Source organism: Akebia trifoliata, chromosome 8 (genome assembly GCF_017979445.1).
Source record: "Akebia trifoliata isolate Shusen 1 chromosome 8, ASM1797944v1, whole genome shotgun sequence".
Classification (NCBI taxonomy): Eukaryota; Viridiplantae; Streptophyta; class Magnoliopsida; order Ranunculales; family Lardizabalaceae; genus Akebia; species Akebia trifoliata.
In genome coordinates, this window is record NC_141382.1 from 43362399 (window position 1) to 43423346 (window position 60948).

The 60948-nt window shown below is 33.7% G+C and overlaps 3 protein-coding genes across 3 annotated transcripts; 2 read left to right on the forward strand and 1 right to left on the reverse strand.

Moving 5' to 3' along the window:
• Nucleotides 1-9632: 9632 nt before the first annotated feature.
• On the forward strand, nucleotides 9633-16449 carry LOC147396988 (phosphatidylinositol 4-phosphate 5-kinase 6-like). Its single transcript, XM_086452349.1, has 8 exons — nucleotides 9633-11362; nucleotides 13585-13752; nucleotides 13891-14056; nucleotides 14148-14264; nucleotides 14353-14546; nucleotides 15154-15299; nucleotides 15441-15522; nucleotides 15697-16449. The coding sequence occupies exons 1-8, from the start codon at nucleotides 10119-10121 to the stop codon at nucleotides 15983-15985; spliced, it is 2406 nt and encodes an 801-aa protein (XP_086308475.1). The 5' UTR covers nucleotides 9633-10118; the 3' UTR covers nucleotides 15986-16449.
• A 14428-nt stretch (nucleotides 16450-30877) lies between these two features.
• LOC147396989 (uncharacterized) lies at nucleotides 30878-32891 on the forward strand. The gene is made up of 2 exons (XM_086452350.1): nucleotides 30878-31625; nucleotides 32388-32891. Exons 1-2 carry the CDS (start codon nucleotides 31077-31079, stop codon nucleotides 32787-32789), a joined length of 951 nt encoding a protein of 316 aa, XP_086308476.1. The 5' UTR covers nucleotides 30878-31076; the 3' UTR covers nucleotides 32790-32891.
• A 5131-nt stretch (nucleotides 32892-38022) lies between these two features.
• On the reverse strand, nucleotides 38023-52536 carry LOC147396990 (uncharacterized). The gene is made up of 10 exons (XM_086452352.1): nucleotides 52251-52536; nucleotides 46888-47039; nucleotides 41958-42029; nucleotides 41787-41867; nucleotides 41639-41668; nucleotides 40715-40801; nucleotides 39942-40002; nucleotides 39736-39811; nucleotides 38560-38633; nucleotides 38023-38333 (listed from the first exon to the last, which is right to left on the reverse strand). The coding sequence occupies exons 1-10, from the start codon at nucleotides 52366-52368 to the stop codon at nucleotides 38206-38208; spliced, it is 879 nt and encodes a 292-aa protein (XP_086308478.1). The 5' UTR covers nucleotides 52369-52536; the 3' UTR covers nucleotides 38023-38205.
• Between the last annotated feature and the right edge of the window lie 8412 nt (nucleotides 52537-60948).

Below are 60948 nucleotides of genomic sequence, written 5' to 3' on the forward strand. Positions count from 1 at the left end.
CCTCAAAATGAGCACACAAAAAAAATTTAATTAAATTTTTTTTTTGTTCAACTTGTTCCTTACATCAGTCTTGGAAACTTTCCTCTTGGAATTTATTTTTATTTTAAGTTTTAAAGCTTCAAAAGATCAAACAGATCATCTTTTTTAAACTCAGGGCGTACCGCTTGTCACTTTTTGATTGATCAAAATGAAAATTCAAAGCGATAATCGGTTGGAATATAAAAAGATAAAAATAAAAAGAGAAGTCCTTTTATGATTAGATTATTCATAAAATTGAAAAAAAATGATTAAAAAAAAATCGATTGGTTGATGCTTAACTATGAATGTGCAACCCTTATGGACTAATTATCTAAAAAGCCATGGTCTCTGTGATCTGGCCTACTTATCTGGAAAATGCCCCGGGCACACCCTATCCTATTTGCACACACGACTAGCACGTTTACTTTACTGTATTGCACGTTTGCACGTCCCTAATAGCCAACGTGGCACTAGTGCGTGGCCCGGTCTCCTCGGAGATACGATGTCATTCATGAAAACCACAACTCCAATCACGTACCGTAAGGTATATAAAACTGGGGCATCAATACCGTTTGATCAGGTGATTCTAAAAAGTATATTGATACACCCATGTTAGAGCGACCTGAGCCTTTGTCCTATTGTAAGTCGCACGGTCACATGTCCCGATTGCCAACGTAGTACTAGTACGTGGTCGGTCCTCTCGCAGGATGCGAAAACCATTTATGAAAGCTACAACTCTTGACTCGTACCTGTAGGTATATAAAAGATAATCCAAGTACATCAATTGCATTCTTGGTCAAAACCAGTGCCTAAGCAAGATCCTGTCCCGCTGTACCTTACTGTACGAGGGGGATAGAGTACGTCTATTCTAGACGAGAGGTACTTAAGTGGGCCCTTGCTAAGCATCGTGCGCCACCTCTCAACTGGGGATCAAACTGGCTATTTTTTGCTTCAAAGAAGTGAATTGAAGTTTTAGATTATCTCCTATACGGTATATCAAACCAAGTCACCACGTACCGTCTGATTGAGTACGCTTGAGAGGTATATAGGTGTGCTTGGGCAAGGGTGGTCAGATAAAAACGCATTGCACGTAGTAAGCTTAGAGTCTAGAAATCTTCCCTGTAAGTCACGACTCGAACTTATCACGGGTGTTCCCGAGTTGTTGAATGGAACCTGATGATTGATGTATGTGAATGATGTGAATGATGAGATCAGAGTTTATGATTGTCCTCAAGGATCAAAAATTTTGTTTTCAGAAATTGAAATGGGTGCACCGACCCAATAAAGAATCCATTTCTTACAAAAATTCAATAATGACCCAGTCCATCTCGATCCAATAATCATGATAGGCCGGGCCATTTAAATCAAAATGGAAATCAAAATTTCAAAAAAAAAAAAAAAGTGATTTACAAAAGAAAAATATTATTCAGAAATTAGATTTTCCAAAAGGAGTGTTCTCTAGGAAAAAAAAATGTGTTTTCAAGAAAGTGTTTTCCATAAGAACAAAAAATTTCAAAAGAAAAGTAATTTTACATGGACCTTGGAAATGTACTGAACTATTCCTTTGTGTCAACTCAGGATGCTGGCTGCAGGCAATAACTCAATCGACCAATTGGTCAAAACAACCATCACGGGGATGCACACCGTAGAGAAATTCAACTTTGAAAAATTCATGTTGAGATGCGCTCTGTACTTCCACGAGTTCGAGATAGATTGGAACCTTTTGTGCGTTATGGCTAAGCGTTGGAACCCTTATCTTCACATCTTCCACATTGGACATATGCACTTGTGTCCTACTCATGAAGACTATTGTGGCATCATGGGGATATCTACTTCAGGTCCTCTAGTCACGTCTTCATTGAAGACAGGATATTCTGGTGACCTCGCCACAGGCCTAAACATTTCAAAGGAAGAAGCCAAAGCCTTAGTCCGTAATGGGAGATTGGATTTAGTACCCTTATTGAGTCCATACCACTCTCGTAGTCATTCCATCAATGTAAAATCAGAAGCTTGGAGAGCCACTAGAGACTATCGATTGTGTTTAGGAATCTTAGCCCAATACATACTGACCTTCAAAAGTGAGGGTCAAACTGTTCATAAGTCTTTCATAGACATAGCTTCCCAGCTCTCTAGAAAAGCCAACCCTGTACCTCTCATTCAAGCTGAAACCTTCTCAGGTTTGGATGCCATAAAAAATAGTGAGGGAAGGGATTTCAAAGGAAGCCCTCACCTACTTTATATGTGACTTTGCGATCGTCTTAAAATTGTGGACATTCCTTCAACCCTCGAGTATAGGCCAGAGCACTTTTCTAAGAGAAACATGTTAGTGTGTCACAACTCCATTAAGGCTTGGAGCAAATGGTTGGATTCTCGCCTTGCCCGTCATATTGGTTTGAGATGCCCTTGGTGGATAACGGACTACCCTATTTTAGGTATTAAAGGATCCTATTACGTCCGTTTGATTGGACTGGAGGAGACATCTTTTTACCAACCTGCCTTGATCCAAGAACAGTACGGAGTACCTATAGAGTTTTCGCTACCTCAACACAAACAATTCTTTTCTCCCGAACCATTGACTGAAAAGTTAGTGCATCTCATTGAGAAGGCTTGGAACAAGCGCACCTTAGGGTATCCAGATGGACCGGCAGAGTTCAAGGAGCTAGTTGTTAGAACCAAGAGAAACAAGCCTAATTGTCCTAGCAATCCTGATGACGATCAAAACAAATCTAAGCGTCCATGTAAAAAAGTTTAAGTCAAAGTTATTGAAAGCTGTTATTCAATGAAAATCCTATTTGTCAAATAATTTTCAATAGTTCAATAAAATTTCTTTTAGTTTCTTTATGGATTTGCATAAATGAATTGTTTAATGGGTTGGTGTACAAAATTCAAAATGTAATCTTCTTTTTCAAAATGTCTTACCGACTCCGTGTCAATGCCAATCCCGTGCTAATGAAACTTCTTTTTCAAAATATTTTACCGACTCCGTGTCGACGCCAGCTCCGTGCTGATGTAATCATTTTTTTAAAAAAAATTTACGGACTCCGTGTCGATGCCAGCTCCGTGTTGATGAAATCTTTTTAATTTTACCGACTCCGTGTCGATGTCAGCTCCGTGCTGATGCAATTATTTTTAAGTTTACCGACTCCGTGTCGATGCCAGCTCCGTGCTATTGAAATCATTTTTAAATTTTACCGACTCCGTGTCGATGCCAGTTCCGTGCTGATGAAATCATTTTTAAAATTTTACCCACTCCGTGTCGATGCCAGCTCCGTGCTGATGAAATCGTTTTTAAATTTTACCGACTCCGTGTCGATGCCAGCTCCGTGCTGATGAAATCATTTTTAATTTTACCGACTCCTTGTCGATGCCAGCTCCGTGCTGATGAAATCGTTTTTAAATTTTACCGACTCCGTGTCGATGCTAGCTCCGTGCTGATGAAATCTTTTTAATTTTACCGACTCCGTGTCGATGCCAGCTCCGTGCTGATGTAATCATTTTTAAGTTTACCGACTCCGTTTCGATGCCAGCTCCGTGCTGATGTAATCATTTTTAATTTTATCGACTCCGTGTCGATGCCAGCTCTGTGCTGATGAAATCGTTTTTAAATTTTATCGACTCCGTGTCGATGCCAGCTCTGGCTGATGTAATTCTTTTTTTTCAAAATGTTTTGCCAGTCCCGTGTTGATGCCAACTTTACATTAATATCGGCTCCGAGCCGAAGAATTCTTTTCTTTAAAATTCGACCTAATAAAATGTCAGGCATTTTTCTTTGTAAACAAGATAGTAATGCTTGGTCTTCTGTACCCAAAGGTGGCCAAACGAAAGAAGTACAAACACCCTGAGAAGCCTCCGTATTTCCTTCGATCTACATAAACTATGAGCAACTCAGAGGACCCACAACCTGCGACAAGTGAACTTGCCGAAACTAATGCAATGATAGCGAAGCTAGTAGAAACAACAAAAAGACAAGAACAAATGTTGATGGCTGTTTTTAGTAATACTAACTTCCTACAAGCGCAAGCCGCTCAGCACCAAGCATCTGGATCAAATCCGGAACCCCTTGAACAGACACGACCAGATCAACAGACCACCCCACCCCTTACGGTGCCAATGTATCAGGGCCCTCCACTTTACATCCCACAGAATCAACCACCTCCGGTGGTAATCCCAGATGATGAGTGTGACTTCAGGGTGCCTGAGGCCAAAAATGCCACTGATAACAAAATGACCCAGCAGATAGAGTCTCTCCAAGAAGAAATGAGACGGATGAAGGGTACAAATACTTTAGGAGGGACAAGATTCAGGGACCTTTACTTTTATCCTAATGCACAGTTGCCGGCCAAGTTCAAATGACCGGAGTTTGAGAAGTACAGTGGGGTGGGGTGTCCTCTGTCACATTTAAAACTATACTGCGGATCCATGTGCCAATACGGCGAAGATGACAGGCTACTGGTGCAGTTGTTTCAAAGAAGCTTGACAGGGCCAGCACTCAAATGGTTTTCCGGATTGGACGATACGCTTATCAAAAGTTGGCAAGACTTGGCTGAAATGTTCTGGCATAATTATCGATTCAACACAGATGTAGGTCTGGATCGAAATGATATGGCCAAGATGACTAGAAAGCAAAGGGAAACAGTAAAAGAGTACGCCCAGAGATGACGGGAATCTGCTTCACAAGTAAGGCCTGCAATGACTGAACAAGAGATGAACACCACGTTCATCTCAACACTAGGGCATGCCTTTTATACTCATCTGGTTGGACACACCACAAACACCTTCTCAAATTTAGTTCAAGTGGCAGACCGGGTCGAGGACGGGATCCGGACTGGTTTAATATTTGACTTCACAGTCCTAAGTGCAGCGGCAGGGACATCGACACAGAAAAAGTTCGTGCCTTTTGTCAAAAAGAAAGAGGAAACTCAAGTCAACAATGTACAACCCAGCCAACCTCTTTTCATTCAGGCACCAGTTCAGAGGCCGCAGGCACCACAAGCCCCTTGGGCGCCAGTACCTCAAGCTGCTTGGGTTCCAGCACCGCAGAATCCCTTTCAGACAGTTCCTCTGCAAGCACAACCAGCACCACAGTATGGGCAAAACCAGCAGGCACGACCTAACAGGGTAAACAAAGTATTTACCAGATTGCCCATGACACTATCAGAATTACTGCCACTCTTACTCAGAGGCGAATATCTGGTAAAATGTCCACCAAATCCTAAAGCTGCAAAAGGGCCAGGGTACAACCCTAACTTGTTCTGTGAATTCCAAATGGGTGCACCAGGGCACTCCACAGATCAATGCTGGCAGCTCAAGCATCAAGTACAGAACCTGATCGATAAAAAGGCTCTCATCCTAGATGGGCCTGCCAACCCACCCCAACAACAGAACATCAACCAAAACCCCATACCTACTCACAATGGAGAGGGGAGTAGGCATAGGGTAAATGTTGTCTGTGGAGAACTCAACTTCAATCCCTCAGATTTAAGAGCGCCTATCGGAGCAAAAATCAGGGTCCACTTAACAAAGGAATCAAAAACACCGGCGGTTAACACAGTCAACCACCACACGACAAACTCATCCCAAAATTCACTACCACCTCTCAGATTGTCTGACCTCACCATCCATCCCACTCATCAAACTCCCAATACTGTTACTCGACCGCCTCTCATTATACCATATGCATTGCAAGGTTCTCAATATATGACTCGACCACCCCTTCACATACCATACACCGCATCTTCACGTCCACCACTCATCCTCCCAAAATATCATCAACCACCTCTTTAAATCCTCCATTCTCTTAAATCAAATACCATTTAATCACAACCACCATCTTAAACTCACCTCACGAAACACTCCACCCAAATGGGTTGGGTAGGATCCAAACCATTTGGGTCAAAACTCACCCATTTAACCCCCCTTCCCTAAATACCCTCCAATCTTCTCTAAATTACACCCACTTCTCTCTCATAACCATTCTATCATTTTTCTTCACTTCACCCCATTATATCCCTAAAATAACTCCTCAACATCTATAAATACCCTCCTCCTCTTCTCAAAAATGGCCCTCCAACTTTTATTACAAAATTTCTCCCCAACTCTCTCTCTACTAACAACTATCACCCTTCTCACTAAGAAAAATCTTATCAATTCCCTCACACTAATCCTCCCCAAGTCTCACAAAAAAAAATCACATACTACACTCATCTCTCTCATCATCTTTTCTCTACTCATTCAACCAAAAAAGAGTTGTATTTTCTTAAAATACTAAGGACTCAAGAAGACTCAAAGAAGAAGAAGAAAAGAAGAAAGAAGATACAAGGTGGGTTCAAGGCAATCCCCCCCTCTCTCTCTACCCTCTCCTCCTCCCTCTTCTATTATCCCCTCATCTCTTCTCAAGGCAAAGGTTTATAAGGATCATCCCCTTCAATGGGATGATCCTATAATCAAGCCAAAAATAAATCCCTACTTAGGGTACACATTATCAACACGTGACACTTTCATTTTTTTTATTCTTATATTTTCGATAAAAATGACCGAGTTGAGTTGAGGTTACCACTATTTAGTGGGGAGAAAAGGGTGCCTAACACCTTCCCTTTTCTCCAACCGAATCGCTTACCTCGAATCTCAAGGTTAGATTAGTTCCTATCCGTCGAGAGTCACTAAAACGCCAAAAATGTCACATTTTCTAAAAAATGCACATCGGGTGACCATTCACACCCACTTACAAAAATGAATGGTGGCGACTCCTAACTTTAATAGATGTGGTCGTCGTAATGACGAAATCACGTGTCTACAACAACTATTAAAATCTAGCATATCTAAGTTAATTATATATATTTTTCAATTCTAGAACATGCCTAACATCTGACAATGTTTTCACAATACTATCAAACATCTTCATTCGAACTATGCCTATTACAATTACCTTATAGGCAATATTGTTTCTCATAAGGACTTCACCCCCACCAATGGGTCGATAAGTTGTAAACAAGTCCTTATTGGGATATATATGATAGGTGCACGTTGAATTAAGAATCTACTCCCCACCGGAAAAATTAGTAAAAACTGAGAATACATCACCGTTATCACTGTCTCCATTTGCCATAGCTGCATCACCAACATCATGGTCATTACGATTTTGATTTCCCTTTCATTTACGCTCCGGATAGTTCCTTTTAAAATACTCTTCTTGATGACAATTGAAATACTTTAACTTTCTAGCCTTTGATTTTGATCTAAATCATCATTTTCTATTATGGTTCCTCTTATGATTTGATATACACTTAACAAACAAACTCTGACCTGAGCTTTTTGTAATTCCATCCACCTTGTTCTTCAATTCCTTAAAATTTAAAGTAGATTTAATCTCCTCAATCGAAATAGTAGTATTACCATACATTAGGGTATCAACAAAATTCTCATACGAGGGTAGTAAAAAACAAACCAAAAATATGACATGATTTTCTTCATCAATTTTAAGTATAACATTCTTTAAATCTAAAAGAATACTATTATATCCAGCAAAATGATCAAGAATATAAGTACATTCACGCATTTACAGAGTGTAAAACCGTTTTTTTAGATATCATAGATTTGTGAGATTTTTTTATATACCAAATTTTCAGGTTTGTCCATAGTAGATCTGTTATGTTTGAATCACCGACCTCTCGCATGACCTCATTGTCCAATGACAATAGAATCACACTGTGTGCATTTTTCATGATTTCCTCTTTCTATTATGTTTTTAATGATTCAAGCAATTTATCGATTCCCAACAACACCTTCAATAACCCTTGCTGAACAATCAAAGCTTTCATCCAAATTCATCATAAATTAAAATCGTTCATCCCATTGAATTTCTCGACATCATACTTCATAACCATAGTTTTGATACCAGTTTGTTAAAACAAACCCACAATTCTGAAGTATAAATTGAACAAGAACATATAAACAATCACACAAGACACAAAATATACGTGATTCGGTCAGAATTGACCTACATCCATGGGCAAAACGATAATTTCACTATATTAACCAATCGAAAAATCATGTTACAACCTTCCTTTACTTCCCGTATCTCTTTAACAATGCGGCTAGGGTTTCTTCTCTTTCTTACACTCTAAGAAAGAATCCTAAAAATACCTTTTATATACTTAGAGTTACATAGAGGATAAAACAGGTCGGATCAAAACCCAAACCAAATGGGTCCAAAATTTCGAGTCATATGGGTCGTTAATGGATTATAAAGAGTCCAAGTTGAATTCATGACAACTTTCCAACATCAGGAATAAAAGACATAACTCAACAAATCTCTACTTTGGCTTCAATTCCCAAATCGTTTCCGTCAAGTCCCAAAAGGGGCTTAAAAACTGCAAACACATATCAAGTCCAGGTTGCCCATTAATCGGGTCGTACGAGATATTTACATATCATCAAGAATCCGGATTGAAGTCATAACAATTTTCCAACATCAAGAATAGAAGACATAACTCAACATAAATAAATATAAATACAAAGGGGTTAAATTCAACAACTAATAGTGTAGCCAAAGTCTTTTGTCCTATATGGGTTAAAAGTTTTGAATGAGTTGATTTTTGTGAGAATGATGTCTATAGTGAAGAGATCATCCTCATAAAAAATCACCCCATTCTTAAATTTATAACCCCAATTTACATGTTGAAGAATGGAAGATTGTTAATTTTTACCATTAATTTGTAAATCACTTTTGATGAGGTTAGAAGTTTCGAAATGGGCTGATTTTTATGAGAATGGTGTCTATGATGAGAAAATCATCCTTATAAAAAATCAGTTTATTCTAAAATTTCTCGCTCCAATTTATAAGTTGAAGAATCTTAGATCGTTGACTTTTTACCAATAATTTGTAAACTATTTTTGATGGGATTAGAAGTTTTGAAATAGACTAATTTTTTGTAAGAATGATCTTCTCACCATAGATATCATCCTCACAAAAAATCAGTCCATTTAAAAAAAATTAATCATATAAGACAAAGTTTTGGCTAGCATACCCTGTACTATAGATATCCTCAAGGATAAAGCAAATCATGAGAAATTGTCTCATAAAAGTTATGTAAGTGGTTAAAATGTATACTTTAGAGTAATATTTGATTGGATTGTACCAACTAAATTAATGCAAAAAAAGAAAGAGAAAACAGTAAAACCAACCAATCATTGTAGAATTAACTTTTAAATACTTAAGAAACATGTCTATGAAACCAACCACAATATTTTGAAATGGATGACCTAAAAGTCTAGAAGACATAAAGTTCTAAAGTATTAGTACATTAAAACAAATGAAAAATCACTCTTAATGAGTAGACAAATATTTGTTACAAATGCCACTTCTAAGATTTGATGCAAGGGGCATTTATAATTTTATATCCATATGCATTAAAATAGAGTGTGGGTAATTAAAAATTGGTGGGGGTATATAACATTTCCCTAAAGTGGCAACATTACAACTGTAACGCGCGTCCCTCCAAATGTTAGGATCCTTAGTAGATGTAGGAGATGGAATCGGAGCAACAACAGTGTCAAACTCTCAAACACACATGCAGAAGAGAGAGAGAGAGATAGAGACGTTTTAACGTCTTTTGTATCAAAATAAAGCGCCAGCCCTTGGTTCCATCTCACTTTTTCTGTTTTTTGGCTTCTCAATTTATCTAATCAAACAACAGTCGGTGTTTCTCAAACAAATTCACACGCAGAGAAAAGAGAGAGAGGAAAAAAATGCATATTTTCTTCTTCTCCCATTCTTTCATGGTTGTTTAGAAGGTTCTGTAGATTGGGTTTTTCCTTTTTTCTTTTAGTTATTTTATTGTTTTTTTTTCTTAAACAAATCAAACGCAGAGAAAGGGAGAGGGAGAAGAAGAGAGAAAAAGAGGCCTCTTTTTGTTATTCTACCATTTTTATAATTATTTGGTTTAATTGTTTAAAAAGTTCTGTAGATTGGGTTTTGTTCTATTTTGATTTTGATCATGTTCATACAGAGTAATCGAATTAAATGAGTTGGAGTTTGGTGAAAATGGGAATTTAATAAGGGAGAAAGATAGAGGTAGAGATAGAGAGTCTTGAAGGTGAGAATGAGAAGAGAACAACTTTGTGTAAAAGCCTGGGAAGAAACTGTCCGTAAATCACAAGCGGCCGCAAAGAAGCGCGTAAACAGCTTCTTCACATCAATCTCAGTAGCCAATGTCGAAGACGACAACAACAATGAAGATGACACCAATGTCGTTGGACACAGTGGCACCACCACCCCAACCACCTCAGATATTTACCACGCCGAAAGGGTATTCTCTAATGGAGACTTCTACACGGGCCAATGGTCCGAAAACCTTCCTCATGGGACCGGAAAGTACCTATGGACCGATGGGTGCATGTACGTCGGTGATTGGTTCCAAGGAAAAACAATGGGCAAAGGAAAGTTCTCTTGGCCCTCTGGTGCTACCTATGAGGGTGAATTCAAGAGTGGTTATATGGACGGAAAGGGTACGTACACTGGGTCCAATGGCGACACCTATCGTGGGTTATGGCTCATGAATCTTAAACACGGTCAAGGTGTTAAGAATTATGCCAATGGGGATTCTTATGAAGGCGAATGGTGTTGTGGGGCGCAAGATGGGTACGGTCGATACCAATGGAAGAATGGGAACAATTATGTTGGGCAATGGAAGAGTGGTATGATTAGTGGCAATGGGACTTTAATTTGGGCTAATGGGAATCGATACGATGGACTTTGGGAAGATGGGTTGCCGAAGGGGAAAGGGAATTTTCGATGGGTTGATGGGAGTGTTTATGTTGGTTTATGGAGTAAGGACCCTAAAGAGATGAGTGGGACTTATTACTCAGCGAGCGCTTCTTTGGGGAGTAATCTCGATTGGGATCCTCAAGAGATTTTCTTGGTCGATTTGAGTGATTGTAAGATTTTTCCTGATGAGAAGGTTTCGATATTGCCATCACAAAAGATGCTTTATTGGGCAGGAATCGAAGCGGGTTTTTCACAGAAGCATGGGTTGAGGAAGATGTTCAAGGTTTCGAATTCGAGTGGTTGGCCTTGGAGAAGGTCGGTTGATGGGAGGGGAAGTAGTGGCCCAGGGGAGGGATTTGATAGTATTTGTAAATGGGAGTCTGATGGAGACTTTAAGTGTGATGTTGTTGATGGGAATTTGATGTTTGGGACGAATGGGGGTGATAGTTTGGGGAGTTTCAAGCTTGAAGATGCGGATTTGAGGGGAACACCGGAGAGGGAGTTGAAGAGGCAAGGAATAACTATCTCAAAAGGGCATAGAAACTATGAGCTCATGCTCAATCTGCAGCTCGGTATCAGGTATTGTTGATATGCTAACATTTATTAAATCAATATTTTTTTGTGGTTGATGAAATTCTTGATTCATTTGGTTTCTCATAAATGATGTTTTACTCATTCTCCAAGCTTGTTTGGAACTGCATTGGACAGATTCATGTTGCCAACCACAATATTTTTAACAAGACAACAACGATTTTTGAGCAGCTTTGGATTTATTTGAAGTGATTAGAGTACTTTTTTATATATAAAACCAAATCATTAAAGAAAAAGATAATAGAGAACAAGAATAACGGGGATCTCAAGTGGAGGTGGGGGAGACCTACCGAAAGAGACACCCAAGAAAAAAGGAAAAAGAAATACAACCAAGGAAGGCCCTCCTGATAAGATTATGATCCAACCCCAAGGGCAAAAGCAATTCTTTTGACCTTCATTGGCCATGCCTAAACCATCTTAGTCGACTTTATCCTAGTTTATTGCTTATAAGAGCTACTACTACATTTTACCGTATGGGTTTGGTTCGAATTTTATCTTTCCTACTTTTTCCACTCATTCATCTAAACATCCTCATCTCTACTATTCTTAATTATTAATATGATGCTTTTTGACCTCCCAACATTCAGCTCCATAAAGCATAGCTGATATTTCTACCATCTTATAAAATTTTCCTTTAATTTGATTGGTATGTATCTATCACATAATACTCTAGAAGTGCATCTCAACTTTAACTGTCAAACTTTGATTTTATTAGCAATATCCATCAATTTTCCAATCTCTATGTATAATAGACTTGAGATAATGAAAGTGGTCGCTTCGGGGAATTTCTTACCATCAATTTTTACTGGACATTCCTCTTCTAGGAAGTTGGTACTAAATTTATACTTCACTTATTCGGTCTTGGTTATACTTATTCTAAAACCCTGGGACTACAACATCTCTATCCATGGTTATAGTTTGTTTTGATTTCCTCTCTAGTCGCATCAACTGGTACTGCAGTGTCTGCAATTAACACACACTAAAGTATTTTCTCTTGAATATGATTATTACTTCATCTAAAAGTAGAGCAAACAGGCATAGACTCAATGTCGATCCCATCTCCATTGGCCCTCACACTAGCCACGCCCCCTGCATGAATGGATGATTATTCATCCCACCACAAACAACAAGGAAAGGACTCTCTCTCTCTCTGCATTGTCTGATTGATCGATAACTCAGAATCAAGTAAAATTCTCCAAGTTTTTTATCTGTCTCTTCCAGAGTTCCTATCTTAAACTAATTTTCTGCTATCAAACCGAAAATTTTCTCCATCCTTCTGGTTATCTGTACAGAGATTTCCATATTGAAACTGTAGTTCATGCAATGGTCAATGGAGGAGAGGGGGAATTTGTAAAGATGCTTAGAATATAATTATTGTTTATCGGGATATTTTCTGTTTACTTTCTTCATATTGCTCCTCGTCAATTTGAGGAAACTGAACCAAATAATTTGGATATTTATTTGTTTTATGGCTGAGTGAAGCATGATAACACATGGTTGAAGTATAGGTTCTTAAAGCTTCAGATGGTTCTGTATTTAGCCCTGAAATATGGACTTTTTTTTTTCCGGTTAAAATTTACCATCCTACCTTATTTACGTAGGTTTGGTTTGAAGCAGAATAATAAAGCTGGCCCGATCAAAAACAGATTTACAAGCTGGCCTCATCCTTTTATTATTTAAGGAATTCTTTTCGTGTCATCTTTTTTTATTTTTATATGTTTAAATTTATGGGTTTCTCTAAGGGCTTAAACATCAGCTCATCCAATAGGATTTGAGTTTATGTTTCTCAGACTTTCCATCTAAGATACCGAGAATACAAGGGAAGATTTGGTCTACTAGAAATGTGTTTCTCACAAATATTGGCTTTCCTAGGAAACAAATGTGATCCAATTTCCCTAAATCCAGGAAACATTTTGACTGATTTTAGATTGATTCAACTTAAATGAAAATTCAAATGGCCTTGTCAGAACATATATTTCTTGATGGCTTACAAGACGATGTCTAGGAGGACGCTAATTCCTATCATTCGTTGGACACATAAAAGATTTCCAAGATAAAAATTAACCTGCCCACCAAAATAACAAAATCCATATCACATTTCGAGGCTTAGCTCAAACATTTCCCATCTGTTTTTCCTCCCATTTCCCATCTCAAGGTTCCTCGTGTTCAGTTATGTAATGATCTTATCAACATTTGCTGCAACTGCACAGGCATTCTGTAGCAAGACCTGCTCCAGCCTCATCCCTTGACCTAAAGTCTTCAGCGTTTGACCCCAAGGAGAAAGTATGGACAAGATTCCCTCCTGAAGGATCCAAACATACTCCACCACACCAGTCGTGTGATTTCAGATGGAAAGATTACTGCCCATTGGTTTTCAGGTCAGTCCTTCAGATACATTTCTTGTTAAAACCGATTAATTCTGTTTTACATGTACCATAACCATTTCAGCATACAAAAGTTTTTAAAATATTTTCTTTTCAAGATAGTATTTTTTATAATATATAATATGCATTTAGGACTCTGCGGAAGTTGTTCAAGGTGGATGCGGCGGATTACATGATATCCATATGTGGGAACGATGCACTTCGGGAGCTTTCGTCTCCCGGGAAAAGTGGTAGCTTTTTTTACTTGACCAATGATGATCGTTACATGATAAAGACAATGAAGAAGTCGGAAGTAAAAGTAAGTTACTGTTTTTTAACTGGTGTTCTAAATTAAAACGAGACTGGTTTTCACAGATTAATGCTTCAATTCTTTCGGTTTCATGGTATAGGTGCTTCTAAGAATGCTTCCTGCCTATTATAATCATGTCCGAGCCTTTGAAAATACTTTAGTGACCAAATTTTTTGGTCTTCATTGTGTAAAATTAACTGGGGCTACCCAGAGAAAGGTGAGACCAATGTGGACTTGCAACCTGATTTAGAATCCAAGTTTTTATTAATCCAGAGCTTCATAGTTATGTCTGATTCATGAAACAGGTACGCTTTGTTATAATGGGGAATCTGTTCTGTTCTGAGTACACCATTCATAGACGATTTGATTTGAAAGGGTCTTCTCATGGGCGTACAACAGATAAGCTTGAAGCAGAGATTGATGGATACACTACCCTTAAAGATCTTGATCTTAATTTTATATTTCGTTTGCAAAAAGCATGGTTCCAAGAATTTCAGAGGTAAATTCTGTTTCATATAGCTTAATTATATGATTTCAGACAAAATGTTTTCTTGGTCATGTATGTTGGTGTTGATTACACCTTGAAAAATATCAAAAGGACATCATAATCCTGACAAGAAAATCATTTTCCCGGGGGTTTGGGTCGGCAAATATTTTTCCATCAAGATGGAAAAAATCGTTTTCAAGGAAAAAAATGTTTTCTTTCAAAATGCACAATCATACACCTGAAAATCTCATTTTCCTGGGACTGCAGATTTCCCCGCGAAATCATGCAGACCCTTAGATGTATCATTCTTATAAAAATTATATACATACATATAGGTCGAGTACCATCGACTCATGAGAAACACATGACCCCGATCGTGTAAACACAAAACCCAACTGTCATGCTTTATACGTATCTGATAGCACTCATCTTGGGGATACTTATCCTGAGAATAAATATCGATTGTGAGATTTCGGGATCATATGTCTTTCTCATGAGTCATTCTTTAGGAGTCCTCGGAACCTGACCCAATATATATATGTATAGGATATGTATGTATGCATATATTCGTATTATTTTCTTTTTCCTGTTTCTTCTAATAAAACATTTCTTCTTACAGGCAAGTCGATAGGGACTGTGACTTGCTTGAACAGGAAAGAATCATGGATTACAGTCTATTGGTTGGTCTTCACTTCAGGGAGATACCATGGGCTAAAGATTCTGTCATGTCTGAGGGCCAGACTTCTGGAGTTCGAACTCCGAATGGTTATTTCTATATCCCTTCCAAGATTACTCTTTTCCACAATTTTTTTTTTGGATAAGACTTTGATGGTGATGACGATGATTTATAATGTTAGCTCGATCTTTTGATGAACATTCAGACCAATGTGTTGCCTTTAATTGCAGGTAACGATGATCCCGAGAGTGAAGCAGCAGCTCCTCGTCTTTCTAGAGTAGACATGGATCAGCTTCTTTTAGATCCTGACCGGTACAATTTATTTATATTGTTAAAGAATTATTCAGTCCCAATGTTTGATATTGATAGCAAACCTATATTGCCACACCAATTAGTTGGTGTGGCAATATAAGCTCTCTATGGATATTCGCTGTGCATGTTGGTTTCTTTTCCGAACATGATCATTCTTATGATCGAGTTATGTAGGTGGGCAACTATCAAATTGGGTGTGAACATGCCTGCACGAGTCGAACAAACAGAGAGAAGAAGTGATTGTGAATTTCAGTTGATCGGAGAACCCACAGGGGAGTTTTACGATGTGGTTCTGTTCTTTGGTATTATAGACATACTCCAAGACTATGACATCAGCAAGAAGCTCGAGCACGCGTACAAGTCTATGCAATATGATCCGACCTCTATATCAGCTGTCGACCCGAAACAATATTCAAAACGCTTTCGTGATTTCGTATATAAAATTTTCGCTGAAGACACATGAAGGTTCAGTTGAAATCCGTTTCCACCGTTGCTTCTGAATTGGATAGAACTTGGTGCCTCGCTTTGCCATTGATGGGGTGTGACACAGGTCAATTTTTTGCAGGTTTTATATTAAAACGAACTTATTTCTTTTAGTGGGCATCATTTTCTCGTGCATCAGAGTGGACTGAAGTCTTTCACTCGTAGTTCTTGAGCGATTGTATATCTTCGATACTATTAACGGAAGGACAATCTACTAACCGCGACACTATTGCGGCCATCAACCATATAATTTGTAAATGTGTAATATGTTTTGGTTAAGTTATAGATTCTAATTGTAAATGAGTTTACGTGAGGTAAACCTGTATCAAGATTTATTCTTTTTTCTAAATTTTTTTTTTTTTAAATATAAATGTAACAAATGAGAAGTCTAATTTTGGGACTGGATTTGACTAAAAATGTACAAAGGGGAACCAGATTTGGACCAAAGTCTAGTGTTATTTGTTTTATTTGTTTTCTTATTTGAAATATCATACCTATGTTACCCAATTCGTTTCTACTGGTCCGAATCACGAATCGGAATGAAGCGAACAAGTTTGCGGAATGGTTCGTACTAAATTTGTATAATTAAACGAACCACGAACCCACCGGATTTTGGTCGGGTTTGGCGTACCCATCAATTTGATTCAACGAATCAAATATTTTTTTAATTGATTTTTTTTTTCATTATTCATATAATAAACACTAGTAACACATTTGTGTAGTTATAATTACAGAAGAACATGATCCAATTGCTTTAGCAAAATCATTCAAATTTTAAATGACAAAATGTTTAACAATAGATACTCTCCATTTATCCTGATTGGATTGTTCAGTGTGGAGAGAAAAAAAAAAAGAATTGGAGAGAAAAAAAAAAATGTGAGTTTTCTGTCTTTCCAAAAGTGGAGAGAGGAGAGAAATTGGGAGAAACCCTTTTAAAATATTTTATAATTTCAACTCTGCTCTTAAATCTCTTTTAAGATATTTTAAACTTTCAAAACTGTCCCAAGTTCTCTAGAGAGAAATTGAGTTTCTCTTCTCTTCTCTTAATGAGTTTCTCTTCCCTCCAATTCTCTTAATCCAAACACAAAGTAATGAAATTCACAAAAAATTTCTACTAAATAAGAAGTAATGTTCAAACTAATAAATTAAAGGACTACCATGACAAAGAAAAAGTTCATAAAATTGGTTCATTATTGGGTTGATTGAAAGAGATTCTCCCCTTGACGATCCCTAAGCATTTATTAAATCTTTGAGACCCTTAATTCAAAACAGAACGATTAGGGTATTTCATTTATTTAAAAAATAAAGCATTTTCCAAATATTTACCAAAACCAGGGTGGATATGTAAAGAGAAATGCTTTCCTTACTAACTTAGTAAAATTCAAAATCTTACCAAGGGTCATTGAGCTCAAATGGATTATCAAATTGGCAATCCTACACCATAGCCTTCTAGATTTTATGGAAAAATTAAGATTAAAAAAATTCAACTTTTTTCTTTTTCTTCATTGGGCTTGATCCAAGGTTTTGAAAATGGTCGATTACTAAACTCCCAAAGATAAAATTAAATTTCAATGTTGAAAAATAATTCTTTTTTCAAAATCCATAGAACTTTGTCCTCTATATTCCTGTTGCATCAGATCATGTTTTTTATGCCACAAGGTAAGCTCAACCAACGTTAGTAAGATTTGATATCTTACTAAATTAGTAACACAAGACTTACTCATAACTAAATTTTTTTTATAAAAAAATTGTTAATTTAATTAACCAAACATATTTAGAGACGGAAACTTGTAAAATGTGGAAGTTGTAATCTAGACGGAAACTTCTAAAATAGAAGACTAATCCTTCTCTAACTCGGGAAACAAAGGAAGACGACTAGTCCTTTTTTAACTCTTAACTTGGGAAACAATCTAATTATTCCCTCTTTGTGGTCATAGTTATATAAATATGAAATCCCACACAAATCACAAATCACAAATCACAATGGCCGGCCATCTTTACTACTTCTTCCCCAATGAATTATTTCAACTCCAAGTCAGTACTACAGATGATACCACACTTTCCAAGCCCCAAAAATTACTAGGAAACATCAAAGTAGTCCAAGAGAAGACACGAGAGGTACTACTTCATAGTGGCGACAACAGCACTGCTCTTCAACGACAACATCATATCAAAGCTTGTCCTCTTTTACCGGTTGTTCCGGTTCCATTAATAGGTACAGAAAAAGAAGAGGGATTGGATCATGGACACCAACAACTTTTCCTGCGCTTCATGTCAGTTCCTCCACCTGCTGAGGAGGTTTCAAGTTCAACTACTTCTTAGAATACTATTACTAGTCTAGTTTTTTTTTTTTTTTTTTGTTCAAATTCAATGGTAAAAAATATCTCTTTAAAATATCTGTCCTTTTGCAGTTCACATCTGAGCATGTTTTTGCTTTAAAATTTTCTTGTAAGGAAAAGGTTTTTTCATTATAAAATACATATAAACTCCAAGGGGTTGGCTCAATGGCAATTTTGGACCGATAAACGGTTTAATGCCCATAGGAGTTCGATAAGAAGTTATTGTTCCACAGATTGACAATAATGCAGACCGAAATTCGAGAACGATCCATCCCACCATAATGGATATCTCCGCCCTGTTACCTACTAGTGGATTAATTTTGGGAAGAAAAAAAATGCCGATCTGCTCTCATATTACATTAACCCTTTGTCCTTGTCGAAATAAGATGACTTCAATCAATGTTGACTCAAACCACTGATAAGTACGAGCATTTATTCCTTTGGGGCCACCCACAAGGGCGCAACAACATGCCCTGGTCGGTCCCCTATCTATAGGATACCTGGTTATAAAAAATACATATAAATTGATGTTAAAACTTAAAATATCATATGACTCAGTCCTTGGACAAGACCATGGTCTATGAATTGGGCAAAGTCTCTCCAATTATATATATACATGTCACCGATTATAAAATAAAAATAAAAAATACATATAAATTGATGTTAAAACTTAAAATACCAGATGGGTCCTAAGCATGCGATCTCTTATATTGATTTCACCAAAGGTTGGAATTAGAATTGCTAGATTTCACCAAAGGTTTTTGGAATTAGATTTAGCATGGATTCATTGTAAAAGAACGGAAAGAAAAAAAAAAAGTATTATAATACTCCATATAGATTAAGATATAAAAAAAAAAAGTTAATAATAATTACAAAGAAATCAAAACATGGAATTAGATTTAACATGGATTTTGGGCCATTGTAAAAGAACAAAAAACTAGTTAATAATAATTACAAAGAAATCCAAACAAGATAAATAGATTTCAATTAAATAAAAACAAGAAAACAACCAAGAAAGAGTAAATCCAATTTAAAAAATAAAATCTTGTTTAATTTACATCAATAGATAGATCAATGTCGAGGGGGAAAAAATTATGGTTCTAACCCATGCCACGACAAGGGGTGTGTGTCAGAGGAGGCGTCAGAAAATCATGACTCTTAAAACAAACTTACCTTGGGGTGTTAATGGGTACCTATTGAACCAAACCGAAAATCTTATTTTCAATATCAGATTAGAATACGGTCTTAAGGAACCAAACCCAATGGGAATTGGAACCGATAGGTTCTACTCGTTGGGTACCCGATATTGATTTACTTTACCATTATTTCATATTTTAAATGATTAAAGGGTTTCTTACCTTTTAAAGCTAATACAAATTACATAAAAATTGTTTTATGTTTTCATATAAGTCATGTATTCTAATTTAAAATGATCATCTTTCTCATAAGGTTATCCCAATTTTTTTTAAAAGTATTTTATGATAAAAAAAACTTGCATATAGTGAAAAAAAAAATGAAATACCATCATGACTCAATTTTTTTTATCTATTTATTAGGAATTGAAATCGATGGGTACCCATGATTTTGGTGGTTCTGGTTTCACTAATTTTAGAATTGAAATCAGAACAGACAAGAATTGGAATCGGTTCAAAAACCTTAGAAACAAAATCGGAACCAACCCATTAACACTCTTAACTTACCCCTCAAAAAAAAAAAAAAAAACGATTCTGGTTAAGGCTGTCAATGGATCAAGTTTGGATCGGATAAGGGTCGATTTGGTACCAATTTGTTAAGGATCGGGTCTGAATCAACCCAAACCTGATTTGATTTACAAAATCTTCCTAAATTTCATATATTTGAGCAAATATATGATACAATTTATAACATTTTATCAGAGCAGAACCTGATCAACCCACATCAGATCCAATAAGATATTAGATTAGAACCTTACTAGATCAGATTCTTATCAGAATCAAAATCATCAATCTAGACCCAAAATTATCAGATTGAAATGGATCAGATTTCAGATTTGATCCAATCCATTGACAACCCTAATCGGGTTTGAGACGGGGCAATGTAGTGTAAAGGAAAACATTGCACATGGAATGTTACCCACAAATACTCAAATTTAGAATCTTATAAACAACTAAAATTTATAAAGTATAACTCGTCATTTTCCAAGATTTAAGCCAAAGGAGTTGATTGCGAAATATCTGTTATTCTTATTCACGTTTGAGATTTGGAATATAACAATTACTCGTAAGGGTGGAACAAAAAAAAACGAAAGAAAAATATGATTTCTAGAAAAATCTACCGACAAACTCCTAACAATTTCCCCCGAATCAATGGGTCTCTTATTTTGACTTTCCAACTTTGTAAAAAAATATCAACACGTGTCGTCTAATAATCATTATAGATCAAGTTGATTTTCTATATGAAGATCCACCGTAGCATTAGTGAGCGCACATAACAAAACTGTGCTGCAACAGCAAATTCGCATTACTCTACACGCAGCGCAAGCAAATTGATTTAATTTTAGAGAAATATTTTCCTTACAAACTTAGTAAGATTTTAAGTCTTACTAAGTATCGTTTTGCTCAAATGGATTACCATTAGGGCTGGCAATGAGTTTAAATATACGTGATGTTCAAATCGACCCGATCCGGAAAAACATGAAAGATCAGATGTTTGGATTGAAATCATATTGGATTCAGATGTACCCCAGTCTATTCTCAAAAGAATTCCAATCTGAATATATTTTAATATTTTTTTATTCTTAATTTCGCATAAATAAATATAGATAAAATGTTTTAGTCCTTTTGGCTTTCCCCTATATTTATTTGTAGTTGAAAAATAGATTTTTTTAAATTTTATGATTTTATATTTAATTATTATTTTTTGTTTTTTTTAACATTGATAATTTGAAAATAAGGCATGTGTTCATATCAATTTTAGATTAAGGATGAAATGAAACAAATTGGATTTGGTTCACACATTCATTTATCCGATCGGATCATGACCATGCATATTTAAAAAAAATTTGGATCAATATAAGAGTGGTACTAATTTGATATCGAACTAATCTATTGCCAGTCCAAATTACCACTTTAACACCACAATTCTCTAGATTCCATGGAAAAGTTCAGATAAAAAAAAAGTGGGTTTGATCCAAGGTAATGAAAATGGATGGCTATTGAACTTCTATGATACTCCCAAATTTAAAATAAAAATTCAACGGTGAAAGATAATTTTTTTTCAAATTTCATAGAATTTTGTCCTCTAACATCTTGTGGGATCAGATCATGTTTTTGAATTGACTTTTTTCTAGTTCGAGTTCAGGTTCTACCCTCAAGAATCGGACCAAACTTGAACCAAACCATAAATGGGACTGAAATCAAAAATCGAACAGCAGAAACTCGATATTTAAAAAAAATGATATTTCCCCATTTTCCTGTTCTATAGGGTGTACCATGTGATTTTTTCTAACTCTTCAATTAAAAAGGATGATGATCATGACCTTAGTCTTTAATGTTTGTCAGCCTGGTGGGGGGACTTTTTTTCTAAATAGTCCCTAAGTTTTGGACGGGCTCTTAATAGTCTAGTAAACTTTTCTTTTTTTAATAGTCCTTGGACCTCATCTCCCACATTTCTTCAGATTAAATGTCCTAACCATTCAAATTCATCGTTTTCATCCAAAATAATGGATTTTTGGCATTTCAATTGAGTTTCGGAGACTTCACTATGTCAAAAAGGATTTAAGAAGGAAAAAAGAATTCATTTTCAGTAGTTTTTCAAACATTTTGAAGATGTATGTAAATATCTAGATTTTTTTCATTTTTTCTAAGTTATTGGATGAAAATCGATCAAAAATGATTTGGGTTGAAATCATCTAAAGAAATCGTTATCTCAAGTTTTTAGTTGATTTTTCCATGTATTTTAGTCGAAAAACCTTGAAAATGGGTAGGTTTTACTCGTGTCAAATTCATTTAAAATGTGGTGAACTCGACAACAAATAAAAAGCGTGGAGTTCGACAATAAATTAAAAGTGGTGAACTTCGTAGAAAATGGTGGTGAGTTCGACAGTAAAAATTGTTAACTTGACACTAAATAAAAAAGCGTCAAGTTCAACGATAAATAAAAATTGGTGGATTCGACAATAAATAAATAAACAGTGAGTTCGCCAACAATGAGAGACCATTAAAAAATAATTTTTTTTACTAAATGTCATATAAAGCTATCATGTAGAATTGAGGGACTATTTAGAAATAAATCCCTCTAGCAAGGTCCATTAAGTAATTTTCCCAAAAAAACCGTCAACTTTTAACTCAAATCTAAGGTTTTTAAAATCGACCGTATTGATCTCCTCAATTTAAAATTGAATTCCAACAATTAAATCAATTCTTCTTCTTTTTTTGTAATTTTTTTAAAGCATTTTATGCCCTATAAATTTGTGGCACCCAATCGTGTTTTTGACTGTTCCATGAACATGCAATCCATATAGTTAAATGATCCTTAATGTAAAATGAGTTGGGATCTATTGACTTTAGAAAACACATGATCCCCATAATTTGAAAACAATATCTAATTGTTGAGATTTATGTGTATCTTAATAACACTTCTCAAAGATATGTATCTCGAGAATAAATCTCGACCACTGAAATTTTTGTTTAAATGGTTGATGTCATGTGTTTTTAAAATGAGTCAAGGATCCTTACTAGTGTCTAATGGGTCCCGTTCGCCACCCTTAGTTTTACCACACACTTTAACAAATGCGTTTTGTCTTACATGGGTTAGAAGTTTCGGAATGAGCTGATTTTTGGTGAGGATGATCTCTATGGTGAGGAGATCATCCTCACCAAAAATCAGCTCATTCCAAAACTTCTAACCCCATCAAAATTGATTTACCAAAAATGGACGGTCCACAATTTTTCAACGTGTAAACATGGGGCTAAACATTTCGGAATGGGCTGATTTTTGGGGAGGATGATCTTCTAATCATAGAGATCATCCTCACCAAAAATCAGCTCATTTCAATACTTCTAACCCATGTAGGACAAAAAACGTTTGTTAAAGTGTGTGGTAAAACTTAGGGTGCTGAACATTTCCCGTGTCTAATATATCACGTTGCATGTGAATATACAATATATTTGTGCTGCAGGACGCATAGAAAAAAAAAGGCCTCGTCCTATGTGTGGCATTTCTCTTACATTTAAATAATTAAAAAAATAACTATTGTTCAAATCCGTATTCAAATAATCCAATGTTATTCGAAAGTTGGATAAAATTTAATATTCAAATTTTGATTAGATATGGATTTGGATATCAAACTTATCATTATGATAAGAGCTGGGATGGATGCACTCGATTGGATACGTGCATGACATGTCAAGGACATAGAACAATAGATCATTTTTATCGGGATGCACAAAAAAATATGTGTTGTTTTGTGTCCTTGCCACACCAGCTGTGTACCCAACCGTGTACCAAGATCACGTGCATTCATTATTATTCATATGATAATATTTAATTCGAATTTGATTAAAAATAGTATGAATATAATATTATATAATATATTATAGGTTCGAGATTTGTTGACTCTTAGGAATGACTCATGAAAAAAACACATGACCCCAACCCTTTAAACAAAATATAATGGTTGAGATTTATGATTATCTAGATAACACAAATCGTAGAGATACTTATCCCAAAGAATAAATCTCAACCATTGGATTTTGCATAAAGGGTTGGGATCATGTGTTTTTTCCATGAGTCATTCATAGAAGTCAACGGATATATATATATCTATATTAGGTTCGGCCGCCAACGTTAGGGAGCTAACACGTTTGTCCTATGTGACTTAAAAGTTTCGAATTTGACTGATTTTTTGTAAAGATGTTCTCTATGGTGAGATGATCATTCTCATAAAAAATCAGTTCAATCTAAAACTTGTAACCCCATAAAAAATAGTTTAGAAATTGTGGACCGTTGATTTCTATAACGATCCCCTCATTAGAGATCACCCTCACAAAAAATTAGCCCATTTCGAAACTTCTAACCCATACATTGAAAAAAATATTTGGTTATCTTTAAAATTTCCGAACACCACCCTATATATGGGCGTTCAAAGACCCTAAAGAAAGTCAAACATTTTTTCAATGTATGAAGTTAGAGGTTTTGGAATTGACTGATTTTTGGGGAGATGATAACCTCCTCACCATTGTGCTAAACATTTTTCAATGTATGGGTCAAAATTTTCAAAATGTTCTGATTTTTTTTATGAGAATATTCGAAAAGATAATCAAATTTGAATAGATTTCAGATGCAAATTAGGATATCAGAAAAATAAAATGGATTCAAATTCAGGTATATATTCTTACAATCGATCCAATTAATATCCATTGACAACCATAACCCTAACACCATTTATAAGGGGAGAAATAAAGTAAGAAATTTCTTTAATATTTATTTTCAAAGTCTGTTTATTGCACTTTAACGTGTGAAAGGACATACCTCAACAAGACCCTATATATATAAAATAAAGGATTATTGTTAAGAGACACATTTGATAAGTTGTAAAATGTTTCAAAAATCATTTTGTAATTAGTGTACTGTATTTGCCTTCAAATTGATTCAATGGACATGCAGGCAAAATGGATTATTAATACCAAAAAAAAAAAAAATGACAGTTGTGAAAACTTTCCAAAATGTTTTGGAATTAATTTACCATATCTGTCTTGCTTTAAATTGCACTAAAATTTTCCCATATAAACCATGGCCCACTTCACCTTATTAGCATGAAACATCCAATGGGCTCTATGACTTTGTTTATCTATTTCCCTTTATTTGCTACTTTTTGCCTATTTTCAAATTATGTTGCATCATTCTAATCAATCTTGAGGCTGATTGTTGTTCTTGGCATTTCCAACGCATTGTGACTTGCATTTATTATTGTATATAATTGTGACAGTAGCCACATGGATAAGTATGGTGGAGTGCTCGTAGTGCCGGACCCACTTTGCACACTTCATCTCGTTTTCTTCTCTTTTTGACTTCTCATTCCTTCTTACAAAATTTCAAGGCAGATGGCAAAGAGAGGTGACGAAGACAGATGATGCATGTAAAGTTGCTTCAGTCACTACTATAACAGAACACTATAATCACCTGCTATGGTTGGAGGGCAAATGATTCTGAGTGATTGGTGGCGTTGGTCAACACCATCACTATAATAAAAGCCTTCTCATCACATCCTAAAAAGAGTTTATATTATCATTAGTTGCTATAATCATCACCAATATCTTATAATATTTATTTTCTCTCACTAATGAAAATATTTCCTCCACTTGAGATTTTTTATGTAAAATTTGGTGTTTAACCCCAAGGATTGGCCTAGTGGCAAGTCGAGCCTTAATAAGCTTCTCAGGAAGGGTGGGTTAAGTGTTCAAAATCCCACGAAATAATAAATTCTTTAGAGTCACCCTCTAGGGTTCAGTTTGTTTAAGTATGCTCAAAATCAATTAAGCTCGGTCCAAGGTAATTTGAATTGAACTTGTAAGTTATGTAAGTGGTTTACTTATGTGGTACTTCCAAATAAGATTTTTTTTTTTTTTTTTGGTAAGAAGTCTAATTTCAAGTTTATATATTTTCTAGCGAAGTGAGTAGAGAAAGAGAAAAAATCAAAGAGAGTAGAGGTTGAGAGGTTTGGGAAGATTGAGATCTAGATGAAAGTGAAGCTAAGTGATAGAGGTGATTTCGTGTATCGATTTGTCACATTTTCTTCATAGTGAAATTGAGCTCCAACACTCATATTTCTATGGACGTAATCTTTGGGTGAACCATGTAAAATCTAGTATTGTGGGTATTGTGTTCTTATTCTTTTTTTTTTCTTTTTTTTGTGATTGTTTATCTTCTTTACATTTACTATTATTAGATGGATTTGTCATTTATTACTATTATCAAATAAGGTCTTGAAAAGTATAATATATAAGGTATTTAGTTAAGAACCAAATAGGTATTTGATCAAATTACTAAATAAGCTTCACAAAGGTGTTTACATACACATCCGGTTGACCCTCAACTTGACCAATTGCATGTAGGACTTTCCAAGGGGGTAGTGTACATGTGTGACAATGGGATTAGTCTCTCTTGAAAGGAGGGGATACCCATGATAAAAATAAATAAAAATCGTAAAATTTGGTGTGTGCTCTTACTTTCACTTTCTTAACATCAACTTAAATCTATCTCTATGATAACTATAATAACTGAATTCAAGTCCAATGATCAAAATCCAAAACTATTCAAAATTAAAACGTTATTTCCAAGGGATTATAGGTATTTTTGTGCTGAAATTCATTGAACACAAGCCTATTGGATATGGATAGGCTTCATGAAATGTGTATGCAACTTTAAGGAGTTACGAGTGTCCAAAGTATCATGATTAGTACTTTTAATTTGTAAGCCCAGACTAACGGCTAAGATGGGAGGAAAATACATATTTCCTAGAGATCAATACATATTTTCTCGAGATCCTTTTAATTTGTATATCCCTAGGGAATAACCTCCGATCTCAGCAATTTTGTGTTTGATGGAGAGTCTCAATTATGATTTGAGACTCATATAGTTTCCTTTGATCATTTTCAACCTAAACCACGATTAAGACTCTCCATTAAACGGACACTTCAGATAAAAGGAAAATAAATATAAATATAGAGTTCCTAGATTGCATGCTATTGGGTATCCCTAGGATAGTTCTGCCATCTCAACCATTCATTTGATGGAGAGCCATAATTGTCATTTAATCATTTAAGCTTAACTTCAATCAATTGTTTTCATTCTTCCCTTAAACCTTTGAGGAAACCCCTAGAAATTTTTTTTTTTTTTTTTTTTTTAAACTTAAAAACTCCATTGTTTTTTACCTCCCTAAAAGTCAGTGATTAAGGATTTTTTTTTACACAGGTTGAAGACAAGTGCCTTCAGGTTAATTTCTAAAGGACTACCAAAGAAGACTGAGTTCAAGGGACTATGTTATTGTTTTGAAAAATAGGCCGGTATTTCAATTATTCTCCAAAACATGGAGGGCTTTCTTTGGTATTAGATTAATTAACACTAATGTTGGAGTGACACAAATGATGTGGTTGTGCGCACATAACCGTAGATGCTTTTTACTTGTATCTTGTGAAAAAGCATCTACGGTTATGTACACACCACCATGTCATTGTATCACCCCAACGTCCCCCTTTTGTGTCGCCCTAGTGCAACTCTTATATTAATGGAGGTGTAATAAATAGAAGTGTGGGTTCCAATAGAAGTTCTCAAAGAATCGGGATTCCAAAATAATGATTTTTTCAACATAAAATAAAAATATTAAATCTTTATTACCTTTTTCATTTCACTACTATCATATGTTACATGGTTAGTCGCCATTGAAATATACATCGTGGGGGACATTTCAATGTTCAGCATTATCCTTATTGCAATGATCATCATATTTTACTAATTGGGTGTGATAAGTAAAAGTTAGGATGCTAATAGAAATTCCCAAAATATTAGGGTGATTTGGACCTATACCTCCAAGTTTTGATGAATATTTTAGATGACTCGTGTTTTCAAACTGAAGACATTCCTCTTGACCTTGGTCTTCTGTGATAAAATAACATAAAATGACTCAAAGGCCCTTGTCTTCAACCTATTTCTAAAAAGACTTGATATTTTTTTCATCAAAACCAATCATCTTTTACTTCTTGTAAAAATCTCTTTAAATTTAAGACCCTTTTCTATTGAAACTTCAAACCTCAACGGAAGATAGGATTTTTAAGTAGTAGAAAATAATTGAATTTTGATTAGAAAAATCTTTGATTTTTTTTATTCAAACGGTTAAGATATGAAAGAAAATAATGGATTGAAGATAAATCTAAATAAATTGAAATCAATTTACTATAGAGGTTAAAGTTGGATGATGACGGATATTGGCAAGAAATATCAAGATAGAATTTTTGGGAATTAGATAAAAACTAGGTTGAAAATGATGGATTGAACATAAGGTTGGATATTTTAAAAATAATATACCATAGAGATTGAAGAGTTTGAAGATGATTAGTTTTGGGCAAGAAAAAGCAAGACTGTTCGGCAATAACTTGAAGACGAGAGTATTTTAGATATTTTGCAATACATCATTTTCTATTAGTCTTTTTTATTGGTAACTCAGATAAAAGGGGGTATTTCGCCACTTTGGAAACACTGAGCTGTATCTCAAATATTAATGGTTGTAATTTAATTGAAGGCACCTCTAATTTTATTCATTTTAAATGACACATGGCTATTTTATATTTAATTAACGATTTTACGGTCATGTTCACCACTTTTTTTTTTTATATTGTTGAACTCACTGCTTTTTCATTTAGTATCAAGTTCACAATTTTTATCGTCGAACTCACCAGTCACCACCATTTACTGTTGAACTCAACACTTTTTATTTATTGCGAGTTCACCCCTTTTAAAATAAAAAATGGTGAACTCGAAATTGGTAAAACCCATCTATTTTCAATTTTTGAGTTTTTTAGACTAAAATACATGGAAAGATCGATTGATGAAGTCTCAAAAACACGATTAAGATACCAAAATTCTTTTTTTTTTTCAAATGAAAACGATGAGTTTGAATGATGAGGGCATTTAATCGTAAGAAATGTGAGAGATGACATTATGTGAAAAATGAAAATTTTGATAAGAAAATTTGATGGGCCCAAGCCCACAAATTTTAGAAAATGAATTTTGACAGCCTATGACCGTTGAAATTTTTTATGATCCCCAATTGAATCGCTTAGAGCCATCAAATTTCTCACATCCTCCATTAATTTAACGGTTTTGGTACGTAAAAAAAAAAATTGACAATGAAAATTTTAATGCCTTGGTCTGCAAATTTTATGAAATTTGAGGGCCTTGGGTTGCTAAATATAGGTTTTTCACGTTCTGTGAGGTCCAAGGATTTTTAAGAAATTTTAAAAAAAAATTATTAAATGAACTATTAATAGACCATCCAAAACTTAGGGACTATTTAGAGAAAAGTCCCTCTGTCAGGATCCTTCATGTAATTTTTTCAAAATTTTCCATTTTAGTGGGCGAACACAAGGAAAATTTTCCCATCTTATACATTCATTTGATTGAAAGCATAACTGTTAATCCTTACCTTTCTTTCTTTCTCTCTCAACCTATTCTTTCTCTCCCCACTTGCACAATTAAGTTAATTTGTTCTCTCCCTCTCTCTAATACTTGTGGTTTAATTTTAGGGCAGTTAATGATTGGTTTGCATCGAATCAATAAGAATTGGATTGGATAAAAAAATTCATCCGATGCCTAGGTTGTCAATGGGTCAGATTAGACCCAAAATTCGATCCAATAACTTTGGATTTAGATTGATGACTTTGATTTTGATAAGGTTCTAACCTGATGTCTTATTGGATCAGATCTGGATTGGCCATGTCTCGATCCAATTAAATATTAGGAATTATATTATATATTCATTTAAATATATGAAGTTTATTTACATTTTGTACATCAAGTTAGCTTTGGTCCGATCTGGACCAGATCTAATTGTTATTGAATAAAAATATTGACATCCGATAAAACCCAATTCATTAAGAGTCTGATCTGATACTTATCCGAACCTAAATCTTATCAGATTGGATCTGGATCGACCTTATGAATAAATAAATAAAAAAGAAACAACTTTACTGATAATTACAAACTTTTTGTCTGGTTTAAAGAGTCCTATGAATATTAGGGTATGGGATCAATGATCAGTTTCTATATGTTGGAATACGAACAGAAGAGGATAGGCTCGTTACATTAATAATAATAATAATAATAAGTGAATATTTCGTAAGCACATTAGTCCAATTTGATATATAAATGTAGATGTCCATCATATGCCTAAATATAATATATTATCTACATTATATATCCTGATATGCTATCATCCCTCCTTGATTGATCCAAAATACCCGATGGATTAATGAACCCAAATCGTGGAAACCCTATTTTATGATATTAGAATGGATCCAATTTTGGATCTGCTTTGATCCATTGACAACCCTAGTGGTTTTCGTGTGTGTCTCTCTCTCCATGAACTTCTATTCAATCCACAACATAAAGATTAAAGATAAGAGTCAAGATACTCTGAGTACCCCTCGTGGCATATTCAATCCACTACTTGATGTGACAAATTCGGGAATCATGGATCTATGTTCCTCAGGAAACATATTTTTCTCGAGATACACTTTTTATGGGGGACGTGCAGCCATGTTGTCAAGGAGTGCAGATCTGTTCTTCCCAAACTTGTCACATCAAGGTAGTCGGTTGAGTTTGCCACAACGTATAGTAAGATTATCACGATTCGATAAGATAACCCAACCAAAAAAAACAAAAACTCCAAATAAAGCAACCGAAGTAAGTTTTATATGATTAAGGCATTTGACAAAGATATCACCTTGGTTGGCCACTTACACAAGCTTGTTCTCTCCCTCTCTAATGCTAGTGGTTTTCTTTTCAACCATCTCTCTCTCGCATTTGACAAAGATATCACCTTGGTTGGCCACTTAAACAAGCTTGTTCTCTCCCTATCTATTGCTAGTGGTTTTCTTTTCAACCATCTCTCTCTCTCTCTCTCTCCTTTTAATCTTCATAAACTTCTATTGAATCAATCCATGTTAAGTTCAAACAGGTAGGAAATAGAATGGAGAGATGAACCAAGAAGAACTTAACCAAAACAGCCAATCTCTTCCTAACAATAACATGGAAGAGTCTTTGAGGAAACCACTTATCTCCAGTGGTGGTGGTGGCGGTCGCTTAAAAAGAGATGAATGGAGTGAAGGTGCAGTTTCTAGCCTTCTCGATGCCTATGAATCCAAATGGGTACTTCGGAATCGAGCCAAGCTCAAGGGCCATGATTGGGAAGATGTCGCACGCTTTGTATCTTCGCGCGCTAACTCTACCAAGTCACCCAAGACACAAACACAATGCAAGAACAAAATTGAATCGATGAAGAAACGGTATAGATCAGAGTCTGTTGCAGTGGAAACTTCATCATGGCCGCTCTTTCAACGACTTGATCTCTTGCTCCGTTGTAGGACTAATCCTCCAACAACTCCTACTAGTAACTCTCCTCTTGTGCTACTTGATCAATTACCACCACCACCACCCTCATCATCACCACCAGCTCCTCCGCCACCTATTACCATTGCTACCCACCAAAATTCACATGAATCAAATGGTGTTGAACGTTTGGCCAAGGTTTGTGATTAATATTGCAACTTAGTCGTTTAATTTTTTACGTCCATCATACACTGTTGTTTATTTATTATTATTTGTTTCATTGTCTTCATGTATCACCCACTTGATTTAGGCCTAGAGTTATGTATATATATGTGAGTTCATTTTAGATCTTATATTTTCTTTAGGATATATTATATAGCAACACCAGCATTTCTTATCACACAAAATAATGAAATTAAATGTAATGTTTGTGTGGTGCTGATAACCATTTTATTTTTTTTAAAGACCATTCCCATTCCCTTTTTTTTTTCTTCTTGGAATTGAAGAAGCTTAGGTTTGGGTTTTTTTGGTGACCCAGGGGAATCATCCTCACATTGGTGAGGCTATAACTACCTGGGGAAATTGGTTGATAATATGAGGAAGAAAGTGATAAATTTGGGTTCCAACTCAAAACCAATTGGTAATGAGTGGAGAGGCCCAAGAGTTTATTAGGAGAGAAACAAGGCAATTTGTGTCCAATGTGGGACTAAACTCAACAGAAAGTGATAGTTTGGATTTTTTTTTTTCCTTTAATTCTTATTTGGTGTGTAATTAATATAATTTTATTTCATTATTTAGTGTATTATAAAAATATAAAAATTTTGGTTTGGCAATATAAGCATTCAAATTTCATCATACCTTCCAAAGTTATCAGCTAGAAGTCTTGGAGAAGGCTGGGTCAACTCAGTTTTGGGGTATTGGCTGTAATGTTCACTGATTCATACTCTTTCATTTTAACAGGAAGAGGGCATGGGAGCGAAAACTTCGGAGGGAGGATCAGACAAGATGTCCATGGAAATGGATAGTGGTATACCTGTCTCTGATACCATGAAAGAAAAATTGAAGATGAAGAAAATAAAGGTAGAAAAGAAGAACAAAACAAAGAATAAACGGCGAAGGAAGGAAGGTTGGGAGGTAGTGGAAGGCATTCGGTGGTTAGAGGAGGTAGTGGTGAGGTCTGATCAAGCGAGAATGGAGACGATGAGAGAAGTAGAGAGCATGAGAGTGGAAGCAGAAGCCAAAAGAGGAGAGATGGATCTTAAAAGAACTGAGATCATTGCCACAACACAATTACAAATTGCTCAAATACTTGCAGGCAATAGTATTGGCATTGATCCTTCTTTGACAATTGGAAGAAATTGAAGATATTATATAATGGTAGCTAATTTGATTATTATTATTATTATTATATGTTAAATGTGGTACAAATTTGAAGAGAATTTATGTAGAAGGAATTATATCTAATTTCTAGCTTGACTACTGCTTCAAATTTGATAGTAACTAAAATGCATCGAAGTGGATGCAATAGAATGAAAGGGTGGGGGATAACAAGTATGATCATATCAGCACTAATGCACCACATCCTATCAAAAGTTCACAGTTAAATATGTTTGGACGAGCACAATATTAGGATGGGTGATCTCCTGGGAAGTTCTCATGTTGCACCCCTCCTACTTTAAAGTTTGTGTGATGTGCAAGCTCTACCCATGCCCAGGGAATGAGATCCACACACCTTGGCCCAACCTCTGGCTCTTTTGATCCCACTAATGTACGTTGGGATACTCCTATCATTGCAAAAAAAAAAAAAAGTTGAGGGACAATAACATATGAAGTTAATTGATGCTTTGTTGGGTAATAAGGATAGTTTTAAAACTTGTTAAGTTGACTCGGCTTGGTTGAATTTCGAGGAGATGCGGCCTCCTAACTCAGTAGAGCCAAATATTTGAGTCAACTAGTCATCTCCGTTGGGTCAGCTCCAAAATACATTGAATCAGGTCAAAAACTCAACTTTGTGGAGAACTAAAAATAATTTTTTTATTTTAAAATAATAAATACTATTTTCAAATATTTATAAATTTATTCGACTCAGCTGAGTAAATTCGCAAGTTTTCAACTTGACTCGACTCGTTAGACTTTCTAACACAAATAGAGTTTTCGAGTTTCAAAACTATGGCAATAACTAAAGGAGCAACACAATTGAGTTATGATTTTAAATCTTAGTCTGACTTCTAGTATCATTCACGAAAAAAAATAACACATGGTGCACCTCATGTGATCACGGTTCACTAGTTGATTGGGGAACAATAAAAGTCCACTAAAAAACAAAAGCCCAACTCTTTCTACTCATTTATCAATATAAGCCCATTAGGCTAGTTAAGTTCAGCCGATTAAGAAGAACATATAATTAAATTAGAATTCTAATTTACAAAAATACATTAAAGAACTGCAATCTAAGTAGTGACTTTAAACTGGGCTTGGAACCCAATTTCTAATAATTAAACTAAATGATTATTTAAGGCTGAAGCCCATGGAAGCTTTTGGGTGGCTTTTTGGACTTTGATATGGGCGGGCTTAAGTTGCACGTCAAGAGTTTTGGACAAAGAAACTTGCACATCAAGATTTTTTACAGATTACTGCGCATCAAGATTTTTTTTTTTTTTCCTCTATATAAACGTGAGGGGTCTCACATCAAGATTTTAATTTTAATTATTTAAGTTTGTCTTTGAATGATTTTTTCATTGATTTCTAACATGTATGGGAAGATATTAAATCTTTTGAGAAAGATATCCCTAGATCTCAACTGACTTAAAATTCTTGTTAGGAAATTTTAAGGTATGTTTGATGATTGCACATGAAAAATAGGGTGGAAAATTAATTTTCATGGAAAATGACATTTTTCAAGTGTTTGATTGTATATGGAAATGGAAATTCATTTTCCACCCCAATCAAAAAGTCGACCAAAACATGAATTTCACTTTTCTACCCAGTGGGATAGTGAAATCCACCCATATTTTCCATTATCAATTATTCCCCACTCATATCTTCTTCTTCCCTATCACCACCACTATAACCATCATCACACTAACCTCACCGTCATCACCATCGCCATCGCAGTCATCACCATCTCTGGTCACATTCATTCTCTCTCTCTCTCTCTCTCCCCTTCTTCTTCTTCTTCTCCTTCTCCATCCCTCACCTCCGCCACCACCACCACGTTCTCCCCTCTTCTTCCTCACTTACCTCCGTCGCCACCACCACATCCTCCCCGCTTTCTCTTCCTCCCCCCCTCTTCTCATCTTATTTCTCCTCCTCCTCCTCCTCTCTTTCTTCTTCTTTTTTTTTCTCATATATTTTTCCCATGATTTTATTCAAGTAAATCAAGCAATGGAATTTTATTTTCCAACCCTACCCATTTTCCACAATTATTTTTCCATGGATTTCAAATTCATAAAAAGTCACTTTTCATGCAATCAAACATACCTAGTGTCATTGTACATCTCTTCTATATATTATTAATATTTTTATTATTAAAAAATCTTTCTAAATCTTTTATCTATTTTGATTTGCAATAAGTTGACTCAAAAAAATAAAAAATCAATCAAAGTATCGATGGATGAGTGTCTTTTGAGTGAATTTTTTGTTATTATTCATATATTTTTGGGTTGGGTGGATTAAGATGTTACTAAATTATTTTATAAAAGGAAAAAAATTGGATTCCAAAAATGCCCTCATCTTAAAATTCAGGATCATTTTAGTTAAAACAAAGAAAATTGCAACCACACGTCCTTAAATTTACTAGTGGTTTGGTGTTTGAGGAAACATTCATATTTCCTAAAATTCAGTTCTGATCTTCTAGGTTAGTATTTTTCTAATTAATTTTCTTTTCATCTCCCCCTATCATATTTTATTGGTAGATTTCAAAGTCTTCACAGAAGAAGAATCAGACAGAAAGAAAAAGAAAATTGAAGAAGGTTGAAATATTGCTTTAAACATTTGAAGAATTCCCTCTTGAACTATTCGTACTTACCCACATTACCTCCAACTACCGGTGCAAGTCATTCAATAGTGGATTCTTTACAATGCATTGAAGATAAAACAAATCTCCCCTGATTACACTAATTCCTAATGATCGTGATGAACAGAGTTTTATACACGCTTATGGTGGTTTCGTGTTTCTCTCTACTCTATACTTAAAAGTGCTTTTAGGTAAACTTAATTTTTGTTGATTGCGTTACGAAAACATGCTTTGAATCAAAATGCAATTCTATGTATATTTAGTGAAACTTAGAACCTATTCGATTTCTATGGCTTTTTTCCTTAAATTATTCTAATGTAATATTTTTTTTTGTTTACATATCGACATCAACAATTGTCGGGTTTACCAATTACACTCATAATATTTATGTAGTCAATATTAATTGTGAAATTTTGTAAGATTTTTATGTTTACAATTTAGAATAATCATACATCGACTTTGATTATGTTGATGTTGATCTGTGTTAATCACATAAATGATCTTTGATCTATGTGATTAATTTACGCTAAAATGATACATGTGTTAATTACATAAATATTTTATTAATCACAAATAATGATTGATCTATGTTGATTCACTTTTCTCAATAATCATCGATAGCTATCATTGTTCAGATTCTTTGATCTTGTTTATAATTATATTAATTTGTTATAAATAAAATATTAATACATAGTAATTTATATATTTTATGAAGAATGGTGGACTAAACAACTAAGTTTTATTTTATTTTATTTTTTGCTTTTATTAAGTGGGTAGTAAAAGCCTCTCAAAACTAAAGTCCTTGAAACAATTTAGTCGATTAGACCCTTCTATTTTTACCTCAATTTTTTAAGGACGATTGTCAATGATTTGGCCCAAATTCTTCTTAGCATTGACAACTGAAATTTCAAATATTGCATAAAATAAAAGATAAATAAATAAACCTAGAAATTTAAATTTTGAAGGAAATTAAAAAAACAGAACACAAAAATTAAATTTTTTTCAAAATGGTGCACTATTAAAAATAATTCCAAAAACACTAAGTTACCGTTTTCAAATATAAGTTTTTTTACTTGAACAGTAAAAATAAAATGAACAATACTCTACATTTTTCATGCTAAAACTACCCATTTCTCTTTCTTCTACCTTTTTACCATTTTACCCTTCACATTTAGCAAAATTTAACTCTTTTATATACTCTTGGATAAAAGGAAGACAATTTGAATTTCAATACAAAATTAAAAAAGGGTAACTAAGTACTTTTAATATAAAGTTAAAAATGGGTGGTTTGGGCATGAAAATTGTAGAAAATAGTATTCATTTTATTCTTTTACTGTTTTGGTATAAAAAAATATCTCCAAAAAATAGAAAATTATTGATTTTGGAATTTATTTGGACAGTGCACCGTTTTAAGAATTTTTCAATTTTCAGTGCATGTTTTGTTAAATTGCCCTAAATTTTAAACTGTTCAACCTACTCTGCCCAAACCCTTTAAATTGCAATCCTTAAATGATTAAAACTTACGATCAATAACCCTAATGCACCCGTCTTCCAATACTTGCACTTGGGATCAAAATGTAGAAAGGCAAACACTATATAGAACCTAGAGCATTTCCAACAGACTCTTTAAATTATGTTGGCCCTTTATTTAAAAGTGCAAAAGTTGATCGATCAAACGATCTCAAAGACTCTTTAGAAGCAAACCCTTTACAGAAAATAATATATCATGGAGAGATTCTATTGTCACGCCATCTTTTGCTAACGCCACCCCAATTCATATGTAAACGGTGTCAAGCTATTTTCATGGCTAGCCAATCCGAGCTTTTTTATGACTCATGCAGAGAGAGTTTACACCCTCCTATCCTCTTAAACTCAAAACCCCCCAAACCCCATAACCTCAACCGTTCAAACCAAAACCCATAATCTCAATCCCCATATATTTTATAATTATAAATTTTATTTAATTTAGATTTCAATCAACAAATTAATCCCTCATTTTGTGTGTGTGTGTGTGTGTGTGTGTGTGTGTGTGTGTGTGTTACAACATGGGTCGTAGGGCTTAATGGGAAAAGTTTAAGAGATTGCTACAAAATCAAAAGTTTAGACTTTATTGGATAAAAAATGTTCATAAAACAATGATAATTGATTTATCTCTTCTAGTTTTTTTTTTTAATACATGGTGGTATAAATCAGAGATTATTTCCTGCAACATCTTAGCTTTTGAATTTAATCTTTTAGGAACATACAATGATGCATTGCACTACCATGTCGTTATAACCTTAAAATGATGAAGTTATAGTGATCATTTGTAACCATTAAAGAGAGTTTGTATCAGCTGGGTTCAATTTTTCCATTTAAGGTTGAACCTCAATTTTTTGTAAAATCCAATGGTTCTTTCCATAGAACCTGATTACAAAAAAATAACACCAGTCATAAAGGTTCATGTCTTTTATCTTAATAAATATTATTACTAAAAATCACTTTTCCCTCAATAGGTTTCCTTAGAATCCATAAATTCAATGTAAACATGACATTAAATTAATTTGTAATACTGCAAAATATGAAAAACCTGATCTAATATTTCAGATAGAATTTTTTTTTCTTTCACACACTAATGGCATAAATTGGTACTCAGAGCGACAAATACATTTATGTCATTATTTTATTTTACACCGAAGAAGATGGAAACCAACTGCCCATAACTGTAACAATCTCATTATCTATCAAAACAAGTAAAACCCACAAAAGAAAATATAAAACTTCTTACGAATGAGATTTTGCCTCCATAGGGGTATTTATAATTTTCACAAACTCCTCCAAGTCCATCACTGTGACACGATCTCCATCTTGGATGGCAACCAACACAGAGGTTGCAATGCCACAAACAATGCCTACAGAAATGACTAAAAGATTAGAAGAATTATAGTTGTGAAAGGTGCAACCTCGGTAATTTGTCTGTGTATGTGCACGTGTTTGTACGTGTTTGTGTCTGTGGGTGTGTGTGGGTGCACGCTAGTACCACCGCCCGAGGATCAAAACCCTGCATCCACACTAAAACCATTGGTAGAGGGTAGGGGGCCATTCGCATGCATGCAAAAAACATCAAACTTGTCTTACCATTTTCAACTACGCCAGGTATCATGTTGATGCTCTTCTCGAGATCAGATGGGTTTTGAATCCCATTTGGAAAGCTGGACCAAAAATAAAAATCAAAGTCAATTAATGATTTATCAAGAACACCTTTTTTTTTTGTGGTGCTTAGCAGTGCTTTATCAAGAACATAAAAAAACAGAGATCAGAATTATTTAACTTCTTCCACAAAGCACTCATATCAAATAACAACAACATATCAGGGTTTACCTTAAATAAATCAGGTTTCAAAAAACATAAACTTTAAAATCATAACTACAATAAAAACCCAAGTTCTGAAATTCAGTAGGTGAGTCAAACCCCACTAGAGGTAAGTATAAAGGGCCACATTGACGGATCCCAAGAAATAATATTCTTGCAATAGGTTGAATATTAAATATAAAATTATTCAAGGTTTAATCATCTTCTCTACTCACTAGAATTCCAAAAACAAACCATCTATCATGAAAAAAAAAAATTATTCTTTACATTTGCCAACCAGTTGGAACACAAGATGAGGGCTTGAGCATCAGCTGGGCAAGCAACCAATATAAAAGCTCGCTAGTAAGGGATGAGTCCTTGCATCAAGATTGGACCACTTGGGCTAGCCACTGTTAGCCAATTTCCCAATATAATCAGTTTTTCTTAATGAAATTGTTATTAGTTATGTTTGTTTGGACAGCTGGTTAAATCTGCCTAGAACATCTCCACCCTGTCCAATAGAAGCACATTCATTATTTGTCACATTTGAGGGTTATGGGCAGCCAAACTGTGAACTAATTTTTTTCCTCATAATGGAACATAGATTTTACATAACGTGTTAAGAAATAGATAGGCACCTAAACATAAATGTTTATTAATAAGAACTTCAAACACCCCAAACTGTCACAGGAATATGTCATATTTCCAAAATTAAAGTTCTATACAAAACATTGAAAATGGAGGAACGGAAAATAATGTTAAGGTGAGATTTATATCAAAAAATACAAGAAAAATTTCCCAGAAAAATGGCAGAACCCATAACTTGTTGAAGACAAGTTTTTGCCCACCGAAGAAAATGAAAGAGGTTTGAATTTTGAAACCCCAGAATTCAATTTTTATGGTGCTTTGTGTACCTGAAGGATCCAGTTTTCACCAAGTTTATCTACCAAGGAGAAGAAATACCTCACATCTACAACCATATTCCCAAGGTCTGTGATCACTGGACCATCCTTCCTCAAGGCAGATCGAATTTCGGGAACTGCGATTAAATAGCCAAGGTTAATAAGAAACCCCTTAAAAATATAATTACATGAATTCATATAAAAATCTAAATGAGGTCATTAGAACAGATTTAAGGTAAACTTAAAGCTAGCAATGTCAACAATAACCTCCTCCAAGAGCAACAAGCCGCCTCAAAACAGGTGATATGGCAGGAGGAAGAACTTCCACCTACAAAATATGAATAATTAAAACTCTTGAGAAAGATCACAAGTAATAAAATTCAGGTATTTCTTGTAATAATCTAATAGAAATTGATATTTTGCCTATTGTAATCTCCCTAGGACTTATTATAAGAAAATATCTCCCTAGAAGAGATCGTCTGTATTCCTGTCAGCTTTTCCAGTAAAATATTACTTGATAACTAAATTGATAATGGTGTGTTTTTTTTGTTTTTTGTTTTTTGTTTTTTGTTTTTTGTTAGGTAGATAATGGTGTTGTTTAGTGTAGAATTGTTAAATAATAAAAGACATCATATGCTATATTAACTTCCTTCACTTCTCCAAAAAGTTCTCTAATGGGTAAAAATAGTCAACAATAACAATAATAATAATAATAATACTCACAAAGATTAAAACAGTTACAGACTTATGAAAAAATAGTTACATCAGCTATTATAATAAGGAAATCATACGGATTATTTTTATTCAAGAAACCATGAATAATTAATCAACAGTAACACAATCATAAAAAGGGAAGCATCGCCTGTTTTGATGCATTATTGTTTCAGCCCCCCATCACAGTTCATATGCATAAATTTTGCAACGATTTAAGTGATTCCTACCAATGGAATGTGATAAAGGCACCACAGCACTCTTTTCGTGTTACCTATTACAATTTTAATGATATTTCTTTTAAGAAAAATATACAGATATCAACTGACCGGAACTGGAAATGTGCTGCCAAGCTGGAGAACGACCTTTGATTGGTCTGCTAGTATAACACACTCCTTTGCCACAGAATCAACTACCTGTTGAACACATAAGCATGAGAATCAATATAGTAGTGATGTCTGGAAACAACAGTCCATGCTTTTGATAAAAATATCAAGGCCTCGGGGGTGTGTATATTTTTAATAATTGTAAATATTAATGATTTATTATTTAGTAGTTAGAAAATACAAAGAAATGCATGATGAGTATTTATGCTGAGATGGATAAGGGGAAGACTAAGAAAGACAAAATTAAAATTAAGGGCTTTCGAGAAAATGTAGGAGTGACTCCAATAGGCGATAAACTAAGAGAGTCAATTAAGATGGTTTGGGCATGTTCAACGAAGACTGTTACAACCCCAGTTGGAACTTGGAAGGAATATGTAAGTTGAAGGTTCTAAAAGAGAGAGAGGAAGACCAAAAAGAACGTGGATTGAGATGGTGAAAGTGAATACGAACATTACTTTCAATAACATAAGACATGATTCAAACAGAATTGAATACTTGAACTGGATTCATTCAGCCAGCGTAAAACCTTTGGGACAAGTATTTGACAATGATGAAGAAAATACAAAGGTCTTCTAGACCTGCCTAATACAGCTGATAATAATCACTCATGAGCATAATAGCCAATGAGGTTGGCAACTACTGAACAAGGGAATTTCATTTTCTTTTAACAGCACACCTTTCATGCATTACCAAGAAAACACATTAGTCTAGTGTTGAATGTTAAGAAAACACGCTACTTATTATGCTACAAAAAAAAAAAAAAAAAAAATCAAAAGAAAAGGAGAAATGTGGAAAGAGAAAAATATCACATAATCCCTTTCAAAAAAAAAAAAAAAAATTCAGTTCAGTGGGAAGAAAAAACGATACCTTTTGCATTGTATGAGCCGCTCCCCCACCCTGTAAAGATAAAAAATTGCAAAATCTACTTATCATTGCACAGTATTTGCATGTTATTTTAAATTTCTAATGTGGAAATTAGCAACACAAACACAAAATAGGTATGAACAATTTCAACCTTTAGTAAATTCTTATGGAAGTCCACTTCATCAACCCCATCAAAGGCAATGTCAATTTGATTAATATCATTCAAATCAACCTGGAAATAAGAACATTCAAGCACCCCTTAATTGAACAATAATACATTAAACCGACAAGAATAGAAAGATATCCATTGATTGAAACTTACAGTTTTCACACCGAACTGCCTAGCCAGAACTCGTGACTGATAGTTTGCTCCAACTGCAACAACATCCTTCAACTGAAAGGAGAAAGGAAAATGCAACAAATGTTTCCATGTCAAAATTAATGAGATGAAAAGCACATTGGTATTACTTTCTTTTTTTCATATAAGTAAAGATAATTATATTAAAAGGGAGGTCAAGGTGACCAGCCCAAAGCAAAGTAGTACAAGAGACCCTTCAACAAAACACGCAAACAAAGGACACTCGACACCCAAAAACAAAAACAACTACCCCACAACCAGAGATTACAAACCCTATCCCATCTTACAAGAAAGTCCTCGAAAAATATTCCCCTAAATTCTTCGTATAATATACACCCAAAAAAAAAAAACAGTGCCCCTAGCAACCAAGCCATATTCCTCAATCGGAGAGAGGTAATCAATGTCTGAGGTCACTAAACTTAGTTTCCCTTTGAATTTGTCTGACTAGAGATGGTATTCATCAAACGCTTGAAGTTTGAGGGGGCTGCCAAAAGTGCATGGCATCTTCAACCTTTTCACATTGCCAAATGCTAATGTCTATTGTAAGTCTAGGTAGATTTTCCTAAAAGGGTTATGGTTGAACACAAGAAGACAGACCATCCATCCTCAGGATAGGGAGGGGGATTCCTGATGGTCCTTTTAATAGAAACATAGAACCTTTACAGTAAACAGAAATCAAAGAGGCTTTTATATAATTTAACAATTCCATGAGGGATTGCAAATCATGACTATTTGAAGAGGGAGTACTCCAATTTGAGAAAAAGTTCTAAGAGATTCAAAGTCCTTCACCGTCTGAACCCTTAATTCAAGGTCAGTTTGGAAAGACTTTTTCAGGAGTTATGCCATCATCTGGAATCTTTCATTTACCATTCATGATCTTTTAGTTGGGTGGCACACCAAGCCTTTTCAAAAAAAAGGTTTAGTTCAGTAGAAGATTTATCCTCTTTGGTATACGTTGGGCCTTATGGATGGAGGGGAAAAAAATGAGTATTCAAAAGCAAGAAAAAAAAACCCCGTGTCAATCATCCTGAGAATTAAACCCATTCTTTCATGTTGGTTTCCTTTGTTTTCAAAGTACTAGGTCATCATTTGATGACTTCGTATTTAGATGGGATGCCTTGGAATCTTAATTCTTTTTTTTTTTTTTTTTTTTTTTTAATTTTTTAATTTTTTAATTTTCTTCCCCTCCAGAGATTTGCCTACAGCCCTAAAGCTTTATATTGTGTTTGTGTTATCAAAGGTATTTTCTGTTCAAGGAAAAAAGGAATGAACAAAATTGCCGCTATGCCACCTGACTATCTTCCAAAGGGCAGTGGGTTAAATAGAATACTTGTTCAACTCATCCAAAAGTTAAGGACCATTACAAAAGCTTTGTGAATGATTGAATGCTAACATAAACAATCAATACTCCCATATTTTGATTGAATGAAGTCTGTGAGTGTTGATACCATGACCTGGGTTCAAGAGTCAGCCTTCACCTATTAATTACTGACTCCTAATCTCACTTGCCTATCAATATATATATGCTTGGTTAGTACAGGAATATTGTTAATTGTTAACAGCTGGGTTTGAAACTAGGACCTGGAAACAACCACCACAAGTCTTACCACTTAGCTAAGTGGCACTTCTTACATATATATATAACTTCCAAGATAGTGTGGGGACGATAGCATCATCCAGTTATTTCAATCAACAAAAAATATCCTTCATTGAATGTTAACTCCAACTATTTGATAAGGGCAAGAGAGGTTTTTGTACAAAATTAATTATTCACTCATTCTCTCTCTCACAAAAGTTCATTCAATTCTCTCTCTCTCTCTCTCTCTCTCTCTCTCTCTCTCTCTCTCTCATAACTCTAATGAATTCAACTCACTCTCTCTATCCACTCACTCACTTTCTCTCACAACTCAAATCAATTCAACTACTCTTTCTCTCCACTCACTCTCCCTCACAACTCGGTTAATTCAACTCACTCTCTCTTACACTCGTTTTGGACACACCAAATTTTGAATTTGCACACCCACTCAATTGTATGTCCAAAAAAAATAACTAGACCCTGTTATTTAATTCTTTATGAATTCTTTTGTGAGGCTAATCCCAATCTTTGTTAATAACTCATTGCCTACATGTTTGGAAAATGGCTTCTTTTTTTCTTCTTAAACACAAGTTGATTTAGTATTCACTAACATTTAATTATTCATTTTCCAATTTCTTCTATATTTTTGGTTAAGTTTAATTGGTAGTTTTTCTTTATTTACACTTCAGATTAAATGGGATGACATTAGAAAATGATTTTATCCTTACCATAGAGGATAGATTCAAGATTCGTGTGGTCAAAATATTGACACCCGACAGTCTAAATATTTGGCAAAAAAAATAAGTTTAATTGCAAGTTTCTTGGAGAATAATATATCCCTAGAGATTGACTGTCGGTGGTGTTGATATTTAGACCACACGAATCTTGATTCTATCCTCTCTAGTAAGGATACAATCATTTTCTAATTTATCCCATTTGATTAATCTGAAGCGTAAATAACCCTAAAATAAAGAAAAACTATCAATTAAACTTAACCAAAAACATAGATGAAATTGGAAAAGAAATAATTAAATGTTGGTGGATACCAAATCAACTTGTGTTTAATAAGAAAAAAAAGAAGGCATTTTCCAAATATATAGGTAATAGCAAAGATTAGGATCAACCGCGCAAAAGAAGCAGTTGAATAGATTTGAATTGTGAGAGAGAGTGAGTGGATAGAGAGAGGGAGAGTAGAATTGATTAGAGTTATGAGAGAGAGAGAGAGAGAGAGAGTGTGAATGAACTTTTGTGAAATGAGTGGATAATTAATTTTGCACAAAGACCACTCTTGCCCTTATTAAATAGTTGGAGTTAACATTTGTTGAGTGTATATTTTCCTCCACTCTCGGGTATCATACCCCAGTTAAGCCTTATATTCATAGTTCTCCCCTTCTCCATCAGATCAGTCTTTTGGTGCAATTGGTTGGTTAACATGGTATCAGAACGCAAGGTTCGTATGGGTTGCAGGTTCAAATCTTTCCACCCTTATGGATGAGGGGGAGTGTTGAGTGTATATTTTTCTCCACTCTCGGGTGTCATACCCCAATTACGCCCCATTACCCTCTTGTATTCATAGTTCTCCCCTTCTCCATCAGATCGGTCTTTTGGAGTAGTTGGTTGGTTAACAACATTCAATGAAGAACATTTTTTGTCAATTGGAATAATTTCATGATGCTAACATCCCCATGCTAACTTGGACCTTAGCATTCCCTTTTATATATATATATACGGGGACATGGGACAATAATTGAGACAAAATCTATGACAATGGTTTTTGTCTTATATGGGTTAAAAGTTTCGGAATGGGCTGATTTTTGTTTAGGATGATCTCCTCACCATAGAGATCATCCTCACTAAAAATCAGCTCCCATCAAAAGTGATTTACAAAACAATTAACGGTCCACAATTCTTCAACTTGTAAATTGGGGTTAGAAGTTTCAGAATGGGCTGATTTTTGGTTAGGATGATCTCCTCGCCATAAAGATCATTCTCACCAAAATTTAGCCCATTCCGAAACTTCTAATCCCATCAAAAGTGGTTTACAAAAAACCATTGTCATAGATTTTATCACAATTATTGTCCCATGAACCGCTCCTATATATATATTGATTGATTGAACAGAATATCCCCTTGTATAACTCAAGACAACCCCACAAGTCTTACCACTTAGCTAAATGGCACTTCTTATACATATTTATATATATGATTGATTGAACAGTAAATCTCCTGCATAACACAAGTACTCATGTCACTTCCCTTCTTATGACTGGTTAGATTCATCGGTAATATAGATCAAGGTTTCTACTTTCTACAACAGCATCATTTCAGTTTTTGGCGTTGACTCTTACAAGACACATCCACCTCAGAGAAGATAGAGTAGACATTCCACAAGCTAGAGGTTTGGGCTTCAGGCAGTTTTTTGGAATCTTTAAAACTTTGTTATGAATTTTTAAATGTTGGATTTTTTTTGTGATTTCTATTCTCATTAAAGTATCTAGCCTCCCCCATTCAAAAATAAAAAAATGAGCACATGCATCATGCATGGGCACACATAGTTACCTTTCTGTATTTTTCAACTGATTAACAGACCATGGAAATACACAAATAAGTTGTCATAGATCCTTGTGAGCACCACGGTCTATATCAATGTTATATTTTGATACTAGTTAGAACTAAAAGTTTCAGCCAACTTGAGATGGGTCAGATTCAGGGGTTATCTGTGCGATCCTAGGCTAATACCAGAAGCATATAGATATGGTAAAAATCTAGGTGAGTTTCGTATCATTTTTGGTGTTGAGCAAATTGCTCACCAAAGCTGAATTATCAACCCTTGATATGTTTTTCAATACGTTCAACAACAATACTTGCTCATTTATGGCCCTACTCTCAGATTATGTATTCGTAGAGTTTAAAATTTAATTTTTTTTATTTTTATTTTTTTTAAATCAATCAATCATCTGCATGGACATGCAATACAGCCTATAATATGTGAATTTTAAATGTGCATAAACTAGTATCCTAGTTGAAAAGTAAGCCTATTATATGTGTATTACATATTAATTTTAAAATATTTAAAAGAAACAAAATAATTCACAGATTTTTGGGGATGGGTGAACAATTCACAAATTATTCAAAAATTATACACAAGTTATTGGGGAAAAAAAGATATTACAAAAATTATCAGAATCATTAAATTTTTATTTTTGCAGAATTTTCAAATGAAATAACCTGAATTATACCTGGCTTTTCCTGTCTCAACTTTTTGTCACATCCAAACCTATCAACAAGAAGTTTAGAACTAGTGTAGGAGATTCTCACCTTTCCTTGGTTAATCAGTCTCCCAAGCTCTTCAATGGCAAGTGATGCAGTGCTTCCAGTGCCCAGGCCAATCACCATTCCAGATTTCACTAGTCCCACAGCCCTCTTTGCGAGAGCACGCTTTAAAACATCCTGTACTTCGGGAGTTGTCACTACAAGAATGTGATTTCAGCACTTTGTTGTTAAGGACTATCCTAATGTAGTTAAGGGGTAAATAGATTACGATATGGTAATTGACTAATTATATATATATGGGAAGCGTTTGGAGGCCCAAAAGAGAGCCAAACATTGTTGAAAATAGGGGTGGAAGTTGAAGAATTGTGAACCATCCGATTTTTATAAACCACTTTTGATGAGGTTAGAAGTTTCGGAATGGGCTGATTTTTGGTGAGGATGATCTCCTCATCGTAGAGATTCTCCTCACAAAAAATCAGCCCATTCTAAAACCTTTAACCCAACATTGAAAAAAATGTTTGGCTCTCTTTAGGGCCTCCGAGCGCCACCCTATATATATATATATAGGGCAGCATTCCATAGACAACATTTTGTCCCATATGGCAAAACAGTTTCGGAATGAGCTGATTTTTTGTGAGGATGATCTCTACGGTGAATAGATCATCCTCACAAAAAATCAGCAGATTCTAAAACTTCTAACCCTATGAAAAGTGGTAACAAACTAACGGTTAAAATGAATGCTCCACAATTCTTTAACTTGTAAACTGGGGATAGCAATTTCAGAATGGGCTGATTTTTCGCAAGGATGATCCCCTCACCATAGAGATCATCCTCACAAAAAATCAGCCCATTCTGAAACTTTTTGCCCATATAAGACAAAAAAGCGTTGTCTAGAATGTTGTCTACGGATCCCGACCCATAAATACACACACACACACACACACACACACATATGCAAGCACTTGTGCATTTATGCATGCATCCATGTATGTATGTAAGGATTAAGCACACACAACATCGCATCAATTCAAAGATCATACTATTTTGTCGCTGCCTGAACTAAACGTATGCAAATATAAAAGTCTGACCCGACCGTAAAGAAGATTGCAACGTTATGCTCGGGTTTCCACCGACCCAACCCAATTATGAATCATCTCGAGATTCTTGCAATGTCCAGTTAGAGACCTTTGTTTTCATGAAGGGGGGGGACAATGACCTATATCGGAACTAATAGAAATATTTAGAGTTCAGATCATCATCAATAATATTAGTGTTTTCGTTCAAATCTATCTAGAACTATACCTTCTATTAGGGATGTTTTATCAAATATTTTCTCACCACCTCAATCCACATTATGTCTTGCCGTTGTGTACCCTTCAACTCCCAAAACAATATTCCTTACTAGTGTCGGCATTCTTATTTTTTGAACATGCCCAAAATTTCTCAAGTTAGATTTTCTTGAATGATACTCATTTCTTTGTTTAATCTCTTAGCCTTACCATCAATTTTTCTTGTCATCAACATCCCTTTTATGCTCATTTTATGTTTTACCTCAACTAAATTCTCCCTTTAGTTTAATCATCAACTTTAGTCGTATAATACAGTTAAAGCATATCTCCACTGTAAACATGAGATGTTCATCGTTGAACCTCAATGCTACATTATTTGGAGTCACCACCATTCTTTTTTTGAAAATGGGTGTAAATGGGCACCCGAATTAAATTTTTAGGAAAATCATTTTTCATGGCATCGTAGTAACTCTCGTTTATGAAAAAGGGTGTGGTCTACCTAAGATCTAGGTAAGGGGATTCGATTAGAGAATGAGAAAGGTGTTAGGCACCCTATTCTCCCCACCTAGGGTAGTTACCTTTTTTAACTTGGCCATTTCTAGGGTAGTCAAAAAAGAACAACAAAATGCATGAGATGCATAAAGTGGGTGTCTGCACATGGTGGGAATGTACCTCTTTGAAAGAGGATTTAATAATAGTGTTGACATTTGGAATATCCTATAGAAGAGGACATCCCATGGAATCATCACCTTTTACATAAGTTGGAATGTTAGTTTAGGATTTTTGAGAGATTCCATAAATGGAGTTCCCTTAGATCCATAACTTTGATGCGTGCATGCTTAGCTATAAATTTAGTGTTTCAACCCTACCAAAAGAGTTACACATTTCTTCATCATGGCCAAGCATGTGTGGTGTGTGCATAATGTACATTATAATGCATGAGAGATAAGTGGGTTAAAAAAGGCTCCAACCTCCATCCTTTCGGCCAAACCGCCTCAAGCATTCCATGCCCAAGGTTGAGGTTCAACCTATTCGGAATGAAAAAGGGTTCTCTATTACGTCCTAAGGGTTTTCTAAAAAAAAAAACAAGGATGGATAGAAGAAGAAAATGCAAATGCTTGAAATAAAATTAGTCCTAACCCATTTTGTCCCTTGATAGTCTTGAATGAGATTTCCTTAAGTAGAAGAACTTGAAGTTGAAAGCTTTGGCTAACAGTTGAAAGTAAGAGATATGTAATGGTTTTTGTCTGGAAGCTTAAAGGTTGAGAAATGGTTGAAGGAGTTGAGTAGGGATTTTGGTAGAGTTTAAGGTTGAGAGATGGGGGCTTGAGAGCATGAATTGCTCATAGGAAATAGAACTATTTATAGAGTTTTTGAAGAATTTTTTAGGGTAAAGTGGTCCAACCTTGAAAAACAAAGAGAAATAACATGAGGTTTAGATCGTTTGTTTTTGGATTTTTCCTTTTTATAAGATAAAGGTGGAATTTGTGAGAAAAAACCCTAAAAGAATTTTTAATCTTTGATTTTTTGATAAATAGAGGTGAGAGAACAAAAGCATTTTTGGGAGCGTAAGTAAGATAATGACATGTGTAAAGGTGGAGTGGTAGGTAAAAGTATAACTTGGTTCATTTGTAAATAACTCATAAACCAAGGGTGAATATATATTTTTTAAATGAACTAATGAAAGAGCTTCATGTATGTACTTGAAGATTCCTACCTTTTAAGGGTAGGATCGGAAGTTCTCTCAACTTTAAGGATTTTTACCAAAGACCAAAGTACATTTTTGTTTGAATTCACTTTTTGAATAAGGTATTCTAGGGTTTTCTCAAGAGAGTTGACTCTCCAATTAGGTTGGAGCATTGGGCATTGGGGCTTATGAGAGACCATGTGTCATCTTTAAGAGAATGGGCTCATGGTGGTTTGGATTTGGGTATTTGGGCTAGGTTTGAGAATGGGCTTGGTATTGGGTTAGGGTATGGATAATGGATTGGTTAATGGAGAATGGATATGAAATTGGGTCGAAAATGGGTTATGGAATTGGATCGAAAAATGGGTCATGGAGTTGGATGGGGTTAGACTAGGGACAAGGTTTGGACATGCAAATTAATATGAAATGATACATGTGTGCACGTATGCACGAAGAGCCAAGGGACAATTATTATGCAATGTGGGCCCATTGAAGGGCTTTGGACCTTTGATCGAAATCAACTTGAGAATTTTTGAAAATTCCTAATGGATTCGTGCAAATTGGGGTGTCTACACACCTTAGCCACATAGCAATAATTATGTGGGAAACATCCTCACAATCTCTCCATTTTTACTGATAATTGATCTGAATAACAGATGTTGTAGCTTTGGGTTATTTTTTGCCCATCAATCTTAACCAGCATTATGCATATATTCTATCTTGTATATACTTAGCTTAAAAGTTTAGATTCAAAGGTAGCCCTCTATAGTTAGAGTATAGATACATGATATTATGATCAAATACACCACAAAATAAGGTTCCATTTCAAGTTAAATTTGTAGAAGGATCACATAAAGGCCAAATATGGTGTGAGATGTGATTGGTGCTTGGTGGGAAAGCAAGGAGTTAAGAATTTCTTATGGTTGTGGAGTATGGAAAGGAATCACTGAAGTTCTCCCTCATTATCATAATAAGGTCGCATTTAGGGATGGGAAAGGGAACAGAGTCCAATTTTGGGGGGTAGATGGAATGGAATATCACCTCTTAAAGATCAGTTTCCTCATATTTTCACATGGCCTTCTAAAAAGAACATTGCTACTTCGAATGTCAAGGTCCAGACTAGGGAGGAGTTCCCTTAGGATTTTGGTTTAAAAGGAAACTTCAATGAAGAGCTTTATTCTATGGCAACTCTTATTAACTCAATCTCTCTTGTTCTTGTGTTTCCAAGGGAAGACTGGCAAGGATGTGGATTGTGATCTAAAATGGTAAATTTTCTATGAAAATCCTTTGTACCCTCAAATTTTGTCCCTCCTAGTAAAGTCTATTTTATTGAAGTCCCTTCAAAGGTATCATTTCTTATTTGGTCAACTTCTTTGAACAAGATTTTAATAAAAATCATATTATTATTATGTTTTGTAACCATTTAAGTGAGTTTTTGTTATTTATGAACACTAAGAGGTGAGTTGCTCAACCATATTTTTATTCATTGTATCTTTTCAAGAGAAATTTGGGCTCATTTTATTTCACTATTTTATGTCTCTTGATGTTTCCCAAACTCTACCCAGTTCCTATTTCAAAGTTGAAAAATCAAAGGATTGTGCCCAAGAGAGAAGATTTTGTGGTTAATTACTCAATTACCCATTTTTATTAGGTGTCTTTTGATGGAAAGAAACAACAGGTTATTTGAAGGAAAAGAGCATTCTTTTTTAAGGACCTTTAATTATGATCGTGGGCATTTTAATTTTCTAGTGTAAATTTTTTTAATAGAATTTCAGGAAGTATTTTCTAATGATCTTCTCTTATACAGGAATCGATGCGTAACTCGTAGTTAGGATTTTGATTCCTTCATTAATAATATAGTTTGAGGTACCTTCTTTGGATCAAGTTGTTGCATTTAGTACGAAACCAGTAAAAAGGAAGAAGAAAAAAGCATCATGTTGGTCAATGTTTCATATTAAATGCAACAACTTGATCCAAAGAACTCTTTTAAACAAAATCATTTCGTCGTTAATTAAGAGATTTTGACTTCAAAACACAATACTGTCTTGAAAGACAAATGGAGCAAAGTTGAAAGTAGCTTGCTTTTTTAACAAAGGAGGTACAGTATCTTCTCTTTTGCGGGTTATCTCAACCAGCTCTACTATAAAAATAAAAATAAATTATCAAAAACACACACAAAGATGTTAATTATCCACGATGGGATCCTTACTTACAAAGTCCTAAGTTTTCAAAATATATGGTTACGAAACACCTATAGAGATCAAAAAACAAAAAAGTGCCCATGAATCAACAGAATCCAACATCAATTTTCGCAGGTTCAAATGCATGACAAAGATATTCTTAAACAAAAACCCAGTTCAAATTTCGAAGTCAAAACTCTAGAAAGTAAATTGATAGGAGAGGAATCAAAGATTTGGGGTTCTGAGATTTACCATTTTGGGAAACTGCAGAGATAGATAAGCTCAGACTCCTCTTCCTAAAATCGATTGCTTTTCTTGTATGAATGGTTTTAGGGCAGAACAGAGATTGATAGGAAATAGTTCCTTGCATTGCTATCTGCAAACCGATTCAAAATTCTAGGGTTTTCGATAAGCAGTTTAGTTGAGATGAGGTTTAAGGGTTTTTGCAGTAAGAAGCAGCAGAGACACCCTGAAATTTTGAAAAGAAATTTTCTGAGTTGGCACTCCAGAACACTTTACTGGAACGCCAAATTTTCTTCCCTAGTGAGATGCTGAGTCCGATTTTGTTGACTCACGATTTGTTGACGGATTAGGACCGTTGTTGACGGATTAGGACCGTCTAATCGGATTTTGTAAGATTCTTTATTGATTACACCCACTTTTTTATTTTTTCTTAAAGTATTTTAGCTATTAATTTATTATTAAAAAAACTCCAATCATGATCGTGTTGAATTGAAATAGTAAGATTTCAAATTGAAATGGAAAAAACTTTCTTTACCGACATAGTAAGATTTAATGCTTACTAAGAGTTATTTGACTAAAATGGATTATCACATCAGCAGTCCAACACCACAGCCCTCTAAGTTTCATCAAAAAATTCATAATAATAAAAAATAAAAAAATTATTTTGAGTTTGATCTAAGATTTTGAAAATAAGAGGGTATTCAAATTCCTCATAACTCACAAATTTAAAATTGAAATTCTAAGATGAAAAATGATTTTTTATTTTAGGATTTTTTATTTTCAAAGTTCATAGAATTTTATTCTCTACAACAATAGAGAATAGATCATGATTTTGGAAGCCACAAGGTGAGCCCAAGGACCCTTGGTTTCTCTTATTAAAGGAACCCCATTAATACTTGAGCATCACCTGACATTTCCCTAATATACATCCCTTTTGAAGTGCTATCAGTTCCATTTGAATTCCGATCATTGTACAAAAATACTTGGGACTGAAACTTAATATAAACATATTCATATGATCCCCTTGTGGTTAAGGATATCATTGTTAAAACACCAAGACTCGGAATTAGGTAGTCATTAAGGATATCATTCTAATATGTTAGTTAACTTTCATAAAGGCCAAAATCATGAATTAATAATATTTGTTTACAATGTATATGATGTAATTTCATAACATTTTTTGTCCTCTTACCTATATTATAAACTAAAATAACATTTGACGAAATAATGTCATTCACATAAAGAAAAAAAAAATGACAAAAATGTCTTCTAAGATATAATAGACCTAGCAATTTTCATGGCTTTGAATCCTTGCAATACAAAAAAAATACTTATATGCCTTGGTAGAAATCCTCCATAGGTTGGTTCTTTATTTTCTTTCAACTGCAAACACAAATTCAAGTTAAAACCAATTAAGAATTGACATCAATTTTACAAGTCTAATAATACAATCAATGATCTTGTATCAAACATTATTTTATTGGTAAAAATCATAACCATTATAATGATGAATCTAGAAAATCTAATCTCTAAATCGGTCCTTGAGATTCATGAGTTTGTGTCGAAGGTACCTATAAAATGATTGATGCATACAAGTAAATGATGGTTTTCATTAAGTTAAAAAAATATATATATATATCAAGACATGTAAGTACCACTTGGAAAAAATTGATTATTTCTTTGTTTTGTATACCCTATGTAATTATATTGTGGGTACATTCCTGACCATGGAAGTAATTGACTTGGGTACTGATTATACAATAATTGTTGTGCTAATCCAAATGATTCTTGTATAAGAATGAATAAACTTACATATTATATTTTACTTAATCGTTAAAAATATTTTATAACATTAATTAAAGTAAATTATAACCTGGGTAGCTTGATGCATGTTTAATGATCCACCCGTGTTTTGTGTTTTGGTAACATTTTCATTATTTTCAATTGTATAAAATTATTACGTTATTAGTAAGAATATATAAGTAATAGAGTATTGAAATTGATTTCATTTTAATACATATAACGACTAACTTGCTTGTTTAGATAGAGCCCATTTTTTGTGTTTTAATCTCCAAAGAACTTTTAATTTCGATTTTATAATGGTCTCGAGTTCGTTTGATTTTTCGATCTCGCAATTGAACATCCTCATCAAAGCTTGGTGTTGAATTAACATGAGAATCATAAGTGTCTTTCTCATATGTCCTCACCAATTCTTCTTCAAAATTTGAAAATGTCTCTATTTTTGCCTCTACTTCTAATAACAATGATTTAGCAAAAGTAGTTGTTGCATTTGACTTTGTACTCTTTGTCACAATTCTCTGTGAAATATGTGATAATTCACTATAACGAGTTGTCAAGGTAGGATCAATGTTGCTTAAAATTGTATCCCCATATGAGTCAAAAATCACTTCATCTATAGTAGCAATGGTCCATATCTTCAAATAGTATTGGGAGAGTAGATTTTTGAACTTTAAGTCACTAAATTTTTTATATCGCATGAGAGTATAAGATTCCATGGAATTCAAATTTTTTGCAAGTGCATAATACAGATTGCTCTAATTGGTTATATTTAAGTATACGTATCATTTTTCCAACCATCCATCTTTGTAACACTATATATTTGGATTGTCCCATCATTTTCTTTTAATTTCAAAAGATGATCAATAATTTGTTTGTACTCTTCTTAAAAGGAGTGGAACATCTTCTTTGTATATATTTTGGATGCTTCACGCTCTACAAACCAATTGAAAAATAAAATAGGTGTTGTTTTTCGTAACTTATTTTATGATTCCCTTTCTTTCTCCCTTTAACTAGTCATGACTTTTGAGTGACTTTTGAGTATTGATCTACAAACTCACGAAGAATGACAGTACTAGAAAAATAATCCTTCAAAAAATTGTTGATGATCTCGCTTCTTTGTGTTGTGGTCATACTCGCACAAAAATGATCACGAGCATATATTTGAGCCTAATTTTTTACGTTACTTATACAACCCTTACAATCACTCATTATCTCTCAACCCATAATCTTTAAGCAACATGTCCCAATTTTCTTCAAATTCTTCAATTGTTTATGGATCATATATGCATTTATTGAATTATTGCGTGAGTGATTTGAAATCGGTGAATGCTTTGGATAATGTTTTGCTGTATTTTGATAAATATGTCATAGACAAATCTACAATGTGTTTCTGGGAAAACAACACTAATAGCATTTGCGATCGTCATAGCTTGATCTAAAAATATAGTTTTTGATTTTTTTTTCTCCAATTGCTTCTAAGAAAAAATTAAACAACAAAATAATCATCTCAATTTTTTCACCATCTAACAAATCACATCCAAAAAATATTGTTTGTCCATGATTATTAATACTGACAAGTAGTGCATATACCATATTATAATTGTTTGTTCGAAAAGTTGTATCAAAACAAATCGCATCACCCAACAACCCATAATCACGTATGGACATTGCATCATAAAAGAAAACTCCACTTATTTCATACTTTTCATTAGTTCGAAATGAGAAAAATAAAGTATTTATTCTCTTTTTTTTTTTACTTGAAATAATCAATGAGGCATTGTGTGTCACCTCTCTCGAAAAACTCAACACGTGTTCTTTAAACTAGATTGTTGCAATCAAACTAAATGAAATTAAGATTTTGGGCCCCTCCAGCTTCTTCACACATGTATGAGAAAATCTCTGATTGTCGAAGTCCTGATAAATGTATTTTTTTATAAGTCCAATTTGCGAAATATCTATGTGTTTGTGAGACCTCAATAAATATGATCTCTCAGACAGAACAAGTTTATGACTATGATTCGCTATGAACTTGGTCACTAAATACTTTTCGTTAGGATTGAGGATCATATGAAATATCGTTAGGTATTGAAATCTCTTATTTTCTCTTATCTTTTTTGGTGTTTTGACTGTTTGGTAAAAACCTTCAACATAACAACATAATATTTGGCTATAAATCTTGTTGGGATTAGATCGAACCTTACTTGTTTTTTTCTTCCTCACACTAAATCCAATTGTTCTAGCCAACCCATTATAACAATCATATGCCTCTTCTACAGTATCAAATATCATTCCAACAAATAGACCTACCTGATCATTTGTCTCTTCTAATCTATTATCACGAAAATTTTCATTACGAGAATCCAAATGTATCTCCTTAGAATCATTGAAACAGTCATCATCACCAATAAAAATATTATCTTGGATTTCAAATCCTTCTTGTTACATCAAAAACACAATTAAAACTCTTTCCTTTAACAAATTCTTTTGGAGTATCATATTGAATTTTTTTCTTCTATTTTCTGTTAGATAAAATATTATCAAGAGCTTATTAGTGATAAAAAAATATATATATAAAATTTTAAACATGAAATTTATTGAACAAGCATGAAGTAATTGTTTATGATTAGACTTATGTAGAATCTAAAACCACCAAAAAAATCTTATATATATATATATATTAAAGTTTATTGAACAAGCTTGAAACATAAAATTAAAAGTATTTTATTTGCTAAAGTAAAATTTTAAAATATATTTAAAAAAAATAATAAATTTAAATTACTAAAAAAAATTTAAAAAATATTTAAATGAAAAAAAATAAAATCACACACTTAAATAAAGAGATAATAGTATATAGGATTTAAAAGCAAAAGAAGTGTTTAGAAGCATAGAAAAACTTTAATGAGAATTTTTTTTAAAATTGAATAAATTGAAATTTCTGAAAATAAATTAAAAAATATATATAAATGAAAATAATAAAATCACACACTTATAGTGGGAGATGATAATATTTAGGGTTTGAAAGCAAGAGAAGTGCTTAGAAGCATAGAAAAATATTACTTATTTTTGTGTTAGAAAATAAGTTGTTTGAAGTTCCTATTGAAATCTTTCTATTTCAATTCAACATCACCATGATTGAAGTTCTGTGTAATAAGTTAATAGTTGGAGTACTTTAAGAAAAAATTAAAAAAGGGTGTGCTCAATAAAGAATCCCACAAAATCCTCCAATAGGATTGGGTGGTCATGGTCCGTCAACAAACCGTGCATCAACAAAATTGCACTCTGAAATGCTTTCTAGCCAACCCAACTAGTAATAGCGTTTTCATGGACATGTGTACAGGACAATCCCTTATTAGATCGAATCTGAATCTGATCTTGTAACTTCATTTGGATTTTGATAAGAATCAAATCATCAGTTTTGACTAAATATTTGATCCAATGAAATGTTAGAAAGTATGTAAATTTCATTATACATTTTACTTTTAGTATATTAGAATAGGAGTTTTAATTCATTATATCTCATTATTATTTGTTTCCCTAGTATTAGTAGTTGAAAAAAATATAATCTATTAAATAATTACTCATATTTTCGTTTATTATCAAACATTAATAAGTTATGTATGTTATGTATATTACCAAAACATTAATGTATTTTTTTAAAGTGACCAAACTGTCCTTATAAAGTATATGTCAAATTTGACATATGATAAGGAAGATTAAAATCTAGATTTAACATAAGAAAGAAAAATGAGAAGTCATAATTAACATAGGAGAGAGAAGACAAAAGTTTCGTCTATAAGTAGAGCTTAAAAGTAGTCGGGTCGGGTTTGATATTTGTTTGCCTATATCCATATCCAGATTTTTTTAATTCAGGTCCAAATCAGGATCCAAATCCAACTCGGATCCTATTAGCTCGATTCATATCCTTATTTTTTTTTTTTTTTTGACTTTCATTAATTGATTCGGGACAATTGAGTTGGATAATTTCAAATCACTACAAAGTAACTTATTAAAAAATATGGTTTAAATGTGATTTGAACTCAAAATCTCTCTCCATTTGAAAAGAAGCCTTACTACTACACCTAATACTTATTTGCAAATAAATGATAGATTAAAAAATATAAATATATAACATACAACATACAAAATAATATATCATCCGAATATAGGCAAATATAGGGATGGATCCGTATCCAACTCGGGTCAAGGGACATCAACCCATATTTGACCCATAATTTAATTTGAATATCAAATCCGTTAAAAATTGGATTCAGATCACTAGGATTTCGGATAAAATCTGACCCTGTTAAGTCCTATTTACAATTTTTGTCTTCTCGTTCTTTTCATTTTCTTCTTCTCATTCCTTTTCCATTTTCGTCCATATGGCCGACCGGAACCTAAAATCTTCTTAAATTTTCTTTATTTTTTGTTCATTTCTTTATACGTCTGAGATTCGATCAAAGTTGAAAACATCATCTTCTTTATCATATTTTTTTCTTTCTTCTTTACTCAATTTTTGTTGTTGTATCATGAATTAACAAGTTATTACGTAAGGGATTAAAGTAAATGAATTTTAATTTTTTCAACCATCAAAGGAAGTGAATATGATTTTTATATTAGTTTTCTTATTCATGCAATATTTGATTTTTATCTACGTTTTGAATACAAAATAATCAATGCAAATTTCATTAAAAACTTAAATTTGTATTGAATATATTTAAAGATTTAATTAATTGAAAATTATTGACAAAATATTGATAAGATACACACACAAATTGTGAAAAACATTAATGCAATATCAATAGACATAATTTCAATTATAAAAATATATTGATATAATTTTAACGACAAATTGACATTATTATTTTTCTTTATTGACATATCCAAAGTCTATTATTAATAATTTTAAAATATTTTAATATATGATAAATATATAATTAAGCATACAATGTATGATGACAAGTCTTTAATATATAGTTGACAATACACGAACATAATGTTGACAAATTTTGATAAAAATGTTAACAAAACTATAATATCAACATAGATTTATTATCTTTCCCTTTTAAGGTTGAGTTCATATATAGAATCGGATATGAGCATGAATCTATCATGTTTTTATGATGGATTAATAAAGAATGATAAATAATACATATATAAATGAGGTAGTAAAAAAGATATAAAATTACTATTTTTCAATCGTTTTTATTGATTTTATGAAGATTATTAAAGAGGACGACAAAATTAACACATGAAGAACAAGTATAACATTAAAAAATTATTTTTTATTATTATTAATGTGATATCAATGGAGAACATAATTTCATGACAATGATACAGGAATACTGAAGAGATATGACATTTCTAAGAAAAAATAAAGTATTGTAATCTAACATATAACTTTTATTATTTTTCGAATCAATCACAAATATACATTTCAAATAAAATACATACCTTATTATTTGAATTAATTGATAAAATGCACACAAAAAGAGAATATTGACATCATAGAAATGAAGGTAGAAGAAATAAGACATGTCAACAAAGAAGTTCATCATACTTTTTCAAATATAAGAAAGACTATTAACATATATGTTGCTAAAATTTTTCTTAAGCTTGATAAAAATTAGATTTATACTGATCAAATTATTTCATAATAGGTGACACATATTCCGTTTTATGTTGACAAATCATTCTTTAAAGATTGACAAACCTACACTTAAATGTTGACAAATCTTACAGAGACATATCCTAAGTCCTCGATAAAAAGTTCAAAATTTTTTATGTAGACATATACTTTTTATTATGTTGATAATATCATCATAAAGTATTGACATAGTTGTTGTCTAATGTAGACAGATAAAAAATAATTACGATGAATCCTATCAACTATTCATGAGTTATTTTATAAAACTAGAGTTTTGTGATCTGGATGCCCTTATCAATATTGTCACTATCAAGACGAAATGCTCTTCGTCCAATGATGCCAATTTATGGTACATTTTTAAAAGGTAAATATGTTAGAATATTTTTTTTTCTATTATAGGTATGGATGAGGATTATTCAATTTTTTCCTTAATATTTATAATTGTAAAATTTAAAAATAATAAGAGTTTGAGTTGATGAGAACTTCATACAAGATTGATAAGTTGTAAAGATAATGTTGACAAACTTAGTCTGAATGGTTGATAAATCTTTGAGTAGTCAATCAAATTGATTAAAGAAATAAATTTGACCTAAATGGTTAACAAAATTTTAAATTTCAATTAAAACTTTATTTACAAGCATGATTTTAAATCTCGTCAAATATGTCTAAGTATCAGTCACCAACGATATGGATAGACGCGTAATCTCAAACATTAAAATCATAATCAAAAGTCACTGATTTAAGTAAATTCAATGTCTCTCGAGTTATAATTAAACAATAAGACTCAAATAAATTGAAAATTTTGTTTAAGATGACTTGATCTCTTTTCATGGACGATATGAGACGTCGAAATGAGTTTTAAAATCATGTTTATAAGTCAAAAGTTGTTAAGACTTTTAACTTAACTATATTTTAAAAAAATGATCACTTTGATGGAAGGTTTATTAAATCATTATCTTAAATAATCGCAGTGCATTAAGAGTTTTATAATCATATGAATTTTTAAGCATAACAAAATATTAGATTAGTGTTGACATACATATCTTTAAGTATTGACAAATCATTTTTAGGGATTGACAATATTAGTGACTTTTTATTTTTTATTCACATAATTTATAACCGTTCGATCATGATCATTTTTAAACATATCTATGATTAACATCACTTGAAATATGTTTAAGATATTGTTATTATTTTTTGGATGAAGACAAAACAATGTGTATCTCAATAAAATTGGATGGTTCACAAGTTAAGTTACAAAGT

Excerpts from the sequence above, each read along its gene's own strand:
- LOC147396988 (XM_086452349.1), top strand. The coding sequence starts at position 10,119 with ATGAGAAGAGAACAACTTTGTGTAAAAGCCTGGGAAGAAACTGTCCGT. Across the intron at positions 14,265-14,352 it reads CTGGGGCTACCCAGAGAAAG|GTACGCTTTGTTATAATGGG; the intron begins GTGAGACCAATG and ends TTCATGAAACAG. Across the intron at positions 15,300-15,440 it reads TGGAGTTCGAACTCCGAATG|GTAACGATGATCCCGAGAGT; the intron begins GTTATTTCTATA and ends CTTTAATTGCAG.
- LOC147396989 (XM_086452350.1), top strand. The coding sequence starts at position 31,077 with ATGAACCAAGAAGAACTTAACCAAAACAGCCAATCTCTTCCTAACAAT. Across the intron at positions 31,626-32,387 it reads GTGTTGAACGTTTGGCCAAG|GAAGAGGGCATGGGAGCGAA; the intron begins GTTTGTGATTAA and ends TCATTTTAACAG.
- LOC147396990 (XM_086452352.1), bottom strand. The coding sequence starts at position 52,368 with ATGCAAGGAACTATTTCCTATCAATCTCTGTTCTGCCCTAAAACCATT. Across the intron at positions 42,030-46,887 it reads GACTGATTAACCAAGGAAAG|TTGAAGGATGTTGTTGCAGT; the intron begins GTGAGAATCTCC and ends TTCTCCTTTCAG. Across the intron at positions 40,003-40,714 it reads GCAGCACATTTCCAGTTCCG|GTGGAAGTTCTTCCTCCTGC; the intron begins GTCAGTTGATAT and ends CATATTTTGTAG.